The sequence below is a fragment of the Oncorhynchus clarkii genome, chromosome 28, assembly GCF_045791955.1.
Source record: "Oncorhynchus clarkii lewisi isolate Uvic-CL-2024 chromosome 28, UVic_Ocla_1.0, whole genome shotgun sequence".
Lineage (NCBI taxonomy): Eukaryota > Metazoa > Chordata > Actinopteri > Salmoniformes > Salmonidae > Oncorhynchus > Oncorhynchus clarkii.
In genome coordinates, this window is record NC_092174.1 from 37,899,964 (window position 1) to 37,972,052 (window position 72,089).

The following is a 72,089-nucleotide window of genomic DNA, read 5'->3' on the forward strand; positions in this document are numbered from 1 at the left end:
CCTCTATTGGTCACTATGTCCCCAGGCATCACTCAGACAGCGCCTCTATTGGTCACTATGTCCACAGGCATCACTCAGACAGTGCCTCTATTGGTCACTATGTCCACAGGCATCACTCAGACAGTGCCTCTATTGGTCACTATGTCCCCAGGCATCACTCAGACAGCGCCTCTATTGGTCACTATGTCCCCAGGCATCACTCAGACAGCACCTCTATTGGTCACTATGTCCCCAGGCATCACTCAGACAGTGCCTCTATTGGTCACTATGTCCCCAGGCATCACTCAGACAGCGCCTCTATTGGTCACTATGTCCCCAGGCATCACTCAGACAGCACCTCTATTGGTCACTATGTCCCCAGGCATCACTCAGACAGTGCCTCTATTGGTCACTATGTCCCCAGGCATCACTCAGACAGTGCCTCTATTGGTCACTATGTCCCCAGGCATCACTCAGACAGTGCCTCTATTGGTCACTATGTCCCCAGGCATCACTCAGACAGCACCTCTATTGGTCACTATGTGTCCAGGCATCACTCAGACAGCGCCTCTATTGGTCACTATGTCCCCAGGCATCACTCAGACAGCGCCTCTATTGGTCACTATGTCCCCAGGCATCACTCAGACAGCACCTCTATTGGTCACTATGTCCCCAGGCATCACTCAGACAGCGCCTCTATTGGTCACTATGTCCCCAGGCATCACTCAGACAGCGCCTCTATTGGTCACTATGTCCCCAGGCATCACTCAGACAGTGCCTCTATTGGTCACTATGTCCCCAGGCATCACTCAGACAGTGCCTCTATTGGTCACTATGTCCCCAGGCATCACTCAGACAGTGCCTCTATTGGTCACTATGTCCCCAGGCATCACTCAGACAGCGCCTCTATTGGTCACTATGTCCCCAGGCATCACTCAGACAGCACCTCTATTGGTCACTATGTCCCCAGGCATCACTCAGACAGTGCCTCTATTGGTCACTATGTCCCCAGGCATCACTCAGACAGCACCTCTATTGGTCACTATGTCCCCAGGCATCACTCAGACAGCACCTCTATTGGTCACTATGTGTCCAGGCATCACTCAGACAGCGCCTCTATTGGTCACTATGTCCCCAGGCATCACTCAGACAGCACCTCTATTGGTCACTATGTCCCCAGGCATCACTCAGACAGCACCTCTATTGGTCACTATGTCCCCAGGCATCACTCAGACAGTGCCTCTATTGGTCACTATGTCCCCAGGCATCACTCAGACAGCACCTCTATTGGTCACTATGTCCCCAGGCATCACTCAGACAGCACCTCTATTGGTCACTATGTGTCCAGGCATCACTCAGACAGCGCCTCTATTGGTCACTATGTCCCCAGGCATCACTCAGACAGCACCTCTATTGGTCACTATGTCCCCAGGCATCACTCAGACAGCACCTCTATTGGTCACTATGTCCCCAGGCATCACTCAGACAGTGCCTCTATTGATCAATATGTGTAACCAGGCATCACTCAGACAGCGCCTCTATTGGTCACTATGTCCCCAGGCATCACTCAGACAACACCCCACATTGGTCACATTCAGCCCTTTATTACCCCATTAAAATATTGTCAGTTCACATCCCCTCGTCTTTCTCAGATGAACTCCCCAATCATTACATACAGATACATTTTAAGCGTGGCGGTCATCATAAGTTGGTTACTCAGGTCATATGGTCAGGAAAAAGTCCTAGCCCAATCTATAAGGTTTTAGAACTTCTGACCTATACACTGCATTCATAAAGTATTTATACCCCTTTACTTTGTTACCTTACAGCCTTATTCTAAAATGGATTCAATCGTTTTTTTCCCCACCTCATCAATCTACACACAATACCCCATAGTGACAAATAAAAAACAGCTTTTTTGGGGGGTGGTCAGAGTTACCATCGGGTTCTTGGTCACCTCCCTGACCAAGGCCTTTCACTCCTGATTGCTCCGCTTGGCCGGGCGGCCAGCTCTATGAAGAGTCTCGGTGGGTCCAAATTTCTTTCATTTCAGAATGATGGAGGCCACTGTGTTCTTGGGGACCTTCAATGCTTCAGAAATATCTTGGTACAATTCCCCAGATCTGTGCCTCGACACAATCCTGTCTTGGAGCTCTACGGGCAATTCCTTTGACCTCATGGCTTGGTTTTTGCTCTGACGTGCACTGTCAACTGTGGGACCTTACATAGACAGGTGTATGCCTTACCAAATCATGTCTAACCAATTGAATTTACCACAGGTGGACTCCAATCAACTTGTAGAAACATCTCAAGGATGATCAATGGAAATAGGATGCACCTGAGCTCAATTTCGAGTCTCATAGCAAAGAGTCTGAATACTTATGTAAATAAGGTATTTAGATTTTTAACTTTTAACAAATTTGCTAACATTTCTAAAAACCAGTTTTCGCTTTGTCATTATGGGGTATTGTGTGTAGATTGATGAGGGGGGAACATTATTTAATTAATTTTAGAATAAGGCTGTAAGGTAACAAAATGTGGAAAAAGGGAAGGGGTCTGAATAGTTTCTAAATATAAGGTATTATACCTCCAAGCCCTATATATAAGGTATTATAATTCCTAGGCCTGTCTATAAGTTATTATACCTCCTAGCCCTATATATAAGGTATTATAACTCCAAGCCCTATATATATATAAGGTATTATAATTCCTAGGCCTGTCTATAAGTTATTATACCTCCTAGCCCTATATATAAGGTATTATAACTCCAAGCCCTATCTATAAGGTATTATAACTCATAGCTCTGTCTATACGGCATTATAACTCCTGGCCCTATCTATAGTCTATTATAACTCCTAGCCCATCCAATCTGTGAGGTATTACAAATATGTCAAATGAAGGGTAGGGCACAGATATTCATTGTTATTAAAGTGACTTCTAAATTGAAACTTTGTGTTTAGTTGTATTTTTCCTTTGAAAATCATAAGTTAAACTTCGCGCTGGATGTTCAGACACCCATCACACAGGTTCTTGAGACGTCTGTACCAAAACCTACAGTACCAGCCAAAAGTTGTTTGTTTTTTGGCGAACAGTTCTTGTGCTGACGTTGCTTCCAGAGGCAGTTTGGAACTCAGTAGCGAGTGTTGCAACCGAGGACAGACAATTCTTACGTGGTATGCGTTTCAGCACTTTGCGGTCCCGTTCTGAGAGCTTGTGTGGCCTACCACTTTGCGGCTGAGCCGTTGTTGCTCCTAGATATTTCCGCTTCACAATAACAGCATTAGGTCCATGCTAAGCAAACATCTGACAACCCAAAGGAGGCAAATTAGAGTCATCCTCAAGCCAAGTGAGCGGCTGAACAATGAAATGCGGCATGGCTCGTAACGGGACAGCATCAAAGGTGCCTGCCCAGACCCTCACCACAGGCCAACGCTAACAGCAGGGTTCACACTGCCAACAACATACGTGTGAGAGTGTGTGTGACCATGTGTGTGTGTGAATGTGTGTTTGTGTATGCTTGTCTCTTTGTTGTTCATAAGTTTGCAGTGCTGTGTGCTTGTACTGTTGTGTGTGTGTATGTGTTCGTGTGTGTGTCGTGGCCCAGCCCCCTCCATACACCCGTACAGCACAATGGTCCTGAGATCTGTAAGCCAGCAGAGGCAGAGCGGAGTGGAGAGGGATGCCATGGGACAAATGGGCGGCGCTCTTTCATCCCATCCCTCCATCTGCCTTTGATGTCCTTCTATTAATCTGGCCTCCGCTCACTCGCTCCTCCCATCCCCCCTATCCTCCCATCATCCCCTTCCATCCCTCCCCCCTCTTTTTCTCTTCTCCCTCTCCTCTTTGCCAGTCTATCTCTCCTCTTTTGCCAGTCTATTTCTCAGTATCGCTCCTCTGTTGCCAGTCTATCACTCAGTACTACTCCTCTGTTGCCAGTCTATCACTCAGTACTACTCCTCTGTTGCCAGTCTATCACTCAGTACTACTCCTCTGTTGCCAGTCTATCACTCAGTACTACTCCTCTGTTGCCAGTCTATCACTCAGTACTACTCCTCTGTTGCCAGTCTATCACTCAGTACTACTCCTCTGTTGCCAGTCTATCACTCAGTACTACTCCTCTGTTGCCAGTCTATCACTCAGTACTACTCCTCTGTTGCCAGTCTATCACTCAGTACTACTCCTCTGTTGCCAGTCTATCACTCAGTACTACTCCTCTGTTGCCAGTCTATCACTCAGTATCGCTCCTCTTTGCCAGTCTATCATTCAGTATCGCTTCTTTGTTGCCAGTGCCAGTGGTGTTGACTACAGTGCTGGACCAACAAACAAGGGAGAGGAATGCAGTCAGAGGATGAAGAGTGAGAAATACTGAGAGAGGACAGACAAACAAACAACAGGTGGTTTTCAGGCATCTCACCCCTGGCTCTCCTCTTGTTGCTGTGACAACAATCTGCTGCTGTAGACCTGAAAGATATCAGAGAATATTTAATCAAGCCTAAGTCTAGCCACCCACATAGTCACACGCTTAAAATTCAAACCGCAAATCTCTAGGAACCCTGAAAGTGGATTACTGTACTGTTAAAGCATGGTATGGAGAGGTTTTGGAGGAAAGCCACAGCCATGCAAACAGGGCCATCCCCTCTACTTGGCCAGTCCAGCAGTACGTACATCTCATTGCCACAGGAAATACATTGCAGAAAACATCAACAGGATTTGCTTTAGCCAGTCCATATCTCCATTGAGACAAGGACCCCAAGATTTGGAGAATTGTGTTTGGAGTCCGTGTTTGTATGTGTGTGGAAGGCAGGGACGTTGGGTAGTATAACTCCTGGACTGGGGGCTGCGTGAGTTGGTGACATAAACAAAGTAGACAACACTCCATAAACACAATACTCTATCACGTCACAATGAGAACCTTGACAACAATCCTGTTGAATAACACCGAAGTATTGTGTGTGGTTATGAAACCATTTTCTCCCATTGTCTCTCATTGTGCAGGACTGGAGCCGGTCATTGTTAAACATCTTGTCTGTGCAGGACTGGAGCCGGTCATTGTTAAACATCTTGTCTGTGCAGGACTGGAGCGGGTCATTGTTAAACATCTTGTCTGTGCAGGACTGGAGCCGGTCATTGTTAAACATCTTGTCTGTGCAGGACTGGAGCCGGTCATTGTTAAACATCTTGTCTGTGCAGGACTGGAGCGGGTCATTGTTAAACATCTTGTCTGTGCAGGACAGGAGCGGGTCATTGTTAAACATCTTGTCTGTGCAGGACTGGAGCGGGTCATTGTTAAACATCTTGTCTGTGCAGGACTGGAGCGGGTCATTGTTAAACATCTTGTCTGTGCAGGACTGGAGCCGGTCATTGTTAAACATCTTGTCTGTGCAGGACTGGAGCCGGTCATTGTTAAACATCTTGTCTGTGCAGGACTGGAGCCGGTCATTGTTAAACATCTTGTCTGTGCAGGACTGGAGCGGGTCATTGTTAAACATCTTGTCTGTGCAGGACAGGAGCGGGTCATTGTTAAACATCTTGTCTGTGCAGGACAGGAGCGGGTCATTGTTAAACATCTCATTAATTATATCAACATACAATTACAAAATCACCACATTTAACATGAAATAATGTCTCTTCTCTTTATCCAAAACTATCTTTAAGACGAATTAGAAACATCTAATATTTTACTTAATGGATCCTTTTTATAAACTGGGGGAAGGATAGTGCAATAACAAAATATTCCAAGTACAGGCCAAAAACCGATGGGATGCATCTGAAACGGTTCTTCCTCTCCTTGTCTCCTCTCCTTCAGTGGTTAAAAGGCAGTGCAGACTGAGAAAAGAAGGTGATAACGCCCCTTTAGACTATTGAGATGCAGACACGTTACAGACACGTTACATGTGCACGTTACATCATAGGGTTTGTTCCTGCATGTCTCTGGCACACGCTCCTGTCTTAATAACTTATAGAACATATTCTGGCCGTTCTGACAGATGGTCCTGAGGAAGGGGTCATGTTGCCTCCCCTCATATCTTTACCAAGCTCAGGCAGGAACCAAGGATTATTTATGACACGAAAGACAAGATGAACTTTTTCAATGCTGTCTCTTCACATGTTAAAATTGATGTGTCCACTTTGTGATTTGGTTTTGGGCAGGTGCAGGTGCTATGGGCTTTAGGTTTGTATTCCTGGTTGAACAGGGCTGGATTACATTCTAACGTCATTAATATAGGATTATGTCTGTTTAATTTATTCTACGGGGGAATATATATAATGTGTCCTTCAATATTATCCAATAGGCAGTAACCCTTCTGTCCCTCCCCTCTCTCCATGTGACCCTGACCCAGGCCTGTGAATACATTCAGGGTGCTGAAGCTGGTCCGCAGGAACACCTGTGCTGCCAGGTAGGGTACTGTCTGATGGCATCTGGTAGAATGACATCAGTAGAATTGTGAACATTTAGCATTTACACCCTACTATTGATGAAAACTGATACTGTAGATTCAACCATCATTATTGTGGTAATAATGTGTGTGGGTGGGTGAACCGGGGACAAAGTCTGTCTGTCCCTGCCAGACAGAGGTAGCTGCATTCTGAGAAGACAACGCACTGTCAATTGGCTTTTTCAATTAGTCTTGCCTGTGGCCCTGGCAACCATTCAATTAGTTAAATGGCTTTTGATTGCTGTGTGTAGTTACTAACTCAGGTTAACTCCTCAGGTTAACTCCTCAGGTTAACTCCAGCTTAGATACGGAAGGACACAGTTGGGTTAAATGCGGAAGACACATTTCAGAATGAATGCATACAGTTGTAGAACTGACTAGGTATCCTCTCTTTCCTTTAAAGACTGTCTCTCTCAACTGAATAAGAGGTTATTTTGTTATTATACCAGGTACTTTGGTCTTGGCCTGGGCCCCCAAGCCTGCAGGAGGCTCCTACAGGGCGTTGCCAAGGTGACAGGTGGAACCAGAGTTCTTGGGTGAGGAGGAGAGACTGTAGCCCAAGATGAGAGAAGTGGCATCACTGCCCCCTAGTGGGGAATGTAAATCATTAACTTGGGTGAACAAATGGGGAAATACACAGTAGTGTGCGTGAGAATCACAGCAATGCTGATGCAGAAGCAGTGGCCAGAAAAAGATCCCTTGAAGGCAGGAGGAACCTAGGAAGAAACATGGGGCTCTACTCAATCTGTACCGCTGAAGAGTTAAATATTGGGTTATAGTTTCCGATTGAAAGGACATATGTAGCGTTTACCATGAAGACAGACTCCGCTAACATGGGAACATTGCCTTTAAATTTCAGTCACTCTGTAACAATGAACTTCCGCGATGTGGGTTGAACAGACCCCTAAGACCTGTCAGGCAAAGGCTGGATCTACTGTAATGACTGTACATACATACACAATATGGATTACATGGAGTCCTTAGAGAGGAACAAGGCTCAGAGGGGTATGGTTTTGGATAGCAGCCAGGTGTAGTGGTGCGTTTGGGGAACCGGCGGAGCTCCCAGTAAGGCAGTCTGAGACGGAGAGCCCACTCTGTGGCACTGGGCCGACGCCCCTCCAGCAGACAGTGAGGACACCTTCAACTCCACAGGTAAACCTACAACACAGTAGAACTACAGTCTGTCATAAACCTACAACACAGTATAATTAGTCTGTCATAAACCTACAACACAGTAGAATTACAGTCTGTCATAAATCTACAACACAGTAGAACTACAGTCTGTCATAAACCTACAACACAGTAGAACTACAGTCTGTCATAAACCTACAACACAGTAGAATTACAGTCTGTCATAAACCTACAACACAGTAGAATTACAGTCTGTCATAAACCTACAATACAGTAGAACTACAGTCTATCATAAACCTACAACACAGTAGAATTACAGTCTGTCATAAACCTACAACACAGTAGAATTACAGTCTGTCATAAACCTACAATACAGTAGAACTACAGTCTGTCATAAACCTACAACACAGTAGAACTACAGTCTGTCATAAACCTACAACACAGTAGAACTACAGTCTGTCACAAACCTACAATACAAACATTTATCAAGACTTTTAACAAGTAGACATTACAGACATTTAAAATACCTGACAGGGAACACATTTACTTACAATAATTAACTCCAGTTCTTGTAATAGCCATTTTGTTTTGTTGTATCGTCCCTGTCTGGGAAACTCCTGCCTCCCCCTGCAGCCGGAATTCTTGTGACAGCAGTAAGTGCCATTACATTGGCTAAATGTTAAATCGAACCCTTCAACCACTTGGACCACTCCATCACTCCATTTGTACATTCATAATGTTGTTGTTCATCTATACCCTTTAAAAGGGTTCTTTGGCTGTCCCTATAGGACAACCCTGTTTGGTTCCAGGTAGACCCCTTTTGTAGCACCTGTTGTGGAGAGGGATCTACATGGAACCAAAAAGGGTCCTTCAAAGGGTTCACCTACAGGTACAGCCAAATAACTTTTTTAGGTCCTAGATAGCACCTTATTTTGTCAGAGTATATGCCTCCCTCTCAGGTGGGGGGGGGGGGGGGGGGCGGGGGGTTGGACATGCCAGGCAGCTGTTCCTGCTGCTCTGCTACTGGGATGAGAACAGCCAGCTCAACATGCTCTGCTACAATCCCAACATGTCACCACATACAACTTTCACCACATGTGAAGTGATGGTTGTGACGATTAATCCATAGAACCATGTCACCAGTGTTTCTCCTACCATAACTTTGGTGGGATTCCCACCTTAAATTTTAGTTAGGTTCGGTTGAAAAATGATATTTACAGCTCTGGTGTCTGTTACTAATGCCTTTGTGCCCTGTCTACGAATCTAATGCCATATTTACCAGGTAAAATATAATTTTAAAGCCATTGAATTAGATAAATAATCTCTGAAGTTTTACCTTTAATTTAGTTTATTTGAGTTACTGCTCAAATAAGTCTGAGCTGAATTACCTATTAACTAGGCAGTATGTCTAACTTGCATTAAAGTGTAGAATCAAATGACTGACTGAAATACATTCCATTCTCATTTCTTTACACATTTTATTTTCTCTTTATCAACAGAATAAATCTCCAATCTCTGTAACACAAACACTCATGCAAATCAAAACATACAGTTGAAGTCAGAAGTTTACATACACCTTGGCCAAATACATTTCAACTCAGTTTTTACCAATTCCTGACATTTAATCCTAGTAAAAATTCCTGTCTTAGGTCAGTTAGGATCACCACTTTATTTTAAGAATGTGAAATGTCAGAATAATAGTAGAGAATGATTTATTTCAGCTTTTATTTCTTTCATCACATTCCCAGTGGGTCAGAAGTTTACATACACACAATTAGTATTTGGTAGCATTGCCTTTAAAATATTTAACTTGGGTCAAACATTTTGGGTAGCCTTCCACAAGCTTCCCACAATAAGTTGGGTGAATTTTGGCCCATTCCTCCTGACACAGCATTGTGATGGCCACTCCGATATCTTCACTTTGTTGACCTTAAGCGATTTTGCCACAACTTCGGAAGATTTGCCATTTGGAAGACCCATTTTCAACCAAGCGTTAACTTCCTGGCTGATGTCTTGAGATGTTGCTTCAATATATCCACAAAATTTCCCGCCTCATGATGCCATCTATTTTGTGAAGTGCACCAGTCCCTCCTGCAGAAAAGCACCCCCACAACATCATGCTGCCACCACCGTGCTTCAAGGTTGGGATGGTGTTCTTCAGGTTGCAAGCCTCCCCCTTTTTCCTCCAAACATAACGATGGTCATTATGGCCAAACAGTTCTATTTTGTTTCATCAGACCAGAGGACATTTCTCAAAAGAGTACAATCTTTGTCCCCATGTACAGTTGCAAACCGTAGTCTGGCTTTTTTATGGCGGTTTTGGAGCAGTGGCTTCTTCCTTGCTGAGCGGCCTTTCAGGTTATGTCGATATAGGACTAGCTTTACTGGATATAGATACTTTTGTACCTGTTTCCTCCAGCAACTTCACAGGGGCCTTTGCTGTTGTTCTGGGATTGATTTGCACTTTTCGCACCAAAGTATTTTCATCTCTAGGAGATAGAATTCGTCTCCTTCCTGAGCGGTATGACGGCTGCGTGGTCCCATGGTGTTTATACTTGCGTACTATTGTTTGTACAGATCTGTCTGTAAAAAATTGTTGGAAAAATGACTTGTGTCATGCACAAAGTAGATGTCTTGAGTTTGTTAACAAGATATTTGTGGAGTGGTTGAAAAACGAGTTAATGACTCCAACCTAAGTGTATGTAAACTGACTCCAACTGTATATCAGCAAACAAATATGAACATTAAACTACGCTACACATAATCTATGGCAGCACATTAAAAGAGTTCATACTTAAAAAGGTACAGTTCGGTATTCATATTAAAAGGGACAGTTCACCAAAATATCAACATTAGCTCGCTGAACTACCTCTATTCTTAGACTAAAATAACTTCAGTGCGTGTTGACAAGAAGGCGTAATCTAGGTGCGGGAAACTGGCCTTCTATTTAGTCTACTGCACACCACACTGAAAATCAAACTATTAGAATTTTGTTTTAACAAATCGACAGAACCTTGATTGTCAACAGCTTAGTTTTGCATGGTCATATTGTTGTATTAAATGCATTTATTATGTATTAGCCTATAGTAAGCCTTGTGGTAGCTAGGCTACATCATTCCTATTGTGCCCAATGGGTGGTACCAAAAGCTTATTGCAGTTCAATTTAAAGCTTCATTAAAAAAACATAGAAACCATATTTAATATAATATGCCATTTAGCAGATGCTTTCATCCAAATGAACTGAGTCATGCATACATTTAAAAAAATATTTTTTACACATGGGTGGTCCCTGGAATCGAACCCACTATCTTGGCATTGCTGAGCTACAGCAAACCAGGATGTTTACATCAACAAATAGTCCAGTAACAGAAGTTCAGACCAGCTGATTGCCAGGATGAGGAACTACTGTACTAACAGTTTGACTCTCCTTAACAGGACAAATCATGGGCTAAAGGCAGTTTCTCCATAAAAAATACATGCTGGAAGTAAGAGACCCTTACTTAAGATGTCTTATCGACAACACAGCAAAGCATTCAGCATTTCTCCTCACAACGAGACTCCCACACTAGACTTCCACCTAAATTAGATGTAATTCTTTAACCTGAGAATCCTAATTGTTTTCGGGCCTCCTCCCACCCCACGAACCTTCCACATGCAGTCTCACGCTGTACCTTCTCCCACCTGTACGTTACGCTATACATTAGCACAGAGCTACAGCGAGATGGGCAAGACGTGGTGAGAACCAGCCTGGGGTGAGAGCAGGGTGGAGATGGTCGACCAGACCCCTACGACAGGAGGGTCTCCTAGGGGAAAAGCTCACTTGCTCTTGGTCTTCTCCTCTACCCCGGGGGCAAACCACAGGGAGAGCAGCATGATGAGATGACAGACATGGAGGGCTGCTGAACTGTGTGTAGTAGAAGGGTAGGTGTTCCACGACAGCTCCACCAGGCCGAGGAATCAAAACCCTGTCCACAGAAACACCACGTTAGACATAACAGAAGAACACAGTGACAATAACAGGTATTTTGACCCATTTGACCCATCTAGGCTCATATTTTATGGTTCCTAATTCTGCTCCCAACATTGTAGCCAAAGGTATGTCCCGTCCCCTCTTACCTGAGTAGGTGAGCCAGCTTCTTGACTCCTCCGCTCCAGAGAAGGAAAGGTAGGGTGTGGAAGTACCAGACGTAGAACTGGTAGTGCAGCGAGCGGCTGAAGCACATGCCGATGAAGTTAGACGTGAAGAGGATCAGCACCATCTGTGATCGGCTGTTAAGGTCTAATATAATTGGCTTTTGGAACACTTTAACCCACTAATAACCCTCTTTAGTGATATATTTGATTTGATTTGATTATTAGACCCTGGTACATTATGGCCATAGAAAGATAAGAGTTATAGATATAGAAAACACCACAATGGTACAGTGTTTCTACTCATGGCTCCAGAGACACAGACTGAGGAAAGGATATGATCTGAGGTGAGTTTCTGGGCAGGGATGACTCGCTTGGCTGGCTCCTTCAGCAGATCCATGATGCTCTCTCCAGGCCTGAGGGGAAAATGAGTTGGTTTAATAAAAATCAGAAAGCATGTCCAGTAACAACAAAAAGCAGAGATAGCCAGACTCAAGCATTGGTGTGCTTGTCAGTTAGGCTGTGTGGTTCATTTTAGGCTACACTAGTGGCCAATAATTTCATCCTGACCATGAAAATATCTAATCCTAGTGATAACCCCAGTAGCCACATCTCTTCCAGCGGCGCAGGGCAAACAGTAGCAGGGCTAGCAGGTGGGCAGCCAGGAGCACCAGATGGAAGTAGCGACTTAGGAAAAGCCACTCAGGCAGGAAGCGCCAGTTCACTGTCCACTTGAACATAAACTGACGACCCAAGTCAAAGGCCCGGGTCATATAGCCAATGGGATTCTCCATCAGGAAGGGTAGGCCCAACAATATCTGTGATAGGGAGAGAAGTGCGGGGAGGTGGAGTAAAGATGGACAATGAACAGAATGGAAATAGAGTAGGAAAAACCTGATTGTCCTCACAATGTGGAGATGGGATGGTACTCTGGAGACAAGAAACATGTCACGACATGGCCCTTTTGGGTGTATACCGTGAGCCCAGACATTACATCATGGAACGCCCCCTGTTCTACTCTAGTATAAAAGCCACTTCCAACCAAATTTACATTAGATCAGAAAACATGAAGCGGTAGCTACATGTTGAAATGGTTGGCAACTCTACCAAAGAGACCTATGGTAAGCCGGCCGCCTCGAATGGTTAAGAAATCTACAAACTCTAGTCAAGAGAACACAGGGACAAGGTCCCCACGTTAGAATGGCTATCGCTCTAGAAACCAAACGCTGGTGTGTGAAGTGATTTAAACCACAACTCTACCAGAGGACAAGATCAGAAAACAAGGAGCTGTCGTTACATGTTGAAAGGGTGAAGAAATCTACAAATTAAAAGACCAATTATTCAGGCTGCAGCTGTTTAAATACTTTAGTCTGGTAAACGCATCCGATCTACGAACATTTCCAAATGGTACTCTGAAGTACCCATTATAACAACCTACAACTCCGACAGACTTTGATCTCTGGTGGACAAACCAGAGGCTTCCTGTCGACTATCCATCAGACGGACCGGCGATCGCAGAGAGGGACAGCAAAGGCATATACTCGTAAATATGTCAATTGCAATTTATTTTCAAATAAGCGTCTGTTCATGTTAGAAGTATTAGCATTTCATGAGCGTAGTTCTCCACTGTATTACAGTGAATCCTCTGAGTTTCCCACTCTCGAACTGACCCCACCCCTTTCCTTTGTCTACCAAGCCGGCATATCAGCTTAGCCCACTAGGGACATTTCTATCATGTCAGTAACCAATGTATGACCTATGTGTGTGTGTTTATGTAATTCTGTGAGTAAGTTACTTAGTAAATAAATAATTAAGCCAATTTCTATATCGCTGATTCATGATCTGTGTTAGGGTTCGTGCAGATATCCAAGGGTTTGCGACATTCAGGAATGAGACTGATGAGGTAATAATACATTAATAAGTGACTAATAAATAAGGTATTAAAATATCTGAAGAGTTTTATATTTGGGAAATTGGCACTCTATAAACAACATTTTCCCATGGTGCCTCAACTTCCTAGTTAATTCCTATTCCGTGATCCGTTGAATTACGGAATAAAAAATTGATTTGATAATATAGGGTCTTCACATTTAAAGATAGTCAATTCTACGACATGCATCTGTGTCTAAAATCGAAATGTAACAGTTAAATCAGATGAAGGAGGTCCTAACCTGGATGGCAGCACAGAGAGAGAGCTTGGGTATGGCCCTCATCAGGCCAAACTCAGCCAGCAGGAGGAAGAGGAGGCCCGGGGCAAACAGGAGCACGTTCATCTTCACAGACACTGCTAAACTGTCCACAACAAAGGGAGAGGAAGTTGTCATTCACCATGTGACGGGACAACGTAGCCATAGATGTTGAGTTGGGCAACTCAGTTCTGCCAATCTAAATTAAGAGTGCTATTGTGTCCCATAGCCTGCATTTAGACAGGCAGCCAAATTCTGATCTTTTGCCCTATTGTTGGCAAAAGAGCTGATCTGACTGTTCAAAAGACCAATTAGTGAAAGAAAGATCAGAATTGGGTTGCCTCTATAAAAAGCAGCCATATTTGCCCACACTGAACTGAACCAAGCTAAACTTGAACTGATCTGATCCAGGTGGAACTAAGCTGAGATAAGCTCCAGTTGTCCAGGGTTCATACTTGCCTGTAGAGGCCACAGCCCAGAGCCCAGCGGCCGTCCAGGAACAGATTGACAGCCCCGAACAACATCATCATGGCTACAGGGTCGTTGAAAAGACGCAGGACAAAGATGGAGTGGATCCGGTAGGAGGCACAGCACACAAAGAAGAATACGTAGGGAGGAACCTGGGCCCAGATTCACAAAACACTTCTTACGCAAAAACTTAAGCTTCTTAAGAAAATAAAAATAAGTTCATAAGATAGTTTGTAAGTGCAATTTTTCAACAATATCTTAAGATTTAATGATTTTCTAAGAAAATAACTTCAGAATGTTTTGTGAATGAGGATTCTGGAGAGGGCAGACAAACAGACAGGCAGGCATCTAAAGAAAAGTGAATAGCCTTTTACAGTGCAGGATTTTCTCATGCAGAGATTGTCATAGGAAACTGAATATTCCAGTTCAAACTGGTTTAAGTAACATAATTAAGTTGGGACTTGATACTCTAATATTGAGAGAGCAAATTGTAGATAAAGACTGTTCTCTGGGTAACTATTTAGACCTAGCTGACCTTCTGGGTGCGGTGGTAGATCCTGAAGACGAGCAGCAGGGTGAGCAGGTAGAAAACAGCAAACAGGTACTGGGCCAGGCGAATATTCACCCCGTGGTTGGTGATGTAATACAGCGCTGTGAAGGTGTACACAAATCCTGCTGGGTATCTGGAATGGTAGTTTCCGGAAGTCAGTTTCAAGACTTGTTCAAGTTAAGAAATGTCACACCGCAGGTACACAAACACACACACAGTTGTAATGATTTGTCATGGGGTTCAGTGATGAAGGCCAATCCTGGTCCTGGATCCTGGTTCCTTAACTTATAAAGTGCCAGCACAAATAGGTTAGTGGCACTTACACCAGCGGGCCTGTGCCTCCTTTGAGCTGGGTGTAGTCGTAGGTGCCGTTGATGACTCCCTCTACCTCATCCATATACGCCTGCCAGTCGATCTCTGTGTCTGCATGAGAAGACATTCACCAATGAGTGACAGGTGGCATTTGCAATAACTTGGAAATATGCATTCAACAAACTGGATTGTGGAAGGTACCTAAATAATCAGGTGACAGAACAATCAGCAGCAACTAACGTTACTGCTAAGAAAAAAATAATAAACAAGAGGGAAATTGCAGGAACTGTGTCAAAAGTTTAGTAGACTAGATTAACAAACTACCATTGTTGCTTTCAAATTCCTGGTTGTCTATCTTACACATTCTTGTGCTGGCAACAGAAATTGGCACAACTTTTGAAAACATATTTCATTCATACTAGGCAACATCATCACTAGGAAGGGAACGTAATCACGCTGTGGCTGTAAATTCACTTTAACAAGTGGCACTACAGAAGCTAGCTGGCAAACACTAGCTGTTAGCTAGCGAGCTACGTTCATTGCAATGCAGGGGCAAGCTAACTGGCTAAACTGCTAGCATGCTACTAGTACTTACATGCAACTTTTTGGATGACCCATATGTTTATTCCGATCTCCAGGAACCACAGAACAGAGGCGACCAGTATTGTGTACTCTGCCTTGAATACGATCAAATGTTTATCCTGCCATAGTGTACGAAGTGGCGCCCACACTCTAGACCGTGGACCAGGGGACGACTTTTTCCTCACACCTCCTGCCATTTCGACGCAGCTAGCTACGTGTCACCACAACTCGACCAAAGACAGTACCAAATATGCTTTTTTTTATGTTAAAAAAAATAAAATAACTGACAATATGTGACAGGACTTATAAGTACCCCGTCACATGATTCAGGAAAGCTTCACCCGAAGATGCATGGTGGCTTCAAGGAAGTGGTACATGTCATATGACCAAAACAAAAATAGCCATTCTTCCGGGGATGGTAACTTGAGCGGTTTCAAAGGTAAAAAATGACAATACTGATTGATTAAGTTCAATTTGACGTATTGACCGTTGCAGAAGAGTGCACAAATACTATTGTCATGTTATGGTCTGACTTTTGCGGACATAGACCACATTTATGACTAATCAAATAAGATGTTTTAAAGGTCAATGGCAGGTTTTCCAGCTAACTAAACATTTGCTAACCAACTGTGTAATGTTTATTTCTAGCCTCTCAGTGAGCCAGCCATCAACTTTAATTTGTACTTTTATTATTTATAAGTAGCTAGCTATATTAGATAGCATAATGTCAATGTTCAACGAGATATTTCGTTACATGTAGATCTGTGTCGGCTAACGTTACATCAGAGAAATGGCTTTACTGGTTCATATGTATTTAAACTATCGGTTGTTCTAATTAGTTAGCTTGGCCCAAAATAACATGGTCAACCCTATAATTGTATTAGCTAATCACCTAAGTCAGTATTTGTTATTTGAATTCAAACACTGTCATCATATTACATAAAACATCTAGAAAGAGATAGGTAACGTTACCCCTTTTATATAAAAAAAGCTATAAAAAAATGCCACCTACCGATTTTTGTAAATCATCAATGAAATAAAACTATTTTCAACTTTGTTGTGCTTGTGGGTGAAGGCAGTGAATATGTAAATAGTCATAATTTATCTGCCTGAATCAGTGTAATACTAGAATTGTTTGAGATCAAGTTTCTTAGACTGTAAAGTTTGGGTTATATAACCTATCATATGTGAAAAACCCAACATTTTGTGACTCTTTGTATTCTGAGTAGCCTAATTCAGTTTACTGTCAAAGTGCTGAACAGAAATAGCAACCAGCCTTGTGCCACTTTGATGTCCTACAGAAAATTATAGACATTTTCAAGCATTTCACTGAAAATCTCAAAGAGAATCCGGCAGCTGCGGATTTAATTGCAGCTTGTCAGAGTGATGCGTGGGCATCTTGCATTCATGCTAAAGAACCTCCTTCATATTACATCACATGTTTGGCAGTCTGTTTCTGTACTGTAGCCCTATTACAAGGGAGGTGAGAAGAGACCGTGTGGAGAGTGTGTTGGGGGGATGGAGGAGTTTCCAGTGAGGACGGTGGAGGGGCTGTGTCTAGGCACCAGCTTGGCCATGTCAGGCCTCTTCTTCTACATCTACAGGAAAAAGAGGAAATCGGTGGACAAGCTCAATGTTAGTAGCCTGCCCTGTTTCTATTCCTTCAGACTACGGCCTAGATTCAATCCGTATCGCTGAAGATCCACGCAAAAGCACAATCAAAATTTTAAAGGCAATGTTTCAGCGTTCGCAGAGACTGCATTCACGGTAGGCTACACGCTGCATATGTCAGCTCAAAAAGAAATTACCTTTACATTTCAATTGCGCTATAACAAGGATCTTCCGCAATCCGGATTGAATAACATTGTGAACAGAGTGCAAAACCATGATTTATTTAGGAGACATGAGAATTTTCATAGGAATGACAGGCTTTTCTTTTTGCTTGTTGTTTCAGGAGGCACCCCACATTAATTTGGATGGGAAACTGGCAGACCTTTTGAATGTGACACCAGGAAAGTGTCTGCAGTATGTTGTCATCGAAGGTGAAGTTATTTGTGTGAATGGGTAACATTTCTGAATGTATCACTATGATCATATTATTATGATATTGAGTGAAACCTATTCTCTCTCACCTACGTAATTAGTGTAATTAATGGCTCTATCCATTGTGTGTCTGTGTGTGTCTGTGTGTGTGTCTGTATAGGAGCAGTGCAGCCTGTGGGGGAGCCTCTAAGGAGTCAGTACCAGGAAGGCAGCGTAGGGGTAGTGCAGAAACTCATGCTGAGGGAACACAAGCTGGTGTGGAACAGCCTGGCCCACACCTGGTAGAAACACTCTTGACTGACACTCCACATATCATGTGAAAGACTAGTTTAATCTGTATCCTCATTTTGTTATCAACTGTAATATGACAAGGAGCATCTGACATTTAGTCTCAGCAGATATACATCACTAATTATAACCTGTCATATCATATCACCACACAAAACACCTTACTCACTGTGCCCCCCATTTCCTGTGTAGGATGGACAGTGAGTGCGTGCTGCACCAGAGAGTGAATACTGTGCCCTTCAGCCTGGTGGGGTCGGACCAGGCCAACGTGAGGGTGCTGTGTCCCCTGGAGGCCTCAGAGCTGAAGATGGAGATCCTCCATGAGAAGTTCCACCAGGCCACCTACGGTTTCACCGACATCGTCGGACAGTACCTCAGTGGAGAGAAGCCCAAAGGCCAGCTGGAGACTGAGGAAATGCTCAAGGTGAGATTTAGTTTGGTTTGATCATTTTACCACCGATAAATTACCTGTTACATCTTCAATCCTAAAATTCCACAATAACATCCCAAAACGTTCCATTGTGTTTAGGATGAGGTCACCACTATTGCCCCTGAATAGTGCTCCAAAGAGCATGAATAATCCTGACTAATTTGTGTCTGTCTGTATTTCCAGGTTGGCGCTACTCTTACAGGTGTAGGCGAGCTCATCCTGGACACGGACCGGGTGCTGAAGCTTCGCCCGCCCACCGACGGCTCAGAGTACTTCCTAAGCACAGCAGACTTTGAGACCCTGCGGCTGGAGCAGGAAGACCAGGCGGTGGTCTGGCGGGTCCTGGCCTCTGTGTTCGCCCTGGCCGGGGCCGCCGTCCTCCTCTGGGTGGGCTGCCGCTACTACCGCAGCCTGAGGGTCTGCTGGGAACAGGAACGTCTGAAGAGGGAGTTTGAGACACTGGGCGCCGGGGGGTCTGGGGCTACACAACAGGGGTCTAGGGAGCAGGAGATGCCCCTGGAGAATGACTGTGTGATCTGCCTGACCCAGCTCCGTAGCTGTGTGCTACTGGACTGTGGGCACGTGTGTTGCTGCTACAGCTGCTACCAGGCCCTGCCTCAGCCCATCTGCCCCATATGCCGGCAGGCCATCAACAGAGTGGTGCCCCTCTACCAGGCATGAAGCCCAGCCAGGGAGAACAAATCAAAATCAAATGTTATTTGTCTCATACACATGTTTAGCAGATGTTATTGCGGGTATAGCGAAATGCTTGTGTTCGTAGCTCCAACAGTGCAGCAATATCTAACAATTCACAACAATACACACAAATCTAAAAGTAAAGAATGGAATTAAGGAATATATAAATATTAGGATGAGCAACGTCGGAGTTGCATTGACTAAATACAGTAGAATAGAATACAGTTGAAGTCGGACGTTTATATACACATTAGCCAAATACATTTAAACTCAGTTTGACACAATTCCTGACATTTAATCCTAGTAGAAATTCCCTGTCTTAGGTCTGTTAGGCTCACCACTTTATTTTAAGAATGTGAAGAATTGTTTATTTCAGCCTTTATTTCTTTCATCACATTCCCAGTGGGTCAGAAGTTTACATACACTCAATTAGTATTTGTTACCATTGCCTTTAAATTGTTTAACTTGGGTCAAACGTTTCGGGTAACCTTTCACAAGCTTCCCACAATAAGTTGGGTGAATTGTGGCCCATTCCTCCTGACAGAGCTGGTGTAACTGAGTCAGGTTTGTAGGCCTCCTTGCATGCACACGCTTTTTCAGTTCTGCCCACAAATTTGCTAAGGGATTGAGGTCAGGGCTTTGTGATGGACACTCCAATACCTTGACTTTGTTGTCCTTATCCATTTTGCCACAACTTTGGAAGAATTCTTGGCGTCATTGTCCATTTGGAAGACCCATTTGCGACCAAGCTTTACCTTCCTGACTGATGTCTTGAGATGTTGCTTCAATAAATGCACATCATTTTCCTCCCTCATGATGCCATCTATTTTGTGAAGTGCACCAGTCCCTCCTGCAGCAAAGCACCCCCACAACATGATGCTGCCACCCCCGTGCTTCATGGTTGGGATGGTGTTCTTCGGCTTGCAAGCCTCCCCCTTTTTCCTCCAAACATAACGATGGTCATTATGGCCAAACAGTTCTATTTTTGTTTCATCAGACCAGAGGACATTTCTCCAAAAACTACGATCGTTGTCCCCATGTGCAGTTACAAACCGTAGTCTGGCTTTTTTTATGGCGGTTTTGGAGCAGAGGCTTCTTCCTTGCTGAGCGGCCTTTCAGGTTGTGTTGATATAGGACTCGTTTTACTGTGGATATAGATACTTTTGTACCTGTTTCCTCCAGAATCTTCCCAAGGGGCTTTGCTGTTGTTCTGGGATTGATTTTCACTTTTCGTACCAAAGTACGTTCATCTCTAGGAGACAGAACGCGTCTCCTTCCTGAGCGGTATGACGGCTGCGTGGTCCCATGGTGTTTATACTTGCGTACTATTGTTTGTACAGATTAATGTGGAAGTTTGGAAGTTGCATTTGGAAGTTGCTCCCAAGGATGAACCAGACTTGTGGATGTCTACAAAATATTTTCTGAGGCCTTGTCTGATTTCTTTAGATTTTCCCATGATGTCAAGCAAAGAGGCACTAAGTTTGAAGGTAGACATTGAAATACATCCACAGGTACACCTCCAATTGACTCAAATCAGATGCTTTTAAAGCCATGACTTAATTTTCGGGAATTTTCCAAGCTGTTTAAATGCACAACCAAATTAGTGTATGTAAACTTCTGACCCACTGGAATTGTGATACAGTGAATTATAAGTGAAATAATCTGTCTGTAAACAATTGTTGGAAAAATGACTTGTCATGCACACAGTAGATGTCCTAACCGACTTGCCAAAACTATAGTTTGTTAACAAGAAATTTGTGGAGTGGTTGAAAAACCAATTTTTAATGACTTTAAACTTCTGACTTCAATTGTAGATATGAGATGAGTAAAGCAGTATGTAAACATTATTAAAGTGACTAGTGTTTCATTATTAAAGTGGCCAGTGATTTCAAGTCTATGTATATAGGGCAGCAGCCTCTAAGGTGCAGGGTTACGTAACCGGGTGGAAGCCGCCTAGTGGTGGCTATTGAGATGGAAGCTGTTTTTCAGTCTCTTTAATGCACCTGTACTGACCTCGCCTTCTGGATGATAGCGGGATGAACAGGCAGTGGCTCGGGTGGTTATTGTCCTTGATGATCTTTTTGGCCTTCCTGTGACATCGGATGCTGTAGGTGTCATGGAGGGCAGGTAGTTTGCCCACGATGATACGTTGGGCAGACCGCACCACCCTCTGGAGAGCCCTGCGGTTGCCATACCAGGCAGTGATACAGCCTGTAAAAGTTGTTTGTTCCATCAGAACAAAAAACACGAGCCGGTGCACACCCAGAATTGATTTTTTCTGTGGAGGTGCTGACTAACGGCGAATCAAAAATAAAGAGAGTCACACACTCACATATAAACTCCCAGTCATTTATTGGGTAAGTCAATGTTTCGTCCTCACTTCTTCTTCAGGAAGAAGGCACAGTGATGCCGAATAGTTTGTCCATCAGAACAGACATATATATATGTGTTCTGATGGATGGAAAAGTTGGGGGGTGTTGTTACCTGTTCTATAGAAAGACAAGGTGATAGAATGGAGATTGGCTGTAACTAAGGCCTAATGATGATTTGTCTCTAGAGAGGTGGAGGGAAAGAGAAGATGGAAGGATAACTGTGCTGTGATGTCAACACAGTGGGCACCATAATTATACACTTCTGGAGAACTGAGGAGAGGCCTAACACACCCGAATAGTTAAACGCAGACACACCCTGAAGAGTTAGACCCTAACACACCCTGAAGAGTTAGACCTTAACACACCCTGACTAGTTGGACCCTAACACACCCTGACTAGCTAGACCCTAACACGCCCTGACTAGCTAGACCCTAACACACCCTGACTAGCTAGACCCTAACACACCCTGACTAGCTAGACCCTAACACACCATGACTAGCTAGACCCTAACACACCCTGACTAGCTAGACCCTAACACACCCTGACTAGCTAGACCCTAACACACCATGACTAGCTAGACCCTAACACACCATGACTAGCTAGACATTAACTAGCTAGACCCTAACACACCATGACTAGCTAGACATTAACTAGCTAGACCCTAACACACCCTGCCTAGCTAGACCCTAACACACCCTGACTAGTTAGACCCTAACACTCCCCAACTGGCTAGACCCTGACACACCCCGACTAGTTAGACCCTAACACTCCCCGACTAGCTAGACGCTAACTAGTTAGATCCTAACACCTCGACTAGTTAGAACCTAACACACCCTGACTAGCTACACCCTAACTAGTTAGACCCTGTCACACCTCGACTATCCAGACCCTAATACACCCCGACTAGCTAGACCCTAACACACCCTCAGTTTGCTGGACCCTAACACACCCTCAGCTGGCTAGACCCTAACACACCCTCAGCTAGCTAGACCCTAACACACCCTCAGCTAGCTAGACCCTAACACACCCTCAGCTAGCTAGACCCTAACACACCCTCAGCTAGCTAGACCCTAACACACCCTCAGCTAGCTAGACCCGAACACACCCTCAGCTAGCTAGACCCTAACACACCCTCAGCTAGCTAGACCCTAACACACACTCAGCTAGCTAGACCCTAACACACCCTCAGCTAGCTAGACCCTAACACACCCTCAGCTAGCTAGACCCTAACACATCCTCAGCTAGCTAGACCCTAACACACCCTCAGCTAGCTAGACCCTAACACACCCTCAGCTAGCTAGACCCTAACACACCCTCAGCTAGCTAGACCCTCAACCTCAGGAGGCTGAAGAAATTCGGCTTGTCACCAAAAGCACTCACAAACTTCTACAGATGCACAATCGAGAGCATCCTGGCGGGCTGTATCACCGCCTGGTATGGCAACTGCACCGCCCTCAACCGTAAGGCTCTCCAGAGGGTAGTGAGGTCTGCACAACGCATCACCGGGGGCAAACTACCTGCCCTCCAGGACACCTACACCACCCGATGTCACAGGAAGGCCATAAAGATCATCAAGGACATCAACCACCCGAGCCACTGCCTGTTCACCCCGCTATCATCCAGAAGGCGAGGTCAGTACAGGTGCATCAAAGCTGGGACCGAGAGACTGAAAAACAGCTTCTATCTCAAGGCCATCAGACTGTTAAACAGCCACCACTAACACTGAGTGGCTGCTGCCAACACACTGACACTGACTCAACTCCAGCCACTTTAATAATGGGAATTGATGGGAAATGATGTAAATATATCACTAGCCACTTTAAACAATGCTACCTTATATAAATGTTACTTACCCTACATTATTCATCTCATATGCATACGTATATACTGTACTCTATATCATCGACGGTATCCTTATGTAATACATGTATCACTAGCCACTTTATACTATACTATGCCACTTTGTTTACATACTCATCTCATTTGTACATACTGTACCCGATACCATCTACTGTATCTTGCCTATGCTGCTCTGTACCATCACTCATTCATATATCCTTATGTACATATTCTTTATCCCCTTACACTGTGTACAAGACAGTAGTTTTGGAATTGTTAGTTAGATTACTTGTTATTACTGCATTGTCGGAACTAGAAGCACAAGCATTTCGCTACACTCGCATTAACATCTGCTAACCATGTGTATGTGACAAATAAAATTTGATTTGATTTGATTTTAACACATCCTCAGCTAGCTAGACCCTAACACACCCTCAGCTAGCTAGACCCTAACACACCCTCAGCTAGCTAGACCCTAACACACCCTCAGCTAGCTAGACCCTAACACACCCTCAGCTAGCTAGACCCTAACACACCCTCAGCTAGCTAGACCCTAACACATCCTCAGCTAGCTACACAGAGCAGGACTTGTGCACATAAACTCTCACAAAGGACACTGCAAAATCAGCTCTATTGAGTCTGTCAGAGAGGGAGACCAACACTTGACCTACTAGACATACTGTATTTATTATACTGGACTAAAAGGGTTCTTGGCATTCTTTAAACAGAGCCTATCTGTAGCTGATGGTATGTACAAAATTAGAATCGGAGGTTTGTGAAATATATACAGTATGTATTTCTGAAGCTAACAGCTGTTCTGTAGAGTTTTGTTTGGAATAGTACATGGGTGTTTATAGATACTGGGGAATGCAGTCCCCTCGTCAGTGTGCATATGTACAGAGATGGATGTTTATTTTCTTACTAATATTGCTTGCTTTGTGTCTTCATTGGTTAATATGAATCATTGATTCTGTAAGGAGTGACTGTATAAGTTATCTGATTACATGGAATTTGATAACCAAATTTGGAATATATATATATACATATATATATATATATACAGTGCCTTGCGAAAGTATTCGGCCCTGTAACGGTTTTCCGTATGAGAAGGAGAGTCGGACCAAAATGCAGCATGATTATTGCAATCCATGTTTAATGAAGAAACAAACTAAACACAAACCCTACCAAAAACAATAAACTTAACGAAAACCGAAACAGCCTATACTTGTGTAACCTAACAAAGAACAATGACATCAGGACACTAAGGACAATCACCCACAAACACACAGTGAAACCCAGGCTACCTAAATATGGTTCCCAATCAGAGACAATGACTAACACCTGCCTCTGATTGAGAACCATATCAGGCCAGACATAGAAATAGACAAACAAGACATCCAACATAGAATGCCCACCCAGTTCACGTCCTGACCAACACTAAAACAAGGAAAACACACACGAACGATGGTCAGAACGTGACAGTACCCCCCCTCCAAGGTGCGGACTCCGGACGCACAACTTAAACCTATAGGGGAGGGTGTGGGTGGGCATCTGTCCGCGGTGGCGGCTCTGGCGCTGGACGTGGACCCCACTCCATAAAAGTCTTTGTCCACCTCCTTAGCGTCCCTAGATAGGTGACCCTCCTAAGAGACAGCTTGGGACAGAGAGGAAGCTCGGAACAGAAGGACAGCTCGGGACAGAGGTAGCTCGGGACTGATGGGTAGCTCAGCACTGAGAGGAAGCTCAGCACTGAGAGGAAGCTCAGGCAGGTGGTTGGATCCGGCAGATCCTGGCTGGCTGGCGGTTCTGGAAGATCCTGGCTGACTGGCGGATCCGGAAGATCCTGGCTGACTGGCGGATCCGGAAGAGTCTGGTCGACTGGCGGATCCGGAAGAGTCTGGTCGACTGGCGGATCCGGAAGAGTCTGGTCGACTGGCGGATCCGGAAGAGTCTGGTCGACTGGCGGATCCGGAAGAGTCTGGTCGACTGGCGGATCCGGAAGAGTCTGGTCGACTGGCGGATCCGGAAGAGTCTGGTCGACTGGCGGATCCGGAAGAGTCTGGTCGACTGGCGGATCCGGAAGAGTCTGGTCGACTGGCGGATCCGGAAGAGTCTGGTCGACTGGCGGATCCGGAAGAGTCTGGTCGACTGGCGGATCCGGAAGAGTCTGGTCGACTGGCGGATCCGGAAGAGTCTGGTCGACTGGCGGATCCGGAAGAGTCTGGTCGACTGGCGGATCCGGAAGAGTCTGGTCGACTGGCGGATCCGGAAGAGTCTGGTCGACTGGCGGATCCGGAAGAGTCTGGTCGACTGGCGGATCTGGAAGAGTCTGGTCGACTGGCAGATCTGGAAGAGTCTGGTCGACTGGCAGATCTGGAAGAGTCTGGTCGACTGGCAGATCTGGAAGAGTCTGGTCGACTGGCAGATCTGGAAGATTCTGGTCGACTGGCAGATCTGGAAGATTCTGGTCGACTGGCAGATCTGGAAGAGTCCGGTCGACTGGCAGCTCTGGCTGCTCCATGCTGACTGGCTGCTCCATGCTGACTGGCAGCTCTGGCTGCTCCATGCTGACTGGCTGCTCTGGCTGCTCCATGCTGACTGGCTGCTCCATGCTGGCTGGCTGCTCTGGCTGCTCCATGCTGACTGGCGGCCCTGGCTGCTCCATGCTGACTGGCGGCCCTGGCTGCTCCATGCTGACTGGCGGCCCTGGCTGCTCCATGCTGACTGGCGGCCCTGGCTGCTCCATGCTGACTGGCGGCCCTGGCTGCTCCATGCTGACTGGCGGCCCTGGCTGCTCCATACTGACTGGCGGCCCTGGCTGCTCCATGCTAACTGGCAGCTCTGGCGGCTCCTTGCAGACTGGCAGCTCTGGCGGCTCCTTGCAGACAGGCAGCTCTGGCGGCATCCTGCAGACAGGCAGCTCTGGCGGCTCCTTGCAGACTGGCAGCTCCTTGCAGACTGGCAGCTCTATGCAGACTGGCAGCTCCTTGCAGACTGGCAGCTCCTTGCAGACTGGCAGCTCCTTGCAGACTGGCAGCTCTATGCAGACTGACAGCTCCTTGCAAACTGGCAGCTCTATGCAGACTGGCAGTTCTGAACAGGCGGGAAACTCCGGCAGCGCTGTAGAGAAGGAGGGCTCCGACAGCGCTGGACAGGCGAGGCGCACTGTAGGCCTGATGCGTGGTGCTGGCACTGGTGGTACTGGGCCGAGGACACGCACAGGAAGCCTGGTGCGGGGAGCTGCTACCGGAGGGCTGGGGTGTGGAGGTGGTACTGGAAAGACCGGACCGTGCAGGCGTACTGGAGCTCTTGAGCACCGAGCCTGCCCAACCTTACCTGGTTGAATGCTCAAGGTCGCCCTGCCAGTGCGGCGAGGTGGAATAGCCTGCACTGGGCTATGCAGGCAAACCGGAGACACCGAGAGCAAGGCTGGTGCCATGTAAGCCGGCCCAAGGAGACGCACTGGGGACCAGCTGCGTAGAGCCGGCTTCATGGCATTAGGCTCGACGCTCAATCTAGCCCGGCCGACACGTGGAGCTGGAATATACCGCACCGGGCTATGAACCTGCACTGGAGACACCGTGCGCACCACTGCATAACACGGTGCCTGTCCGGTCTCTCTAGCCCCCCGGTAAGCACAGGGAGTTTGCGCAGGTCTCCTACCTGGCGTAGCCATACTCCCTGTTAGCCCCCCCCCCAAGAAATTTTTGGGGCTGGCTCTCAGGCTTCCATCCGCGTCGCCATGCTGCCTCCTCATACCAGCGCCTCTCCGCTTTCGCCGCCTCCAGTTCTTCTTTGGGGCGGCGATATTCTCCTGGCTGAGCCCAGGGTCCTCTTCCTTCTAATTCGTCCTCCCATGTCCATACCTCCTCTTTGGGCTGCTCCTGTTGCCTCTTCTCCTGCTGCACCTTTGGGCGGCTACACTCCCCTGGTTTAGCCCAGGGTCCTCTCCCGTCGAGGATTTCCTCCCATGTCCAGAAATCCTTATTGCGCATCTCCTCGCGCTGCTCCTGCCTGTTGACACGCTGCTTGGTCCTTTTGTGGTGGGTGATTCTGTAACGGTTTTCCGTATGAGAAGGAGAGTCGGACCAAAATGCAGCGTGATTATTGCAATCCATGTTTAATGAAGAAACAAACTAAACACAAACCCTACCAAAAACAATAAACTTAACGAAAACCGAAACAGCCTATACTTGTGTAACCTAACAAAGAACAATGACATCAGGACACTAAGGACAATCACCCACAAACACACAGTGAAACCCAGGCTACCTAAATATGGTTCCCAATCAGAGACAATGACTAACACCTGCCTCTGATTGAGAACCATATCAGGCCAGACATAGAAATAGACAAACAAGACATCCAACATAGAATGCCCACCCAGTTCACGTCCTGACCAACACTAAAACAAGGAAAACACACACGAACGATGGTCAGAACGTGACAGGCCCCCTTGAACTTTGCGACCTTTTGACACATTTCAGGCTTCAAACATAAAGATATAAAACTGTATTTTTTTGTGAAGAATCAACAACAAGTGGGACACAATCATGAAGTGGAACGACATTTATTGGATATTTCAAACTTTTTTAACAAATCAAAAACTGAAAAATTGGGCGTGCAAAATTATTCAGACCCTTTACTTTCAGTGCAGCAAACTCTCTCCAGAAGTTCAGTGAGGATCTCTGAATGATCCAATGTTGACCTAAATGACTAATGATGATAAATACAATCCACCTGTGTGTAATCAAGTCTCCGTATAAATGCACCTGCACTGTGATAGTCTCAGAGGTCCGTTAAAAGCGCAGAGAGCATCATGAAGAACAAGGAACACACCAGGCAGGTCCGAGATACTGTTGTGAAGAAGTTTAAAGCAGGATTTGGATACAAAAAGATTTCCCAAGCTTTAAACATCCCAAGGAGCACTGTGCAAGCGATAATATTGAAATGGAAGGAGTATCAGACCACTGCAAATCTACCAAGACCTGCCCGTCCCTCTAAACTTTCAGCTCATACAAGGAGAAGACTGATCAGAGATGCAGCCAAGAGGCCCATGATCACTCTGGATGAACTGCAGAGATCTACAGCTGAGGTGGGAGACTCTGTCCATAGGATAACAATCAGTTGTATATTGCACAAATCTGGCCTTTATGGAAGAGTGGCAAAAAGAAAACCATTTCTTAAAGATATCCATAAAAAGTGTTGTTTAAAGTTTGCCACAAGCCACCTGGGAGACACACCAAACATGTGGAAGAAGGTGCTCTGGTCAGATGAAACCAAAATTGAACTTTTTGGCAACAATGCAAAACGTTATGTTTGGCGTAAAAGCAACACAGCTCATCACCCTGAACACACCATGCCCACTGTCAAACATGGTGGTGGCAGCATCATGGTTTGGGCCTGCTTTTCTTCAGCAGGGACAGGGAAGATGGTTAAAATTGATGGGAAGATGGATGGAGCCAAATACAGGACCATTCTGGAAGAAAACCTGATGGAGTCTGCAAAAGACCTGAGACTGGGACGGAGATTTGTCTTCCAACAAGACAATGATCCAAAACATAAAGCAAAATCTACAATGGAATGGTTCAATAATAAACATATCCAGGTGTTAGAATGGCCAAGTCAAAGTCCAGACCTGAATCCAATCGAGAATCTGTGGAAAGAACTGAAAACTGCTGTTCACAAATGCTCTCCATCCAACCTCACTGAGCTCGAGCTGTTTTGCAAGGAGGAATGGGAAAAAAAATTCAGTCTCTCGATGTGCAAAACTGATAGAGACATACCCCAAGCGACTTATAGCTGTAATCGCAGCAAAAGGTGGCGCTACAAAGTATTAACTTAAGGGGGCTGAATAATTTTGCACGCCCAATTTTTCAGTTTTTGATTTGTTAAAAAAGTTTGAAATATCCAATAAATGTCGTTCCACTTCATGATTGTGTCCCACTTGTTGTTGATTCTTCACAAAAAAATACAGTTTTATATCTTTATGTTTGAAGCCTGAAATGTGGCAAAAGGTCGCAAAGTTCAAGGGGGCCGAATACTTTCGCAAGGCACTGTATATATATATATATATATATATATATACAGTACTAGTCAAACGTTTGGATGCCTACTGTACTCATTCCAGGGTTTCTCTGTATTTTTTGGTATTTTCTACATTTTATAAAAGTAGTGAAGACATCACAACTATGAAAAAGCACACATGGAATCATGTAGTAACCCAAAAAGTGTTAAACAAATCAAAATATATTTCATATGAGATTCTTCAAAGTAGCCACCCTTTGCCTTGATGACAGCTTTGCACACTCTCGTCATTATCTCAACCAGCTTCATGAGGTAGTCACCTGGAATGCATTTCAATTAACCGGTGTGCCTTCTTAAAAGGTAATTTGTGGAATTTCTTTCCTTCTTAATGCGTTTGAGCCAATCAGTTGTGTTGTGACAAGGTAGGGGTGGTATACAGAATATGGCCCTATTTGGTAAAAGACCAAGTCCATATTATGGCAAGAACAGCTCAAATAAGAGAAACAACAGTCCATCATTACTTTAAGACATGAAGGTCAGTCAATGCGGAACATTTCAAGAACTTTCAAGCGCTATGATGAAACTGGCTCTCATGAGGACCGCCACAGGAAAGGAAGACCCAGAGTTACCTCTCCTAAAGAAGATAAGTTCATTAGAGTTACCAGCCTCAAAAATTGCAGCCCAAAAAAATGCTTCACAGAGTTCAAGTAACAGACACATCTCAACATCAACTGTTCAATGGAGACTGCGTGAAACAGGCCTTCATGGTCGAATTCCTGCAAAGAAACCACTACTAAAGGACACCAATAAGAAGAAGATACTTGCTTGGGCCAAGAAACACGAGCAATGGACATTAGACCGGTGGAAATCTGTCCTTTGGTCCAAAATTGAGTCCAAAATTGCGATTTTTGCTTCCAACCGCTGTGTCTTTGTGAGAAGCAGAGTAGGTGACCAGATGATCTCCGCATGTGTGGTTCCCACCGTGAAGCATGGAGGAGGCGGTGTGATGGTGCTTTGCTGGTGACCCTGTCGGTGATTTATTTAGAATTCAAGGCACACAACCAGCATGGCTACCACAGCATTCTGCAGCGATACGCCATCCCATCTGATTTGCGCTTAGTGAGACTATCATTTGTTTTACAAACGGGACAATGACCCGACACACCTTCAGGCTGTGTAAGGGCTATTTGACCAAGAAGGAGAGTGATGGAGTGCTGCATCAGATGACCTTGCCTCCACAATCACCCAACCTCAACCCAATTGAGATGGTTTGGGATGAGTTAGACCACGGAGTGAATGAAAAGCCGCCAGAAAGTGCTCAGCATATGTGGGAACTCTTTCAAGACTGTTGGAAACATTCCAAGTGAAGCTGGTTGAGAGAATGCCAAGAGTGTGCAAAGCTATCATCAAGGCAAAGAGTCGCTACTTTGAATAATCTAAAATATATTTTGATTTGTTTAACACTTTTGGTTACTACATTATTCCATATGTGTTATTGCATAGTTTAGATGTCTTCACTATTATTTTACAATGTAGAAAATAGTAAAAAAAAAAAAAAAAACTTGAATGAGTAGGCGTGTCAACTTTGTGTGGTACTGTATATTGATAATGTTTGGTTTTCAGTCAATTGTTTATTAACCTGTATATACATGTGTACTGTGTATATATAAACAGTTTATACACATACCTTGAAATTAAACGTTACCAGAATATACATACTATTGACTGCACTGTGCACAGAATCCTGTCAATGACAACGAAAGGACATCTCTCGGAAAGTGTTTCATCATTAAAGCGTTTCTCCCTAAACCCTCACCAGCTACAGGGGTTCATGTCTTTCATTAATCTATGTTGTTACTTGTTGTATTTGGCCTAAATGTTACAGAATGTGGGAAGACACAGCCAATAGGCTCTCTCTCTCTCTCTCACGGTTGGAAGATGTGTTCGTTAATCACTTCACACCTTAATGATGGTATTATAGCTGAAATGTAGGTGAAATCATATTTTAATGAAGAGTCGAGTGTAGGAGTTAATTTGTTCTCTCTCCTGGCTGTTCCAATTCACTCTGCTCTCCTGTCATATTGTTTGATGAATCTTTGACGAACACAATAGGAATATGATCATTAGAGGCTGTGGAATGCAAATGGCTCTAGGTTGACATCAAACAGACCTTTTCATGTAGAATGTAGGTCATGTCTGTCTGCTATTCACAGTTTGGTATCAACACACAGTCACTGAACAACAACATGAATGTGATGCAGCTGTCAAGTTGGAGAAAGTATTTCACATTTCAATATCTTGATGAGCCACACAGAGTTTCCCCAACTCCCCTCAAGTTGCTACTCTTTTTCCAGGAACACAAATGTGTTGACAGCATCTGCATTGACAACGTCTGTACTCAGAAAAGTCTGCTGTTGTGAGTCAACCATCCTACTATTTCTATTATCTATAACAAGCAGAGTGGAGGAGTGGGGAGGGGAGGGGTGGAATAGACAGAAAGCCACCTACAGTGTTGTTTGGCACTGATGAAACAGAATAGCTTGGAAAAGAAAAGACTAACTGGCATGAGTGGGTTGGGTGAGTGGGCGGGATTGAGCTGAGGTTTGAGGAAAAGGGGGAGGGGTTGAGATGAGGGGTGAGGGGTTGAGCTGAGGGTTGAGGTAGAGGGGGCGAGGGGTTGAGATGAGGGTTGAGGTAGAGGGTGCGATAGGTTGAGATGAGGAGTGAGGTAGAGGGGGCGAGGGGTTGAGATGAGGGTTGAGGTAGAGGGTGCGATAGGTTGAGATGAGGAGTGAGGTAGAGGGGGCGAGGGGTTGAGATGAGGGGTGAGGTAGAAGGTGTGAGGGGTTGAGGGGTTGAGATGAGGAGTGAGGAAAAGGGGGCGGGGTTGAGATGAGGGGTGAGGTAGAGGGGAAGGTATTGAGCTGAGGAGTGAGGTAGAGGGGGCGAGAGGTTGAGCTGAGGGGTGAGGTAGAGGGAGTGTGGGTTGGGTTGGGTTGGGTTAGAAGGTGTCGTAAATCTTCCTGGGGCAGTCGGGGGGGGGGGGGGGGGGGGCTGTCTGAGAGAATCCTGGCAGAATGACAGCTGTGTCTCTCGGGGGCAATTTTGTAATTTATCCTCTGAGATTTACAGAGAGACTGATAGACCCTGCTGGAAAACCCCAACACGTCGTGATCTGAAGACTTTTTGAATATTTTAGAGTGAGAGGAACATGTAATATTGATCGATACTGATAGTATCAAACCAGTTTGAAATCAATGCACATTGTAGCATTATTTGTGAGTTTCTTGGCCAGTCCGATACTGTTTGAGTAATAATCTGATTATTTGGTAATTGGCCACCAGGGGGCCTACTTGTATTTGTTTCATTACAGCACTCAATCCTAATTTGCGTGCAGTGAGTTAATATTTTGTTTATCGCATTTGTTTGCGGCTATAGCATTCCACTAAAATAATCCACATATAAATAGGTGAATAATGCCACTATCTCCTGTAATAATTGACCTGTGAAAAGAGACCATGTGTGACATTTGAAACTTGGAGGGCACATGAGGTCTGAGCTCCTGGTATGAATGACAGGGGACATTTGGAGGCCCTATGACACAGTTAGGTGAAAGGTCATCATCCAAGGAAATCTTCAAATAATGTTTTTGTGGCCTACAGTTAGGGTTGAAGATGAGGTTAAAGTGCAGGTGAACATGAGAGGGTGAGGTCAAGGAATGGGAATAGTACGGAATAGATAACTGCTAAAGTAAACAAGGCCTGTTTATCAATGCCTGTTAAATTACCCCACGTGCAGGCACACACACACACACACACACATACACATACATACTCTCTAAACACACACTCCTAAAATCACCTCCAAACACACACTCCTAAAATGGACACATTTGGGTCACTCCTGTTCTTTAATCACACTTCATCACATTTAATAATTTAACTTCATATTTTATAGTGACACAAATATAACTCCTGCACGTTTCTGATTGGACAGCTATCCTCTCCTGGTCAGTGACTGCGGTACACGGGCCTGGCACATTTTGTGATAATGACTGGAGCAGAGCTAATTCAATATATCTGGCAGGGACTGTTTCACCTGCGCTACTGCAATAAGGCGCATTAACATAGCTTACCGCTAGAATCCTGGGAGGAGGTTGTTAACAGGAGAGAGAGCTAGGGCATAATGGCAGCTGTTCCATTGTGTATGTGTGTGTGTGTGTGTACTTGCTTGCGTGCGTGTGTGTGTATGTCGCCTGTACCTCAGACTCCCCACGGCTAAATGTGCATTTATATTCTGCCTCAGTCTCCGGTGGGAATGAAATCCTCAAACACAACCTTTAAACCTGCTCATTTTCTGGTGAGGGAGGAAGGAGAGTCTTTGGGGGGGTCTGCCAGGTATAAAAATACAGGTTGCTACCAGCCAGGCAGAGGGACAGACTGCTCTTCTCTTTAGTCTGAGGTGTTCCTTTTCCACTCCTTCTCCTGCACTGATCTGAAAACACATGTCAGACAGGTAATGTAATGGTTTCCTTAAGGCCTATATCTTCACTTGCACAATTTCTCCCACATCAATAGGCTACAGATGAAGGAAAGGAGACAAGGAAAATAATCTAATTGGACTATTGCGATGCACCCAGGCATGAGGGAGCATCTTGGGAGTGTGCAACCCCTAGCACCCTCCAGTTAGCTCTGACCGCTGTTACCCATCTTGGCCATTTCAACCAGTCATCGCACATTTACCGTATAATGTGGGTAAATCATCGAGCAACACATCAACTAACTTTTTCTCTCGTCAGTGGATTTTCGCAACAAATTGGACAAAATCATCGCATTGCTGCAGCAAAATCAAGCATTTTTGTTGGCAAATATCACAAAACATTCCTGTGAAATCCTGAAGGGACTGACTTTAGACTACTGAGATTGAGAGGCACCCATGGTTCATAAGGACAGTAACCATGGTTTGTAAGGACAGTAATCATGGTTTGTAAGGACAGTAACCATGGTTTGTAAGGACAGTAACCATGGTTTGTAAGGACAGTAACCATGGTTTGCAAGGACAGTAACCATGGTTTGTAAGGACAGTAACCATGGTTCATAAGGACAGTAACCATGGTTTGTAAGGACAGTAACCACGGTTTGTAAGGACAGTAACCATGGTTTGTAAGGACAGTAACCGTGGTTTGTAAGGACAGTAACCATGGTTTGTAAGGATAGTAACCATGGTTTGTAAGGACAGTAACCATGGTTCGTAAGGACAGTAACCATGGTTTGTAAGGACAGTAACCATGGTTCGTAAGGACAGTAACCATGGTTTGCAAGGACAGTAACCATATTTTGTAAGGACAGTAACCATGGTTTGTAAGGACAATAACCATGGTTTGTAAGGACAATAACCATGGTTTGCAAGGACAGTAACCATGGTTCGTAAGGACAGTAACCATGGTTCATAAGGACAGTAACCATGGTTTGTAAGGACAGTAACCATGGTTTGTATGGACAGTAACCATGGTTTGCAAGGACAGTAACCATGGATCACAAGGACAGTAACCATGGTTCGCAAGGACAGTAACCATGGTTCGCAAGGACAGTAAGCATGGTTCGCAAGGACAGTAACCAAGGTTCGTAAGGACAGTAACCATGGTTTGTAAGGACAGTAACCACGGTTTGTAAGGACAGTAACCATGGTTGATAAGGACAGTAACCATGGTTCATAAGGACAGTAACCATGGTTTGTAAGGACAGTAACCACGGTTTGTAAGGACAGTAACCACGGTTTGTAAGGACAGTAACCATGGTTTGTAAGGACAGTAACCATGGTTTGTAAGGACAGTAACCATGGTTTGTAAGGACAGTAACCATGGTTTGTAAGGACAGTAACCATGGTTTGTAAGGACAGTAACCATGGTTTGTAAGGACAGTAACCATGGTTCGTAAGGACAGTAACCATGGTTCGTAAGGACAGTAACCATGGTTCGTAAGGACAGTAACCATGGTTTGCAAGGACAGTAACCATGGTTTGTAAGGACAGTAACCATGGTTACTGAGCTGTCCTCCCCTCACCAGCCTCCACTAGATCAGTGTCTATACCCTGGAGTGGTGTTTTCCAAACTCGGTCCTGGAGACCTCAAGAGGTGCATATTTTGTTTTTTGCCATAGCACTAAAATAATCAACTCATCATTAAGCTTTGATTATTTGAATCAGCTGTGTAGTGCTAGTATAAAAAACTAAAATGTGCGGTCCCCTTGAGGTCCCCAGGACCGAGTTTGGGAAACACTGCTTTGGGGCATCTTCATCCTACCTACTCAGCAGGGAGTTGACACAGCAGGTAAGGCATAAAGAGATATCGGCCAGCTGACTGCCTTAACTTGCGTGGAGCTGCAGAGAGAGAGAAAGTGAGTGCGTAGCTGTACTATACTGCAGCTTACAGCTGGGGCCATTTCTGTTTAAGCTGGGTAATCAGTGTTCCAAAGGCAGAACACTGCCAATGTTCCCACAGCCAAATTGATCCAATGTTTATGCAGTGAAACAAACAGTATTTATCTTCATGAGGATGGAAGGCAGACCAACACACATACAATACCTTACAGAGACTACCAACACTGTGTTTCCCTCCTCTGACTAGACTACGTTACAGAGACTACAGGCTGTGTGTTTCTCCTCTGACTAGACTACGTTACAGAGACTACAGACTGACTAGACTACGTTACAGAGACTACAGACTGACTAGACTACGTTACAGAGACTACAGACTGACTAGACTACGTTACAGAGATTACAGACGGTGTGTTTCTCTCCTTTGACTAGAGTCAGATTATTGTAGAGCACCTGGTTCAGTCTCTCTCACACACACACACACACAGCTCTGGGTAATGGTGCTTGTTCCATCACCGCCGCTGGAGCAGGAACATCACTACTAAGAACAAGTCGCGTGGCCCAGAGCCAAAATCGAGTGTGTGTTTGTGTCTATGAGAGAGAGAGAGTTAGCTCAGCAGTGGCTAAACCCACTGCGGGCAGGGAGGCTGGGGAGGAGGGACAGGGTAGGGGAATAGGGGGGCAGAGAGACATGTGACTCAGCATTGTGATGTAGTTGAAGAACCGCTACTGGCAGCATGCGCGCACACACACACACACACACACACACACACACACACACACACACACACACACACACACACACACACACACACACACACACAGAGAGAGCCAGGCCAGAGGACGGGCGTCCTCGTCAGGAAGGAAGGGGCTAATTGAGTGAGCCTGGTTATTAAGAAACGGTCTGAACAACAGCTGCATGCTAGAGGCTAAAAAGGAAGAGAGGTAAAAAGGGAGATAAGGAGAAATAAATTTAGAGGGCAGAGAAGGAGAGGGCAGAGAGGGAGAGGGCAGAGAGGAAGAGGGCGGAGAGGAAGAGGGCAGAGAAGAAGAGGGCAGAGAGGGAGAGGGCAGAGAGGGAGAGGGCAGAGAGGGAGAGGGCAGAGAGGAAGAGGGCAGAGAAGAAGAGGGCAGAGAAGAAGAGGGCAGAGAAGAAGAGGGCAGAGAAGAAGAGGGCAGAGAGGAAGAGGGCAGAGAGGAAGAGGGCAGAGAGGGATAGGGCAGAGAGGGAGAGGGCAGAGAGGGAGAGGGCAGAGAGGGAGAGGGCAGAGAGGAAGAGGGCAGAGGGCAGAGAGGGAGAGCGTAGAGGGGGAGAGGGCAGAGAGGGAGAGGGCAGAGAGGAAGAGGGTAGAGAGGGAGAGGGAGAGGGCAGAGAGGGAGAGCGTAGAGCGGGAGAGGGCAGAGAGGAAGAGGGTAGAGAGGGAGAGGGTAGAGAGGGAGAGGGCAGAGAGGGAGAGCGTAGAGAGGGAGAGGGCAGAGAGGGAGAGGGCAGAGAGGAAGAGGGCAGAGAGGAAGAGGGCAGAGAGGAAGAGGGCAGAGAGGGAGAGCGTAGAGAGGGAGAGGGCAGAGAGGGAGAGGGCAGAGAGGGAGAGGGTAGAGAGGGAGAGCGTAGAGAGGGAGAGGGCAGAGAGGGAGAGGGCAGAGAGGGAGAGCGTAGAGAGGGAGAGGGCAGAGAGGGAGAGGGCAGAGAGGGAGAGCGTAGAGAGGGCAGAGAGGGAGAGGGTAGAGAGGGAGAGCGTAGAGAGGGAGAGGGCAGAGAGGGAGAGCATAGAGAGGGAGAGCATAGAGAGGGAGAGGGTAGAGAGGGAGAGCGTAGAGAGGGAGAGGGCAGAGAGGGAGAGGGCAGAGAGGGAGAGGGCAGAGAGGGAGAGCATAGAGAGGGGGAAGTGAGGTTATAAAAGAGAGGAGGAAGTGGGATGGTGAAGGAGAGTGGCAGGGTGCCACATATCCCTGCCTCTTACTCATGTATATATTTCTGTAGGGTGTACGTAACGTTGTAGTAATGTAACCGTTCTGTTCCTGGACAGTGACAGACTTGTCACCAAGGCAGCATGGTCTCAAATGGAACCTCTGTCGCAGACATCATGTGAAAACCCCCTGGGCCCCTGTCTGAACTCCACTGAAAACATACATCTCTCTCCGCATCTTGTTGTCAGGCAGAGACCATAGTCTACTGGAGAGCAGCCTGTCAAACATCCCAGTGATATTACTAACAGACAAGTCTGTCTAAACATTACCTCTGAAATAGCGTCTGGGTTGTCACTTCGTTGCTTTCTAATAATGTCATTTGTATGGTGTATACTAACCTTCACACTACCCTAACCCTATCCCACTGGGCACAACTGGTTGAATCAACGTTGTTTCAACGTCATTTGTAAACGTATGGTGATGTGGAATCTATGTGGAAAAAGTGATCAACATAAACTGTTTTGAGGGTGAAATTTCAACCACAGGATTGTCATCATTGTAACCAAAGTTCAACATAGATGAAGTTTGTATAAAATATGTAGAATGTGGACCTTTAAAACAATGTCAGATCTTCAACGTTATATCCACCATCAGAAGACAACAAACTATAGGCTGCAGCACCTCCTACAGGAGAATTGATCTATGTACATCTACTCTTTGGTCTCCCATCTGGGGTTTTAACCAGCCCTGCTTAGCTTTGATATTTGTCACTGACTACTATCAATGTGTGACCATTATAATGTTCGTTCAGAGAACTCCACTTAAGAACTAAATAGATTCACTGTTGCTATGGAAGTTATTCCAAAGGGTAGGTTTAACAGAGCAAATGAAATGTCACCATACTTTATCACTCATTTGTCATCAATGATGCTATTTCAGACTATATAGCATTTTAATTATCAAGAGGCACACTACATGACCAAACGTATGTGGACACCTTTGATATAGAAGCTGAGATAGAAGCTGTTTTTCAGTCTCTCGGTCCCATCTTTGATGCACCTGTACTGACCTGTCTTTCTGGATGATAGCGGGGTGAACAGGCAGTGGCTTGGGTGGTTGTGGTTCTTATCTAGGGACATTCCGGTGACATCGGGTGCTGTAGGTGACCTGGAGGGCATGTAGTTTGGCCCCGGTGATGCGTTGCGCAGACCGCATCACCCTCTGGAGAGCCTTGCGGTTGAGGGTGGTGCAGTTGAGTACAAGGCGGTGATACAGGCCGACAGGATGCAGGTTTTTAGGTGACAAGTCAAATGTATTCAGCCTCCTGAGGTTGAAGAGGTGGTGTTGTGCCTTCTTCACCACACTATCTGTGTGGGTGGACCATTTCAGTTTGTCCGTGATGTGTACGCTGAGGAACTTAAAACTTTCCATCTTTTCCACTACTGTCCCGTCGATGTGGATGGGGGGGTGCTCCCTCTGCTGTTTCCTGAAGTCCACGATCATCTCCTTTGTTTTGTTGACGTTGAGTGAGAGGTTGTTTTCCTGACACCACACTCCGAGGGCCCTCACCTCCTCCCTGTAGGCTGTCTCGTCGTTGTTGGTAATCAAGCCTACCACTGTTGTGTCGTCTGCAAACTTGATGATTGAGTTGAAGGTGTGCATGGAGACGCAGTCATGGGTGAACAGGGAGTACAGGAGAGGGCTGAGAACGCACCCTTGTGGGGCCCCGGTGTTGAGGATCAGCGAAGTGGAGATGTTGTTTCCCACCTTCACCACCTGGGAGCGGCCCGTCAGGAAGTCCAGTACCCAGTTGAACAGGGCGAGGTTGAACCCCAGGGCCTCAAGCTTAATGATGAGCTTGGAGGGTACTATGGTGTTGAATGCTGAGCTGTAGTCAATGAACAGCATTCTTACATAGTATGTATTCCTCCTGTTCCAATTCATCCCAAAGGTGTTCGAATGGGTTGAGGTCAGGGTTCTGCGCAGGCCAGTCAAGTTCTTCCACACAGATCTTGACAAACCATTTGTGTATGGATCTCACTTTGTGAACTGGGCATTGTCATGATGAAACAGGAAAGGGCCTTCCCCAAACTGCTGCCACAAAGTTGGAAGAACAGAATCGTCTAGAATGTCATTGTATGCTGTAGCGTTAATATTTCCCTTCACTGGAACTAAGGGGTCTAGCCCAAACCATGAAAAACAGCCCCCAGACCATTATTCCTCCTACACCAATCTTTACAGTTGGCACTATGCATTGGGGCAGGTAGTGTTCTCCGGGCATCCTCCAAATCCAGATTCGTCTATCAGACTGTCAGATGGTGAAGCGTGATTCATCACTCCAGAGAATGCGTTTCCACTGATCTAGAGTACAATGTCGGTGAGCATCACACCAGCTGACGCCTGGCATTCTGCAGGGTGATCTTAGGCTTGTGTGCGGCTGCTCCGACATGGAAAAACATTTCATTTAGCCGAATCCACTCATTTGAAGGGGTGTCCACATACTTTTTATGTCTATAGTGTATTACTTCAATTCAATCCAGAATTCAACTACCAATAGACAATATAATAGGCATAGGTGTCCAATCTTTGGTTGATTTAAAATGTAATGATATTTAGTGATTTTAAATTGTGTTTGGGTTGTCAAAGCAACAACATATCAACATTTGAAGGATATGTATCTTATGCTTGAATAGTTCCATCTGTGGCACTGACTTAGTCTGGCTTTAATTCCAGTTTGTCTAGAAATTAATAATTTATATGTTGGATTCGTGTCTCCATCTCAACAAAAAATCTAAGTTAAGAATAGGACTAAATCAAATCAAACTTTATTTAACAGTGCATTTAAGATTTGATTTGACTGAGTCATATTCTTTATCTTTTAGATTTTTGGTTGAGATGGAGATGTGAATTCAACATATAAAATATTAATTTGTACTTAACAGATCATGCACTTGCTCACCAAAGTGCCTAAAATGTCTTTTTAAAAATGTAACTGGGTTAAGCTTTGGGCAGTTTTGTACTTCTTACACAAGCGATTGGACAATGATCTCTGACATCCTTACAGATTATCCCAGTAGATGTGTATTTGAGAGTTGTATTCGTCAGAATGATGTCCAATAGCGTGGATTTGTTAGGTGCTCTGGGATTTGGTCTTGTTCAGAGTCACACAGCGTTCTTGCTTGACCGGTTCCATAATATTGACAGAGGAAGTCTGATTCCCGATGTTGACTCTGCCTGGGACAATTTTTACGTGACATTTGTGTATATTTGTGATAGCCCAAGCAAGTGAATAAATGCTGATTTAGTGGAACGGACAATCCCTGGTTTTCAGGTAACTTGGCAGTGTCACGCCCTGATCTGTTCCACCCCCCTCCAGGTGTCGCCCATCTTCCCCATTATCCCCTGTGTACGTTATACCTGTGTTTTCTGTCTGTCTGTTACCAGTTCGTCGTGTTTGTCAAGCTTACCAACGTTTGTCCTGTCAGTTCCTGGCTTTTCCCAGCCTCTCTTTTTTTTCCACCCTCCTGGTTTTTGACCCTTGCCAGTCCGGACCCTGAACCAGCCCGCCTGACTACTCTGCCTCTGACCCTGAACCAGCCCGCCTGACTACTCTGCCTCTGACCCTGAACCAGCCCGCCTGACTACTCTGCCTCTGACCCTGAACCAGCCCGCCTGACTACTCTGCCTCTGACCCTGAGCCAGCCCGCCTGACTACTCTGCCTGGCCCTGAGCCAGCCCGCCTGACTACTCTGCCTGACCCTGAACCAGCCCGCCTGACTACTCTGCCTGGCCCTGAACCAGCCCGCCTGACTACTCTGCCTGGCCCTGAGCCAGCCCGCCTGACTACTCTGCCTGACCCTGAACCAGCCCGCCTGACTACTCTGCCTGGCCCTGAGCCAGCCCGCCTGACTACTTTGCTTGGCCCTGAGCCAGCCCGTCTGACTACTCTGCCTGACCCTGAACCAGCCCGCCTGACTACTCTGCCTGGCCCTGAACCAGCCCGTCTGACTACTCTGCCTGGCCCTGAGCCTGTCTACTGTCCTGTTCCTCTGTTGCTGTAATAAACAGTGTTACTTCGACACGGTCTGCAGCTGGGTCTTCCCTTAATCCTGATAGGCAGAATGAATTGGACAGAGAAATGTTTCTTGGACTAATGCTAGAGGTACAAATGCACTTGCTTATTGGTGTACAGGGTTGATCAGGAAGTCTAAGTCAGAGTTCTATCTGAAAGCAGTCACCCTAACAACCCTACCAAGTTCTGGAAACTAATCAAATCAGTGTCAGGTTCTCTGGCCACACTGTCCCTATAGTGGTGGATTCTAATGAAGTGAAGGATAAAGCTGATATTGTGGGGGTCTTTAACAAACACTTCATATCTGCTGGTTCAGTCTTTTTATGATGGTGGAGCACATTCCTCTAGTGTAAGTTGTTACAGTGCGCTCTAATATAGGCCCTGGTGTGAACTCTGAGCCTGTTTCTTATGCAGAGGCCTATAGACCGTAAAAAGTATTGCATCCCTACCTCTTAAAGACAGCAGCTGGTATTATTGCTGGGCCTCACATTTTCAACTTAGGTCCCTTGACCAATTCTATACCCAAAATGTGGCTATCAGCTTATGTCCTCCGGCTTCTAAAGGGTAGAGGGCTTCAGATGAGAATAACTAGAAGTCTGAGTCCCTAGTGAACTCACAGCTAAAGAAATTCCTACTTGAAAAGAACATCCTGAGCATGGTCAATTCCAATTTAATTTGAAATTCCAATGAAATGATTGAATTCACTCAGATAGCTAGGCTGTCTGAACAGTGACAGAATCAGACTAAAAGCCTGAGGGGAATTCAAATGTTAATCGTAATTTGTGGAAGTGTTGGGGATCATTTTAAAACTGGGAAAAGGTCAATTCCAAGAATTCTAGCATTGGAACTGAGAGGAATTGATTCAGTTGACCATGAGCTGTGGCTAGCCAGACTGGTTAGCCAGTCTGACTGGTTAGCCAGACTGGTTAGCCAGTCTGACTGGTTAGCCAATTGGTTCAAGAACTATCTTGTAGGCATAACACAATGTGTCTATGCTGAGAATCACAAGTCCAGCTTCCTTGAGGTTACTACCCTGTAACCCAGGGTTCCATTTTAGCTCCTGTTCTGTTCTTTATTATTATCAATGACCTGCGAAAGGGGATGAAACCAGCCAAGATTCATCTGTAAGAAGATGATAGGGTCATATATTCAAATGCTCTTTCTCTGTTTCAGGATGTTGTCTTTCCATCACCAGACATCCCTACAGTGAGGGGGAAAAAGCGTTTGATCCCCTGCTGATTTTGTACGTTTGCCCACTGACAAAGAAATTATCAGTCTATAATTTTAATGGTAGGTTTATTTGAACAGTGAGAGACAGAATAACAAAAAAATCCAGAAAAACTCATGTCAAAAATGTTATAAATTGATTTGCATTTTAATGAGGGAAATAAGTATTTGACCCCCTCTCAATCAGAAAGATTTCTGGCTCCCAGGTGTCTTTTATACAGGTAACAAGCTGAGATTAGGAGCACACTCTTAAAGGTACTGCTCCTAATCTCAGTTTGTTACCTGTATAAAAGACACCTGTCCACAGAAGCAATCTATCAATCAGGTTCCAAACTCTCCACCATGGCCAAGACCAAAGAGCTCCCCAAGGATGTCAGGGACAAGATTGTAGACCTACACAAGGCTGGAATGGGCTACAAGACCATCGCCAAGCAGCTTGTTGAGGTGACAACAGTTGGTGCGATTATTCGCACAAAAGAACTGTCAATCTCCCTCGGCCTGGGGCTCCATGCAAGATCTCACCTCGTGGAGTTGTAATGATCATGAGAACGGTGAGGAATCAGCCCAGAACTACACGGGAGGATCTTGTCAATAATCTCAAGGCAGCTGGGACCATAGTCACCAAGAAAACAATTGGTAACACACTACGCCATGAAGGACTGAAATCCTGCAGCGCCCGCAAGGTCCCCCCTGCTCAAGAAAGCACATATACATGCCTGTCTGAAGTTTGCCAATGAACATCTGAATAATTCAGAGGACAACTGGGTGGAAGTGTTGTGGTCAGATGAGACAAAAATGGAGCTCTTTGGCATCAACTCAACTCACCATGTTAGGAGGAGGAGGAATGCTGCCTATGACCCCAAGAACATCATCCCCACCGTCAAACATGGAGGTGGAAACATTATGCTTTGAGGTGTTTTTCTGCTAAGGGGACAGGACAACTTCACCGCATCAAAGGGACGATGGACGGGGCCATGTACCGTCAAATCTTGGGTGAGAACCTCCTTTCCTCAGCCAGGGCATTGAAAACGGGTCGTGGATGCGTATTCCAGCATGAAAATAACCCAAAACACACGGCCAAGGCAACAAAGGAGTGGCTCAAGAAGAAGCACATTAAGGCCCTGGAGTGGCCTAGCCAGTCTTCAGACCTTAATCCCATAGAAAATCTGTGGAGGGAGCTGAAGGTTCGAGTTGCCAAACATCAGCATCGAAACCTTAGCGAATTGGAGAAGATCTGCAAAGAGGAGTGGGACAAAATCCCTCCTGAGATGTGTGCAAACCTGGTGGCCAACCGCAAGAAACGTCTGACCTCTGTGATTGCCAACAAGGGTTTTGCCACCAAGTACTAAGTCATGTTTTGCAGAGGGGTCAAATACTTATTTCCCTCATTAAAATACAAATCAAATTATAACATTTTTGACATGCTTTTTTCTAGATTTGTTTTAGGTTATTCTGTCTCACTGTTCAAATAAACCTACCATTAAAATTATAGGCTGATCAATTCTTTGTCAGTGGGCAAACGTTCAAAATCAGCAGGGGATCAAATACTTTTTTCCCTCACTGTATATGGTCTCAGACTAGTCTTGAACGCACAAAAAAACTAAATTCATGACCTTAACCAGAGTTTGCTCTCTGCCATAGAAGGTTAGCATTTTCACATCTGGGGATACATCCATTGAAAATGTGTCACCCTACAAATGCCTAGGTACAGTGGGGCAAAAAAGTATTTAGTCAGCCACCAATTGTGCAAGTTCTCCCACTTAAAGATGAGAGAGGCCTGTAATTTTCATCATAGGTACACTTCAACTATGACAGACAAAATTAGAAAAAAATTCCAGAAAATCACATTGTAGGATTTTTAATGAATTTATTTGCAAATTATGGTGGAAAATAAGTATTTGTGCGAACACCAAGGCCTCACTGTGGTGGCGGTCGGCGCGCGCCTTCTGCCGCCTCACGGCCCGTTGCAGGTGCACATAGGCTGTGTCCCAGGTCTCCTCCGAGCGCTTAAACCACTTGTCCACTGCAGGAGCTTCGATCTGGCTCTGATGCCAAGGTGCCAGAACTGGCTGATACCCCAGTATGCACTGGAAGGGAGAGAGGTTAGTGGAGGAGTGGCGGAGTGAGTTTTAGGCCATCTCTGCGCAGGGGATGAACGCCGCCCACTACCCCGGCCAGTCCTGGTAATATGACCGCAGAAACCTACCCACATCCTGGTTTACTCTCTCCACCTGCCCGTTACTCTCGGGGTGAAAACTTGAGGTGAGGTGAGGCTGACCAAGACCCCCAGACGCTCCATGAACGCTCTCCAGACCCTGGACGTGAACTGGGGACCCAGATCAGAGACTATGTCCTCAGGCACCCCATAATGCCGGAAGACGTGGTTGAACAGGGCCTCTGCAGTCTGTAGGGCCGTAGGGAGACCGGGCAAAGGGAGGAGACGGCAGGACTTAGAAAACCGATCAACAACGACCAGGATCATGGTGTTACCCTGTGAGGGAGGAAGATCCGTCAGGAAGTCCACCGACAGGTGTGACCATGGCCGTTGTGGAACGGGTAGGGGTTGTAACTTCCCTCTGGGCAGGTGCCTGGGAGCCTTGCACTGGGCGCACACCGAGCAGGAGGAAACATAAACCCTCACGTCCTTGGCCAAGGTGGACCACTAGTACTTCCTACTAAGGCAACGCACCGTCCGTCCGATGCCAGGGTGACCAGAAGAAGGTGACGTGTGGGCCCAATAGAGCAAACGACCGCGGACAGCAGACGGAATGTACAGGTGCCCAGCTGGACACTGGGGGGAGTGGGCTCTGTGCGTAATGCCCGCTTGATGTCCGCGTCCAGCTCCCACACCACCAGTGCCACCAGGCAAGAGGCTGGAAGTATGGGAGTGTGATCCATGGGCCGCTCCTCTGTGTCATACATCCAGTACAGTGCGTCTGCCTTAGCGTTCTGGGAACCTGGTCTGTAGGACAGAGTGAAAACAAAACGGGTAAAGAACATGGCCCACCTTGCCTGGCGAGGGTTCAGTCTCCTCGCCGCCCGGATGTACTCCAGATTGCGGTGTTCAGTCCGGATGAGAAAAGGGTGTTTAGCCCCCTCAAGCCAATGTCTCCACGCCTTGACAACAGCCAACAGCTCCAGGTCCCCCACATCATAGTTTCGCTCCGCCGGGCTGAGCTTCTTTGAAAAGAAAGCACAGGGGAGGAGCTTTGGTGGCATGCCCGAACGCTGAGAGAGCACGACTCCTATCCCTGCCTCGGACGCGTCCACCTCCACTATAAATGCCAAAGAGGGATCCGGATGAGCCAGCACGGGAGCCGAGGTAAACAGAGCCTTCAGGTGACCAGAAGCCCTGTCCGCCTCAGCCGAATACTGCAGCCGCACTGGTCCCCCCTTCAGCAGTGAGGTTATGGGAGCTGCTACCTGACCAAAACCCCAGATACAGTGCCTTGCGAAAGTATTCGGCCCCCTTGAACTTTGCGACCTTTTGCCACATTTCAGGCTTCAAACATAAAGATATAAAACTGTATTTTTTTGTGAAGAATCAACAACAAGTGGGACACAATCATGAAGTGGAACGACATTTATTGGATATTTCAAACTTTTTTAACAAATCAAAAACTGAAAAATTGGGCGTGCAAAATTATTCAGACCCTTTACTTTCAGTGCAGCAAACTCTCTCCAGAAGTTCAGTGAGGATCTCTGAATGATCCAATGTTGACCTAAATGACTAATGATGATAAATACAATCCACCTGTGTGTAATCAAGTCTCCGTATAAATGCACCTGCACTGTGATAGTCTCAGAGGTCCGTTAAAAGCGCAGAGAGCATCATGAAGAACAAGGAACACACCAGGCAGGTCCGAGATACTGTTGTGAAGAAGTTTAAAGCCGGATTTGGATACAAAAAGATTTCCCAAGCTTTAAACATCCCAAAGAGCACTGTGCAAGCAATAATATTGAAATGGAAGGAGTATCAGACCACTGCAAATCTACCAAGACCTGCCCGTCCCTCTAAACTTTCAGCTCATACAAGGAGAAGACTGATCAGAGATGCAGCCAAGAGGCCCATGATCACTCTGGATGAACTGCAGAGATCTACAGCTGAGGTGGGAGACTCTGTCCATAGGACAACAATCAGTCGTATATTGCACAAATCTGGCCTTTATGGAAGAGTGGCAAGAAGAAAGCCATTTCTTAAAGATATCCATAAAAAGTGTTGTTTAAAGTTTGCCACAAGCCACCTGGGAGACACACCAAACATGTGGAAGAAGGTGCTCTGGTCAGATGAAACCAAAATTGAACTTTTTGGCAACAATGCAAAACGTTATGTTTGGCGTAAAAGCAACACAGCTGAACACACCATCCCCACTGTCAAACATGGTAGTGGCAGCATCATGGTTTGGGCCTGCTTTTCTTCAGCAGGGACAGGGAAGATGGTTAAAATTGATGGGAAGATGGATGGAGCCAAATACAGGACCATTCTGGAAGAAAACCTGATTGAGTCTGCAAAAGACCTGAGACTGGGACGGAGATTTGTCTTCCAACAAGACAATGATCCAAAACATAAAGCAAAATCTACAATGGAATGTTTCAAAAATAAACATATCCAGGTGTTAGAATGGCCAAGTCAAAGTCCAGACCTGAATCCAATCGAGAATCTGTGGAAAGAACTGAAAACTGCTGTTCACAAATGCTCTCCATCCAACCTCACTGAGCTCGAGCTGTTTTGCAAGGAGGAATGTGAAAAAATGTCAGTCTCTCGATGTGCAAAACTGATAGAGACATACCCCAAGCGGCTTACAGCTGTAATCGCAGCAAAAGGTGGCGCTACAAAGTATTAACTTAAGGGGGCTGAATAATTTTGCACGCCCAATTTTTCAGTTTTTGATTTGTTAAAAAAGTTTTAAATATCCAATAAATGTCGTTCCACTTCATGATTGTGTCCCACTTGTTGTTCATTCTTCACAAAAAAATACAGTTTTATATCTTTATGTTTGAAGCCTGAAATGTGGCAAAAGGTTGCAAAGTTCAAGGGGACCGAATACTTTCGCAAGGCACTGTAAACCTCCGGAAGACTGATAGAGCATTCCTCAACCCGTACGGCATGACGAGGTACTCATAGTGCCCTGAGGTGGTACTAAATGCCGTCTTCCACTCGTCCCCCTCCCGTGAAGAAGCGCACCCCGTGCATTGACTCGATCGCACTGGCGATGAGAGGCAGCGGGTAGCTGTACCTCACAGTGATCTGATTTATACCTCGATAATCAATACATGGGCGCAGACCCCCATCCTTCTTCTTCACAAAAAAGAAACTTGAGGAGGCAGGTGAAGTGGAGGGCCGAATGTATCCCTGCCCCAGGGATTCAGAGACATACGTTACCATTGCCGCCATCTCCTCCTGTGACATGGGATACATGTGACTCCTGTGAAGTGCTGCGTCTACCATGAGATTTATTGCACAATCCCCCCGTCAATGGGGTGGTAATTTAGTTGCCCTCTTCTAATAGAAGGCGAGAGCCAAATCGGCATATTCGGAGGGGATGCGCACGGTGAAGAACTGGTCTGGACTTTCCACCGTAGTCTCCCCGATGGAAACCCCTACACACCTCCCTGAGCACTCTCGTCACCACCCCTTGAGACCTCTGTTGTCACGAAATAGTGGGGTCATGACAGGCCAACCAGGGTAGGCCCAGCACCACGGGAAACGCAGGAGAATCAATAAGGAAGAGACTGATTCTCTCCTTGTGACCCTCCTGCGTAACCCTGTCTAGTGGAGCGGTGGCCTCCCTAATCAGCCCTGACCCTAATGGTCAACTATCTAGGGCGTGCACAGGAAGGGCATATCCACAATGGGGATCCCTAAACTATGGGCAAATGAACGGTCAATAAAATTCCCAGCTGCGCCTGAATCTACTAGCGCCTTATGCTGGGAATGCGGGGAAAACTCAGGAAATGTAATAATCACATACATGTGAGCAACAGGGGGCTCTGGGTGAGCCTGGTGCCGACTCACCTGGGGTGACACGATAGTGCCCTGCCTGCTGCCTTCGACTCCCTGAGGAACCCCCCCAGCACCGGCCAGCAGTGTGCCCTCTGCGTCCACAGATGGTGGAGGGAATGACCCCTCCTCCGGTCGCCCTAAGCGCAGCACCTCCCAGCTCCATGGGTGTCGGATCGGAGGTGCTGGGGGATGGAACTGACGGGCCCCGATCCGGAAGTCCACGGGTGGCCAGCAGGTTGTCCAGTCGGTGGACAGGTCCACCAGCTGGTCCAACGTGAGGGTGGTGTCTCGGCAGGCCAACTCCCGACGGTCGTCCTCACGCAGACTGCACCGGTAGTGATCGATCAGGGCCCTGTCGTTCCATCCCGCGCTGGCGGCCAGGTTCCGGAAGCCCTAAGCGAAATCCTGCGCGCTCCTCATCCCCTGCCTCAGGTGGAACAGACGTTCAACTCTGCATAATGGTCCAGCGCCGCGTCTCCCTCACTCCATACGGCATTGGCCCACTCCAGGGCTTTTCCTGAGAGGCAAGAGACGAGGGCGGACACGCTCTCACGTCCCGAAGGAGCCGGGTGGACGGTCTCCAGGTAGAGTTCCAGCTGGAGTAGGAACCCCTGGCATCCGGCAGCCGTCCCATCATACTCCCTCAGGAGCATGAGCCGAATCCCGCTGGGACCGGGTGAAGGAGGGGTGGACCATGGAGCCTGCTGTAGTGGGGCTTATGGAGGCGTTGGAAGACCTCCTTCTATCTCCCATCTATCCATCGTCTGCAGCACACGATCCATGGCGGTGCCCAGACATTGTAACAAGGTCAGATGCTGCTGGACGCGCTCTTCGACCGAGAAAGGGGGGCCGTCTGCTCCTGCTGACTCCATTTCAGATGAGTAATTCTGTAATGCGTCTGTGTGTAGCTGCTGAGATGAATCAGGCGCAGGACAGCAGATATGAGTAATGAAAGCAATTTTACTCAATAATATAACAATACACGTCCTATAATTACAAGGCCACGGACCGCAATACAATAAACAATTACTCACAAACAAACATGGGGGAACAAGTAACTGGGGAATTGAAACAAGGTGTGTAAGACAAAGACAAAACAAATGGAAAATGAAAAGTGGATCGGCGATGGCTAGAAGGCCGGTGACGTCGACCGCCGAACGCCGCCCGAACAAGGAGAGGGGCCGGCTTCGGCGGAAGTCGTGACACAGCTACTGGAGCAACGGGGAAATAAACATTTTATTTGGTGCATAAAATGTTCAATAGTGAACACATTTGTAGACTTATAAACGTATTCAAATGTGATGATATTTACTCATATGCCATAGGTTCATTATATTTAATCTGAGAATTATGATAGCGTACTCGCGCAATTGCGCATAATGGCTAGGCTACAGTTATTGACTTAGCCTCTTTTTTTAAACTATAATGCTTATCTCCTCTTGTGCAGTATATTTCCTTCCTGTAACCAGGCTCTTTGATTGCTCTTTCTTGGCATTAGCTCTGGGAACACGAGGATCTCACAGGAAATCCTTATCTGCTCCTTTGTGCAGTTTATACATTTCATTAATGCACGTTTGCGCACATTCTCCATTGATAGTTTGTTTACAGGTTAGTCACACTGTAGGCTTCAGAGATCATTAACAAATGTAATTCTGACATGTTATTTTAGAATACAGGGAGTACCTCTATTAATTGAAAGCAGCGCTCGGGTTAGGCGAGGGAGGGAGACTTCCTCTCAACTCACAACAACAGAGGTCCAACTTCAGAACCATGGGCAGCGCCCGCGCACATTCGCTGACCTGTTCGTTTTGATATTTTCATGGTCATTTGGAATGTTTCGATCAACTGACGCTGGATTGCCATGGTAATGTAGAATGTTCATTCAAATGATGCTAACTGATTTGGCTCATGCATGGAATGGAATGTATTTTTTGAATATTGTTTGATGGCCATGGCTGCCAGTCAACCACAATGAGTCTGAAAAAGCTCCTAAATGTTGCCGAAAAGGTGTCTTGGAGCGCATGGTTAACTGGGCAAACACAGCAGAGACTAGCTACACCTGACAACCATCGAGAGATGATCTAGACTACGATAATGTTGATGTGCCTCAGACCCATACTGGTGTGGTTCAGATGTCCAGGACAGCCGCTATGGTAATGCTCTCTGTGTCTGTACTTGGCATCCTCCTCATCCTTGAGATACTTGCCTTCAACCCACATGCGTTTCCCAAAACACCACATAGGGAGAACTTTCACTGAGCGAGCCATAGGCAATGTTATTACCTTTATGGCTGCAAATATTGAGACAGCTTCTTCTAATGCTTATAATTTAAAAATGCACTAAATTGTGGATTTGGCACATCATTGCGCACATGTTGTTACACATCATGAAATATATTGAGGCAAAAAAAATTGTACAGTAGCCTACAATTAGCAAATGGAACTCAATTGTATGAACATAAAATTAATTTCAATATGATTGAAAGATATACTTAGTTTCCAGTTTATTAGGGTCGTGGCTAGAATGGACTCAGCTTTTGTAAAATTAATGTAAAAGGTATATTTTTATTTTTGATATCCCTAACCCTAACCCTTTTCCTAACCTTAACCTAATTATCCTAACCTGTTGAGATAATCATCCTAACCTGCTACATAAAGTAAAATCTGACATTAATTTGACAAAAGTTGGATCCCTTTTAGCCATGACCCGTTATTAGGTACAGCACCCCATTCACGACAATGGTTCTCTCCTACAGACAGTGAGTCATGTGGCTGTGGCTTGCTATATATAACAGGTGGACAGGCATCAAGGCATTCAGTTACTGTTTGATTGAACATTATAATGGGCAAAATGAGTAACCTAAGTGACTTGGAGTGTGGTATAATCGTCGGTGCCAGGCGCGCTGGTTCCAGTATCTCAGAAAGGGCCGGCATCCTGAGCTTTTCACGCACGACAGTGTCTAGGGTTTACCGAGAATGGTGTGACAAACAAAAAACATCCAGTCAGCAGCAGCCCTGTGGGCGAAAACAGCTGGTTGATATGAGGTTAAAAGAAAATGGTAAGAATCATCCAAGCTAACAGACGGGACACAAACTGGCAAATAACTTTGCAGTACAACCTGTGCAGAACGGCAACTCGGATTGCACAACTCAGCAGTCTTTGTCATAGATGGGCTAGTGCAGCAGATGACCACACCGTGTTCCACTCCTCTCAGCTAAAAACAAGAAGAAGCTGCTCCATTGGGCACGCGATCACCAACAATGGACAATTGAGGAGTGGAAAAGCATCGCCCTAGTCTGACAAAACCCGGTTCCTGTTGCGGTTTGGCATAAGCAGCATGAGCCCATGACCACATCCTGCCTGGTGCCAACGGTACAGGCTGGGGGCGGTGGTGTAATGGTATGGGGAATGTTTTCCTGAAACACGTTAGGTCCCGTGATACCAATTGAGCAATGTTTCCATGCCAAAATAATTCAGGCTGTTCTAGAAGCAAAGGGGGGACCGACCCAGTACTAGATGTGTGTGTACCTAATAAACTGGCCACTGAGTGTATAGGCCAGATGTAGCCTAGACTGTATTGATCTTTTTAAGCATATTTTTTTCCTTCGTCATTTTGTATTTGTTAGCTATACTATAGTCTTCGTTCTGAAGTTATCGGCAGTCACAGAGACAGATAAACATACTGAATCTATTTATAGCGGAAGGACAAAAAATGATCTAACTACACACTTAGCTGTTCTACAAGTGGTCGGAGCCAGTTTGTAAATAACGAGGGTTTTCAAGTGCAACCTTAGTAACAATGGTTTTGGGAAACAATTCAGAGATTTAACGATGCTGTCACGGATCCCCCCCCCCCCTCCTATTTCCCCTGATTAGTATGTTATATATGTGTCCTCTGTTCCCCCTGTCGGTTATTGTTCCCATGTCTGGTGGTGGTGTGAGTACCTATGCATTGGTGCAACTGTTATGCAGGATGCTTTATATATATTGTGTATTATGGGTATCGTGGCGTTCAACGAGGTTTACCCTCGCTCTTTTGTTTGGGTACAGCTCAGTGTTTTTGTGTTCGTGTTTGTTTTGGGTGTATTAAAAACCCCTGTTTTGTATTCCTGCGCCTGTCTCAAAAATCCTTAATACCAGCGTGACAGATGCTCCTACGTAGGTTCTCATAATGAATTTAGCCTAAGATGCTTTTTGGAAACCGGTCCCTGGCCAAGAAGGCAGTAGTAGGCAATACAGTGCAGCATTTTAAACAATACAATCAGCACAACAACACAGACTACAGGACTACTTTCCCACTCCTCCTGAACAGAGTTTTGCATAGAGTTTGAAACTCCCTGAGGGGCACTAGTACATCTGGATGAGCAATACTTTTTAGACTATTCCATGACTCTGGTGCACAATAGGGGAAGGCAGTCTTGCCTAACTCTGTAGCATCCCTGGGGACTTTAAGTGTCAACCACCTAGTAGACTGTGTCTGGTAACTGCTAGTGGTGAAGGAGAACAGGCTACAGAGGTAGTGGGGAAGTTTACCCAGAAGACCTTTGTACATGAACGCATAACAAATTTAGCGGTCTGCGCAGGTAAAGCGTGGTCCAGCCCACCAGTTGATACAAGGTGCAATGGTGGGTGAGCGACATGACATTAATAACAAAGCACAAAGACATGATAAACTGAGTCCATTCTCTCTAACACAGAAGATGCTGCATGCATGTACAATAAGTCACCATAATCAACTACAGAAAGAAAAGTGACTTAAACCAACTTCTTTCTAGCCTCAAATGGAAAGCCAGCCTTGTTACAAAAATCAAAACCCAATTTCAGTTTAAACTTCACAAGATTATCCATATGTACTTTGTAGGACAGCTTATTGACCGACCATATACAGTGGGGCAAAAAAGTGTTTAGTCAGCCACCAATTGTGCAAGTTCTCCCACTTAAAAAGATGAGAGAGGCCTGTAATTTTCATCATAGTTACACAGACAAAATGAGAAAAACAATTATGGAGGAAAATAAGTATTTGGTCACCTACAAACAAGCAACATTTCTGGCTCTCACAGACTTCTTCTTTAAGAGGCTACTCTGTCCTCCACTCGTTACCTGTATTAATGGCACCTGTATGAACTTGTTATCAGTATAAAAGACACCTGTCCACAACCTCAAACAGTCACACTCCAAACTCCACTATGACCAAGACCAAAGAGCTGTCAAAGGACACCAGAAACAAAATTGTAGACCTGCACCAGGCTGGGAAGACTGAATCTGCAATAGGTAAGCAGCTTGGTTTGAAGAAATCAACTGTGGGAGCAATTATTAGGAAATGGAAGACATACAAGACCACTGATAATCTCCCTCGATCTGGGGCTCCACGCAAGATCTCACCCCGTGGGGTCAAAATGATCACAAGAACGGTGAGTAAAAATCCCAGAACCACACGGGGGGACCTAGTGAATGACCTGCAGAGAGCTGGGACCAAAGTAACAAAGCCTACCATCAGTAACACACTACGCCGCCAGGGACTCAAATCCTGCAGTGCCAGACTTACCCAGTTACGGCCCACTTCTTGGAGGCAGGCCACTGGATTTCATCTCTACGTTATATTGGCATCGAACATGTCACCCTCCCTAGGAGAGGGGGTGACCTCGACAATTTATTGTTAAAACGTGAGGCTGCCTGGATCTTTAACTTAAAGACCCTTGTTCCCTACGTTCTCAACGTAGACTTTGATCTGAAGCCATTCTTGTGATTATTGTGACTTTGCCATTGTAATTGTTTGTAAGCTTGTGTAGTCTAAAATGAATCTATGATCGTATGCTATCCATTTGTTGTCTGTATGCTGTTCTTTGTATGCCATTTTTATATTTGAGAATTAACCAATGATATTAGGCCACACTTGGCCATGATTACAGACACCTGTGTGTCTTTTAACACTAAATGAGTCACCCCACAGTGTTTGTGATTATACCCTGATGAAGACAGCTTGTCTGTCGAAATGTTGGATATTACATTTTTGCATCTGAGCTCCTTGAGTGTGGAGCTCTCCTTTATTTTCAAGTCATACACACCTGGTTTCAATTCCCCAATTACTTGTTCATTATTTAACCCTCTGTTCCCCCATGTTTGTTTGTGAGTAACTGTTAATTGTATTGCGGTCCGTATTTGTGGCCTTGTATTTATATGACGTGTATTGTTATATTATTGAGTAAAATTGCTATCATTACTCATATCTGCTGTCCTGCGCCTGACTCATCTCACCAGCTACACAGACGCATTACAAGCTGTGTCTCTGTGAACATGACTTTCTGCTCCCTTCACTGCACATTGCTATATATCTCGCCTGTTGATGTCACCCTTACTCCTCTAGCAGTCGGAGTCCCCCAGCACACACACACACACACACACACACACACAGGCACACAGAGAGATACACACACATTTTGTGACTCACTGACAAAAAACACATGTAAACTTAGTGTGAGCTAGGTTAATGAGTGATGAGGATGATAGGATTCATAGGTTACAGGGTGAAAAGTTCAACGTCTAATTCAATTGTAAAATGACTAGGCTAAAATACGATATTTAACGGCAAATAACATACATTTAATTAAAGAGGTAAGGGGAAAGGTAGTGTTTTATGTCACACGATTTCTGCAAATTTGTGAAAACTCCAAGCAAGAGAAAGGGTTTAAACATAGGTTTTTATTCAACTCAGGAATTATACAGATGTCATGTTCCCCCTTTATATTTTAATGACTTTGTCACAGCTCTAAACAGGCCATTAGCATTACAATACATGTTAACTGGCACCTAAAAATGACTCATTATGCAATCAACTGTTTCATCAACAAGAAGCAGAAAATAAAGAGCGCCGCCATTTTTTATCACCTTTTTTATCAACCTTTCCTAAAGATACTGTCCCGTAAAACCTTTTCTAAAGATACTGTCCCGTAAAACCTTTTCTAAAGATACTGTCCCGTAAAACCTTTCCTAAAGATACTGTCCCGTAAAACCTTTTCTAAAGATACTGTCCCGTAAAACAAACGTTTTGTCTCAATTATGCACTTCCACACATTTTGGGGCAATACTCTGGGCATTCATGTAGCTTCATGGCGGCACCGTGGCTCTACACTTGGCATGGAGACTCCCATGGTGGTGGTTCAGTCTGGGTGGGTTTGGGAGGCGTGGTGGATACTGGGTTCAGTCTGGGTGGGCTTGGTAGGCGTGGTGGATACTGGGTTCAGTCTGGGTGGGCTTGGTAGGCGTGGTGGATACTGGTGGTTCAGTCTGGGTGGGTTTGGTAGGCGTGGTGGATACTGGTGGTTCAGTCTGGGTGGGTTTGGTAGGCGTGGTGGATACTGGTGGTTCAGTCTGGGTGGGTTTGGTAGGCGTGGTGGATACTGGTGGTTCAGTCTGGGTGGGTTTGGGAGGCGTGGTGGATACTGGTGGTTCAGTCTGGGTGGACTTGGGAAGCGCCTGTCCATAGTTGTCCAATTCTACAGAAACATTATGGATGAGATCTTCAGACATCTTCAGTTGACTCTGCAGTCCCATGTTCTGTAAACAGTTGAAACCAAGTATCTCAAGGATGAGGAGGATGCCAAGTACAAACACAGAGAGCATTACAGCGGCTGTGCTGGACATCTGGACCACACCAGTATGGGTCTGAGGCACATCAACATTATCATGGTCCAGATCATCTCGATGGTTGACAGGCGTAACTTGTAAACCATCAATGGAGAATGTGCGCAAAAGTGCATTGGTGAAATTTGTAAACCTCGTTTACCCGCTGCCGCTGAAGCTACGATGTATAGGGGAAAAGACTCATTTTATAGGCACTTCCGACTTCTGTGCGCAGACAGACGCACAAAGGAGCAGGTAATGATTTCCTGTGAGAATCTCGTGTCCCCAGAGCCAATATAAAGCAACGAAGGAAATATACTACATACGAGAGAAACATAACAATGTCAAGCATATAGATACAAAACACACGGATATTCCAATAACTGTAGCCTAGCCATTGTGTGCAATTGCGCGAGTAAACTATTATAATTCTCTGAATAAATGTAACTAACCTATGGCATATGCATAAATATCAACACATTTGAATACGTTTTTAAGTCTACAAATGTGTTCACTATTGAAAATATTATGCACCAAATAAAATGTTTATTTCCCCGTTGCTCCAGTAGCTGTGTCTCTGTGAACATGACTTTCTGCTCCCTTCACTGCACATTGCTATATATCTCGCCTGTTGATGTCACCCTTACTCCTCTAGCATTCGGAGTCCCCCAGCACACACACACACACACACACACGCACACACAGACAGACACACACACACACACACACACACACAGAGAGAGAGAGAGAGAGACACACACAGAGAGAGAGAGAGAGAGAGAGACACACACACACCCGGATGGATGACTTCACCGTTCCGCCTGGGTTTCCTTTATGATCCCGGGATCTCCCACTTTCTTCATCAGACTTCATCGAGCAACACAGGCGTACAGACCGCTCTTCCTCTGCTCTCCTCTCGAACAGCGACACAACAGCCTGCAAACACCCCGCCTCAACCCGGACTCGGAACCTTCAACCTTCACAGGCTGGCTAAGCACAAAGAAGTCAATTAGTGATTTTCCAAACGGATTTTCACTGGAAAGCTCGACAAGTCTAATTACCAAGCCAAGGATTTCTGGGCTACGTCAATTATAGCCGCCAACTTTAAACCGTTTTTTTTGTTGCGCTGTTGATCCGTCAGTCTCAGCCGTGCAATAATGTCCGAGGTACTGCCGTACAGCGAGGGGAAAATGAGCGGCTATGGAGACAGCGAGGCCAGTCAGGTGTCCTTTAGCTGCGGACTACAGGACACCAATTCGTTCTTCGGTGCGTCGCAAGCGAAAAGACCCCCAAAGCTGGGACAGATCGGCAGAGCCAAGAGAGGTAAGATCTGGTTATTGGAATGGATTGTTGAATAGAGGTTTTGTTTTGGTGATCAAAAACAAAGGCTTGGCCACCCAGGCATGTTTGGGTGATCTTTAACTCTAACCTAGCCTACTTGTTATACAACACAGACATGCAACAGATATGCATTTGACCTCTAAATTATGAGGCAAACGTTTATTTGTTGATATAACAAAGGACAGTAGCTGACCACAATGCGCCCCGTTGATAGTGACGAATGAGAATAATGGACTACCAATGTGATATCAAAATGTACTAGGCTAAATGTCTACATTAGTTACGCTCTCTGTCATTTTAAAGGGCACTTTTCCCTATTGCATGTAGTGGAAATTGCAAGTGCTGACAGCGTCTAGTGCGCGCGCTTGGATTTGCGCCATTATGGACAAAGCATTGTTTCAAGCACCAAAGTCAGGGGTTTGGCACGACGACATTTCCCTTTGTGTTGCACCAGTCCCCAAAACCTTTGCAATTAGCCTACTCGATTTGTTGGCTGTAAAACATATTTATGAAACAGTTATGCCATTAGCCTATAACATGACACGTGATGAGTCCCTGATAAAATAAAGGTTAAACATATGTAATACATACATCAAATCAAATAAAACATAAAAAACTAAAATATTAACATGATTGCATCTCCCCTTCGCAGTGGTCATCGAAGACGACAGAATAGACGACGTTCTAAAGGGGATGGCAGACAAGTCGTCACCAGGCGTTTAAAGATGAACAATGCCTTGCAGACTTTTTATTTTGATCACCGATTTGAAGCACTTGTCGGCTGTGCATGTTCGAGGATTGTAGGAGAAACGATGGCACGAAGCGAAGACAAGGGGAAGGAAAGGGGTGGAAAGATGTGAAGATTGGACGAGGAAGCAGAGGAAGAGTTTGAGGAAGAGTCCGGAAAAGACCGAGATTTATCTTGTGGTTGCTGACAATTTGAAACCCGATTTTAACTTCTGCTGCGCAGCGTGATGTTGAGATGGCGGATCCTGGCTCCGTGTCTCAACCTCAGCTGACTTCTCTGATGGATGAACTTGCCATAACTTCACGACCATCTTCCAAAAGCGCCGTAAGCAACAACAAACTAGAACTGGTGGCAGAATTTAATTTAAAGCTCTGTTTCTATAGTTGTACCCAGTAGACTGCCTATGCTCGAAGACCATTATTACCCTTGCAGGCTTTGCATTGTTGATAACAATCGGCGACATTGCATTCAAGGGAGCTGTACATTTCAGCATTGGTCGAACGTAGAATGCATTCCTATCCGATTGCTGCTAAAGCTTTTTAATACAGACCAACCAAACACTGATATCCAGAAACTAGAATACATCCATTGTGTAACAGAAATATATATACAGAGGATGGTGCAATGTTAATATTTTATTTCGTAGGCCTATATTCACTTTGGCTTCACCTGTAAAGAATAAGCTAGTAGGCCTAATGCATAGTCCCCAGGTTCAATTGAATGAAATTGATACATGGGCTTACATTACCCCCCACGGTTAAAGATGCAGGTCGGCGCCTTCATGTAACTTTAGCCTACCGACACCTCTCTGTTTCACTTTTACAGACTAGAAATATCGAAGGAGGCCAGAAGAGATGGGCAAATTATAAATGTTTGAAACAATAATCATGAAATTAATGGGAAAATATATATTTTTTAATTTATTTATTTTGATGTTGCAATTATTCGTGTTTTTCGTGTTCTATAATTAAAAGTCAAATATTTTATCTATCTATTTGCATGATCTTTCCCTCCGGTGCCACCACAGGTGCCAACCACTCCTACCCTGGCACGCTTACATTCATATTTCAAAAGTCATATTTGTATTTTTATATCTAAATAATTGTTATTTAAAAATTATAAGCTAGTCTATCGTCTTACAGTTCATCAACACAAATGTTTGTATTAAAGAGAGGATATGCAGATTGAGAATAGCCTATATAATGGAGAATCTAAGAGATTTGGGTGTTGACTTTTCTCATTCTATATCAAAGGGACTGACGTTTTTTTAAAGACTAACTGAATGTGTTTGGGGTTTTGTACACATCAATGTTAAACTATTATTGAGAAATCGTATACTGTGACTTAAGCTTCGTTGATGCATTTGTTAGAAAATTGCGATTTTAGAGTATATTGCACTGTTTACGAGTATCCTCAAATAACACGTTATTTGACCAATTTTGGACATTACAGTTATGTTTTTTATTTCGTTTATCTTGTACCATTCTTTGGAGGAAACTGAATATGGTTTGTTGTGCATGAAACCTTAATACTTTCAATAATGAAACATCGTTTTATGAAGCAAAAAAGCAACAAAAGTGTCATGACATTCTAAGAATGAGTCATTGTATATTAAGATGCCATTTTCACTGTATTTGGTGAACTAATAAATGGTGAAAGAACATGTCAAACGTGGTCCTATGGAACTCATTTCCCAAGATCCATCCATTATCACAGAGTACAAGCACTTAACACATGACAGTTAACACATGACAGTTAACACATGACAGTTAACAGGACTTCGTGACAGTTGGTCTGGCTGTGGATTACATCCACAGCATTGTTGGACGTCACAAAGATGTTGAACCACATTCTCATAGTCACATTAAACACACTGAGCCCCTACAACTGTGGCTTACTCCCACTGGTTGAAGAGGGTACAGAGGGGAGAAAAGAAGGCCGATGGTTTACGGTGGTTCTCCAAGCTGTGACCCACATGATAAACAAATCAGTTTTTCTAACCAGGGCCTACGGGCTTCAACAGAGACCAGCAGCACGTCCTCCCAACCCACCATTTCAGAAACACTAATCAAGCACATAGAGAATAGGCTAATTATTGCCTACAAGTTCTGATGTAGGCCGTCATCTTCACTCATAGCTCATAGTCTTTGATGACTATGCGAGGTAGGCCTATCGGTAGGCCATCCATCTAACACAACTATAGGCTGCGTATACCTGATGACCGGATGCTTCTGGTCAAATGTGGTGGGGAACACAGTGCAATTAGAGATGTTCCTACAATAGTATGCCAGGGAATCCATTGGAACAAGGACCCTCAAGAATACAACACCTATCTATTCTCTATGGAAGTCCCTATCCTAACCTGAGATACGTGTGTGAATGTAAACACGGGTCTAGGCCAAACACAGGTCTAGGCCCCATGCCATACACACTAACATAGTGCCCCTCATGGCTAGAAGGGATGGGCAGGTTAGGAGGGCAGGTTAGGAGAACTTACATTGCAGGTTAGGAGAATTAGGTTAAGGTTAAGAAAAGGGTCAGGGTTAAGGTTAGCTAAAATGCAACAAAAAAACAACAACATTTGAAATAGCTGGATCCTTACTAGCCATGACCCACAGGTGGCCCAGAGGAAATAGTTCCTTCTTCCCTTCCTTGAAGTCATCATCTCAGATAGGTGAAAGCAAGGATTCCACAACATAGCTGACCTAATCATGTCAGCTCTGCCTAACAGTAACCTAATGGAGGGGCCATGTAAGGTGTAATCCCAGACAGTTGTTAACCAGTAGTATCACTCTGTAAAGCAACAGAAAATAACAACACCGATGACAACCAAAGCCTCTCCGCTCCCAGTACCCACACTATAGTGGCTATTGACTTTCCAGATGCTGTCTCCACTGGACCGAATGGGAAAACATGACCATCTACTTTTGTTGTGTTGGGGGAAGTGTGTGTGTGTGTGTGTGTGTGTGTGTGTGTGTGTGTGTGTGTGTGTGTGTGTGTGTGTGTGTTCATAGGCTGACAAACTGTCATCTATGATATTGAGTATTAAGTTGGATGGGGCATGACCACCAATCACCACTGACCAATTTGTTGTACTTTGTGAGTGAAAGTGTGCGTGTTTGAACTCTGTCACATTGTTTCTACTGAACCTGTTGGGATGCATGGGAAAACCACAACATCAACCATTGTATGTGTGCGTATGTAAGAGAGAAAGTGCGTGTTTGTGTTTTGTAGGCTGTCACATTATCATCATTGATGTTGAGTACCAAGACAGACAGGCATGCATTACCACCCACTTGTTGCTCTTTATATTAACATACATACACACATACAAACATAAAGACATAATACATACATAAAAACATACATACATACATACACACATAAAAACATAAAGACATAATACATACATAAAAACATACATACATACATACATACATAAAAACATACATACATACATACACACATACAAACATAAAGACATAATACATACATAAAAACATACATACATACATACATACAAACATACATACATACATACACACATACAAACATAAAGACATAATACATACATAAAAACATACATACATACATACATACACACATACAAACATAAAGACATAATACATACATAAAAACATACATACAGACATACATACATACCATACAGTGGGGCAAAAAAGTATTTAGTCAGCCACCAATTGTGCAAGTTCTCCCACTTAAAAAGATGAGAGAGGCCTGTAATTTTCATCATAGGTACACTTCAACTATGACAGACAAAATGAGAAAAAAAATCAAGAAAATCACATTGTAGGATTTGTAATGAATTTATTTGCAAATGATGGTGGAAAATAAGTATTTGGTCACCTACAAACAAGCAGGAAATGGAAGACATACAAGACCACTGATAATCTCCCTTGGTCTGGGGCTCCACGATAGATCTCACCCTGTGGGGTCAAAATGATCACAAGAACGGTGAGCAAAAATCCTAGAACCACACGGGGGGACCTAGTGAATGACCTGCAGAGAGCTGGGACCAATGTAACAAAGCCTACCATCAGTAACACACTACGCCGCCAGGGACTCAAATCCTACAGTGCCAGATGTGTCCCCCTGCTTAAGCCAGTACATGTCCAGGCCCGTCTGAAGTTTGCTAGAGAGCATTTGGATGATCCAGAAGAAGATTGGGAGAATGTCATATGGTCAGATGTAAAAACTCAACTTTGGAGGACAAAGAATGCTGAGTTGCATCCAAAGAACACCATACCTACTGTGAAACATGGGGTGGAAACATTATGCTTTGGGGCTGTTTTTCTGCAAAGGGACCAGGACGACTGATCCGTGTAAAGGAAAGAATAAATGGGGCCATGTATCGTGAGATTTTGAGTGAAAACCTCCTTCCATCAGCAAGGGCATTGAAGATGAAACGTGGCTGGGTCTTTCAGCATGACAATGATCCCAAACACACCACCCGGGCAACGAAGGAGTGGCTTCGTAAGAAGCATTTCAAGATCCTGGAGTGGCCTAGCCAGTCTCCAGATCTCAACCCCATAGAAAATCTTTGGAGGGAGTTGAAAGTCAGTGTTGCCCAGCAACAGCCCCAAAACATCACTGCTCTAGAGGAGATCTGCATGTAGGAATGGGCCAAAATACCAGCAACAGTGTGTGAAAACCTTGTGAAGACTTACAGAAAACGTTTGACCTCTGTCATTGCCAACAAAGGGTATATAACAAAGTATTGAGATTAACTTTTGTTATTGACCAAATACTTATTTTCCACCATAATTTGCAAATAAATTAATTAAAAATTCTACAATGTGATTTTCTGGATTTTTTCTCTCATTTTGTCTGTCATAGTTGAAGTGTACCTATGATGAAAATTACAGGCCCCTCTAATTTTTTTAAGTGGGAGAACTTGCACAATTGGTGGCTGACTAAATACTTCTTTGCCCCACTGCATATAGTAACATCACTTATACACAACTCATATTTACAGTAACATCACTAAAACATAACTCATCTATAACTCATATATACACTAACATTACTAATACATAACTCATATATACAGTAACATCACTAATACATATCTCATCTATAACTCATATATACACTAACATTACTAATACATAACTCATCTATACAGTAACATCACTAATACCTAACTCATATATACAGTAACATTACTCATATATAAGTCATATATACAGTAACATTACTAATACATAACTCATATATACAGTAACATTACTAATACATAACTCACATATACAGTAACATTACTAATACATAACTCATCTATTCAGTAATACATCACTAATACATACAATACATATCTCATCTATAACTCACATATACAGTAACATTACTAATACATAACTCATCTATTCAGTAACATCACTAATACATAACTAATCTATACAGTAACATTACTAATACATAACTAATCTATACAGTAACATTACTAATACATAACTCATATATACAGTAACATCACAAATACATAACTCATATATAACTCATATATACAGTAACATCACTAATACATAACTCATATATACAGTAACATCACAAATACATAACTCATATATAACTCATATATACAGTAACATCACTAATACATAACTCATATATACAGTAACATCACTAATACATAACTCATATATACAGTAACATCACTAAAACTGAAATACTGTGCATACAGCCAGCCCTGCGCCGCCTGTGACGATAGCTCACGCTACGGCTAACGCTGATTAACACACACTGACAAGGATAACTGGTGGTGGGCTCAGATATGTCTCTGCCTATATAGCCATGTCAAAAAGGATTATCTCTATTGGGACTCCAGTTAGTGAAGTTGATGGATGTACAGGGTTGCCGGATCAATCCCAGCTAGAGACAAGTCCCTTTAGCATTGCTAATCTCTCCGATATAGGGGCCCCCTGTCAGACCAACCAGGCCCATACAGTAGCACTGTGTGTTGTGGTAGCCTACAGTACATGGAATATATAGAAATCTCACACACTGAAACCATTGTACACACTGAAACCATGGTATACACTGAGACCAAGGTACACACTGAGACCATGGTACACACTGAAACATTGTACACACTGAAACCATGGTATACACTGAGACCAAGGTACACACTAAAACCATGGTACACACTGAAACCATGGTACACACTGAGACCATGGTACACACTGAAATCATGGTACACACTGAGACCATGGTACACAATTAGACCATGGTACACACTGAAACCATGGTACACACTGAGACCATGGTACACACTGAAACCATGGTACACACTGAGACCATGGTACACACTGAAACCATGGTACACACTGAGACCGAAACAAAAATCCACATAAACAACATCCGAAGGGATTGGCTGAGGCTGAAAGAGGAAGGGATTGGCTGAGGCTGAAAGAGGAAGGGATTGGCTGAGGCTGAAAGAGGAAGGGATTGGCTGAGGCTGAAAGAGGAAGGGATTGGCTGAGACTGAAAGAGGAAGGGATTGGCTGAGGCTGAAAGAGGAAGGGATTGGCTGAGGCTTAAAGAGGAAGGGATTGGCTGAGGCTGAAAGAGGAAGGGATTGGCTGACGCTGAAAGAGGAAGGGATTGGCTGACGCTGAAAGAGGAAGGGATTGGCTGAGGCTGAAAGAGGAAGGGATTGGCTGAGGCTGAAAGAGGAAGGGATTGGCTGAGGCTGAAAGAGGAAGGGATTGGCTGAGGCTGAAAGAGGAAGGGATTGGCTGAGGCTTAAAGAGGAAGGGATTGGCTGAGGCTGAAAGAGGAAGGGATTGGCTGACGCTGAAAGAGGAAGGGATTGGCTGACGCTGAAAGAGGAAGGGATTGGCTGAGGCTGAAAGAGGAAGGGATTGGCTGACGCTGAAAGAGGAAGGGATTGGCTGAGGCTGAAAGAGGAAGGGATTGGCTGAGGCTGAAAGAGGAAGGGATTGGCTGAGGCTGAAAGAGAAAGGGATTGGCTGAGGCTGAAAGAGGAAGGGGAGAAAAAGAGATGAATACACGATTAGAACATTTTACAGAGAGAGAGAGATGGGAAAGGGTACACCGTGTGTGTGTGTTTGTGTGTGTGTATGTGTGCGTGTGTTTGTGAGAGAGAGCGAGAGAGAGTGAATGTGAGAGAGGGATGGCGAGAGGGAGAGAAACAGAGAGAGAGAGAACAAATTAGATATTGGTGAGAGAACAGAGAGAGAGAGATGAGAGACAGATAATATATATATATATATATATATATATATATATATATATATATATAGAGAGAGAGAGAGATGAGAGACAGATAATATATATATATATATATATATATATATATATATATATATATATATATAGAGAGAGATGATAGACAGATAATATATATATATAGAGAGAGATGAGAGACAGATAATATATATATAGAGAGAGAGATGAGAGACAGATAATATATATATATATATATATATATAGAGAGATGAGAGACAGATAATATATATATATATAGAGAGAGAGATGAGAAACAGATAATATATATATATATAGAGAGAGATGAGAGACAGATAATATATATATATAGAGAGAGAGATGAGAGACAGATAATATATATATATATATAGAGAGAGAGAGAGATGAGAGACAGATAATATATATATGTATATATAGAGAGAGATGAGAGACAGATAATATATATATAGAGAGAGAGATGAGGGACAGATAATATATATATATATATATATATATATATATAGAGAGAGAGAGAGAGATGAGAGACAGATAATATATATATATAGACAGAGATGAGAGACAGATAATATATATATATAGAGAGAGAGATGAGAGACAGATAATATATATATATATATAGAGAGAGAGAGAGAGATGAGAGACAGATAATATATATATATATAGACAGAGATGAGAGACAGATAATATATATATAGAGAGATGAGATACAGATAATATATATATATAGACAGAGATGAGAGACAGATAATATATATATATAGAGAGAGAGATGAGAGACAGATAATATATATATATATAGAGAGAGAGAGAGAGATGAGAGACAGATAATATATATATATATAGACAGAGATGAGAGACAGATAATATATATATATAGAGAGAGAGAGATGAGAGACAGATAATATATATATATATATATATATATATATAGAGAGAGAGAGACAGATAATATATATATATATATAGAGAGAGAGATGAGAGACAGATAATATATATATATATATATAGAGAGAGAGATGAGAGACAGATAATATATATATATATATATATATATATATATATATATAGAGAGAGAGAGAGAGATGAGAGAGATAATACATATATATATATAGAGAGAGATAATATATATATATATAGAGAGAGATGAGAGACAGATTATATATATATATATATATGTATATATAGAGAGAGAGAGATGAGAGAGATAATATATATATATATATATATATAGAGAGAGAGATGAGAGACAGATAATATAGATATATATATATATAGAGAGAGAGATGAGAGAGATAATATATATATATAGAGAGAAGGAGATGAGAGACAGATAATATATATATATATATATATATATATATATATATATATATATTGAGAGAGAGATGAGAGACAGATAATATATATATATATATAGAGAGAGAGAGATGAGAGAGATAATATATATATATATATAGAGAGAGAGAGAGATGAGAGACAGATAATATATATATAGAGAGAGAGATGAGGGACAGATAATATATATATATATATATATATATATAGAGAGAGAGAGAGAGATGAGAGACAGATAATATATATATATATATATATATATATATACAGAGATGAGAGACAGATAATATATATATATAGAGAGAGATGAGAGACAGATAATATATATATATATATATAGAGAGAGAGATGAGAGACAGATAATATATATATATATATATATATATAGAGAGAGAGAGATGAGGGACAGATAATATATATATATATATATATATAGAGAGAGAGAGAGAGAGATGAGAGACAGATAATATATATATATAGAGAGAGAGATGAGAGACAGATAATATATATATATATATAGAGAGAGAGAGAGATGAGAGACAGATAATATATATATATATATATATATATATATATATATAGAGAGAGAGAGAGAGATGAGAGACAGATAATATATATATATATATATATATATATATATAGAGAGAGAGAGATGAGAGACAGATAATATATATATATATAGAGAGAGAGATGAGAGACAGATAATATATATATATATATATATAGAGAGAGAGATGAGAGACAGATAATATATATATATATATATATATAGAGAGAGAGAGAGATGAGAGACAGATAATATATATATATATATAGAGAGAGAGAGATGAGAGAGATAATATATATATATATATATAGAGAGAGAGATGAGAGACAGATAATATATATATATATATAGAGAGAGATGAGAGACAGATAATATATATATAGAGAGAGAGATGAGGGACAGATAATATATATATATATAGAGAGAGAGAGATGAGAGACAGATAATATATATATATATATATATACAGAGATGAGAGACAGATAATATATATATATAGAGAGATGAGATACAGATAATATATATATATAGAGAGAGATGAGAGACAGATAATATATATATATATATATAGAGAGAGAGATGAGAGACAGATAATATATATATATATATATATAGAGAGAGAGAGATGAGGGACAGATAATATATATATATATATATATAGAGAGAGAGAGAGAGATGAGAGACAGATATATATATATATATATATATATATAGAGAGAGAGAGAGATGAGAGACAGATAATATATATATATATATATATAGAGAGAGAGAGATGAGAGACAGATAATATATATATATATATATATATATAGAGAGAGAGAGAGATGAGGGACAGATAATATATATATATATATATATAGAGAGAGAGAGAGAGATGAGAGACAGATATATATATATATATATATATAGAGAGAGAGAGATGAGAGACAGATAATATATATATATATATATATATATATATATATATATATATATAGAGAGAGAGAGAGATGAGAGACAGATATATATATATATATATATATATAGAGAGAGTGTAACGGTTTTCTATATGAGAAGGAGAGTCGGACCAAAATGCAGCGTGTCGATTGCGATCCATGTTTTAATTATCAAACGTAAAACACGAATCAATACAAACACTACAAAATAAAGAACGTAATGAACGTAACGAAAACCTAAACAGCCTATCTGGTGAAAACACATAGACAGGAACAATCACCCACAAACACACAGTGAAACCCAGGCTACCTAAATATGGTTCCCAATCAGAGACAATGACGAACACCTGCCTCTGATTGAGAACCATATCAGGCCGAACATAGAACTAGACAAACTAGACATGTAACATAGAATGCCCACTCAGATCACACCCTGACCAACCACAACATAGAAATATACAAAGTAAACTATGGTCAGGGTGTGACAGTACCCCCCCCCCCCCCCAAGGTGCGGACTCCGGCTGCAAAACCTGAACCTATAGGGGAGGGTCTGGTTGGGCATCTGTCCGCGGTGGCGGCTCTGGCGCTGGACGTGGACCCCACTCCATAATCGTTTTAGTCCACCTCCTTAGCGTCCCTAGATAGGTTACCCTCCTTAATGACCGCTCGGGACAGAGGGACAGCTCGGGACAGAGGTAGCTCGGGACTGATGGGTAGCTCAGCACTGAGAGGAAGCTCAGCACTGAGAGGAAGCTCAGCACTGAGAGGAAGCTCAGCACTGAGAGGAAGCCCAGGCAGATAGTTGGATCTAGCAGATCCTGGCTGACTGGAGAATCTGGAAGAGTCTGGTCGACTGGCAGATCTGGAAGAGTCTGGTCGACTGGCAGATCTAGAAGAGTCTGGTCGACTGGCAGATCTGGAAGAGTCTGGTCGACTGGCAGATCTGGAAGAGTCTGGTCGACTGGCAGATCTGGAAGAGTCTGGTCGACTGGCAGATCTGGAAGAGTCTGGTCGACTGGCAGATCTGGAAGAGTCTGGTTGACTGGCAGCTCTTGCTGCTCCATGCTGACTGGCTGCCCCATGCTGACTGGCAGCTCTGGCTGCTCCATGCTGACTGGCTGCTCCATGCTGACTGACAGCTCTGGCTGCTCCATGCTGACTGGCAGCTCTGGCTGCTCCATGCTGACTGGCTGCTCTGGCTGCTCCAATGCTGACTGGCTGCTCTGGCTGCTCCATGCTGACTGACTGGCGGCCCTGGCTGCTCCATGCTGACTGGCGGCCCTGGCTGCTCCATGCTGACTGGCGGCCCTGGCTGCTCCATGCTGACTGGCGGCCCTGGCTGCTCCATGCTAACTGGCGGCTCTGGCTGCTCCATGCTAACTGGCAGCTCTGGCGGCTCCTTGCAAACTGGCAGCTCTGGCGGCTCCTTGCAAACTGGCAGCTTTGGCGGCATCCTGCAGACTGGCAGCTCTGGCGGCTCCTTGCAGACTGGCAGCTCCCTGCAGACTGGCAGCTCTATGCAGACTGGCAGCTCTATGCAGACTGGCAGCTCCTTGCAGACTGGCAGCTCCTTGCAGACTGGCAGCTCCTTGCAGACTGGCAGCTCCTTGCAGACTGGCAGCTCCTTGCAGACTGGCAGCTCCTTGCAGACTGGCAGCTCCTTGCAGACTGGTAGCTCCTTGCAGACTGGCAGCTCCTTGCAGACTGACAGTTCCGAATAGGCGGGAGACTCCGGCAGCGCTGTAGAGGCTGACAGCGCTAAACAGGCGGGAGACTCCAACAGCGCTGAAAAGGAGGAAGGCTCTGGCAGCGCTGGACAGGCGAGACGCACTGTAGGCCTGATGCGTGGTGCTGGCACTGGTGGTACTGGGCCGAGGACACGCACAGGAAGCCTGGTGCGGGGAGCTGCTACCGGAGGGCTGGGGTGTGGAGGTGGTACTGGAAAAACCGGACCGTGCAGGCGCACTGGAGCTCTTGAGCACCGAGCCTGCCCAACCTTACCTGGTTGAATGCTCACGGTCGCCCTGCCAGTGCGGCGAGGTGGAATAGCCCGCACTGGGCTATGCAGGCGAACCGGAGACACCGAGCGCAAGGCTGGTGCCATGTAAGCCGGCCCAAGGAGACGCACTGGGGACCAGCTGCGTAGAGCCGGCTTCATGGCATTAGGCTCGACGCTCAATCTAGCCCGGCCGACACGCGGAGCTGGAATATACCGCACCGGGCTATGCACCCGCACTGGAGACACCGTGCGCACCACTGCATAACACGGTGCCTGTCCGGTCTCTCTAGCCCCCCGGTAAGCACAGGGAGTCTGCCCAGGTCTCCTACCTGGCGTAGCCATACTCCCTGTTAGCCCCCCCCCAAGACATTTTTGGGGCTGCCTCTCGGGCTTCCATCCGCGTCGCCGTGCTGCCTTCTCATACCAGCGCCTCTCTGCTTTCACCGCCTCCATTCTACGATAACCTTCCTCGCACTGCTCCAGCGAATCCCAGGCGGGCTCCGGCACTCTCCCTGGGTCGGCCGCCCACCTGTCGATCTCCTCCCAAGTAGTATAGTCCATACTCCTGCTGTCCATAACGTCCTCCCATGTCCATTCCTCTTTACGCTGCTGTTGCTGCCTGTTGACACGCTGCTTGGTCCGTTGGTGGTGGGTGATTCTGTAACGGTTTTCTATATGAGAAGGAGAGTCGGACCAAAATGCAGCGTGTCGATTGCGATCCATGTTTTAATAAACAAACGTAAAACACGAATCAATACAAACACTACAAAATAAAGAACGTAATGAACGTAACGAAAACCTAAACAGCCTATCTGGTGAAAACACATAGACAGGAACAATCACCCACAAACACACAGTGAAACCCAGGCTACCTAAATATGGTTCCCAATCAGAGACAATGACGAACACCTGCCTCTGATTGAGAACCATATCAGGCCGAACATAGAACTAGACAAACTAGACATGTAACATAGAATGCCCACTCAGATCACACCCTGACCAACCACAACATAGAAATATACAAAGTAAACTATGGTCAGGGTGTGACAGAGAGAGAGAGATGAGAGAGATAATACATATATATATATAGAGAGAGATAATATATATATATATAGAGAGATAATATATTTTTATATAGAGAGAGAGATAATATATATATATAGAGAGAGAGATGAGAGACAGATTATATATATATATATATATATATATATATATATATATATATATAGAGAGAGAGAGAGAGAGATGAGAGAGAT

At 44.5% G+C, this 72,089-nt stretch overlaps 3 protein-coding genes across 4 annotated transcripts; 2 read left to right on the forward strand and 1 right to left on the reverse strand.

Moving 5' to 3' along the window:
* Window positions 1–9,014: 9,014 nt before the first annotated feature.
* On the reverse strand, window positions 9,015–16,108 carry LOC139386897 (dol-P-Man:Man(5)GlcNAc(2)-PP-Dol alpha-1,3-mannosyltransferase-like). Its single transcript, XM_071132769.1, is given in 10 exon segments — window positions 9,015–11,501; window positions 11,503–11,512; window positions 11,664–11,808; window positions 12,018–12,096; window positions 12,293–12,496; window positions 13,850–13,970; window positions 14,324–14,484; window positions 14,868–15,015; window positions 15,206–15,305; window positions 15,790–16,108. Coding segments are annotated over 10 exon segments (1,290 nt in total). The 5' UTR covers window positions 15,974–16,108; the 3' UTR covers window positions 9,015–11,363.
* LOC139386896 (mitochondrial ubiquitin ligase activator of nfkb 1-A-like) lies at window positions 16,101–21,566 on the forward strand. Of its 2 annotated transcripts, none has more exons than XM_071132766.1 (6): window positions 16,101–16,215; window positions 17,226–17,411; window positions 17,731–17,818; window positions 17,980–18,100; window positions 18,300–18,531; window positions 18,721–21,566. In XM_071132766.1, exons 2-6 carry the CDS (start codon window positions 17,295–17,297, stop codon window positions 19,216–19,218), a joined length of 1,056 nt encoding a protein of 351 aa, XP_070988867.1. In that variant the 5' UTR covers window positions 16,101–16,215; window positions 17,226–17,294; the 3' UTR covers window positions 19,219–21,566. The 2 variants fall into 2 exon arrangements, with proteins under 2 accessions (XP_070988867.1, XP_070988868.1); XM_071132767.1 differs by having other exon boundaries at window positions 16,170–16,215; window positions 17,244–17,411.
* Window positions 21,567–57,358: 35,792 nt separating this feature from the next.
* On the forward strand, window positions 57,359–60,436 carry LOC139387450 (calcium/calmodulin-dependent protein kinase II inhibitor 2-like). The gene is made up of 2 exons (XM_071133632.1): window positions 57,359–58,000; window positions 58,671–60,436. The coding sequence occupies exons 1-2, from the start codon at window positions 57,835–57,837 to the stop codon at window positions 58,739–58,741; spliced, it is 237 nt and encodes a 78-aa protein (XP_070989733.1). The 5' UTR covers window positions 57,359–57,834; the 3' UTR covers window positions 58,742–60,436.
* The last annotated feature ends 11,653 nt before the right edge of the window (window positions 60,437–72,089 follow it).

What these genes read in the sequence shown, in the direction of transcription:
- LOC139387450 (XM_071133632.1), top strand. Translation starts at nt 57,835, where the DNA reads ATGTCCGAGGTACTGCCGTACAGCGAGGGGAAAATGAGCGGCTATGGA. An exon ending in GATCGGCAGAGCCAAGAGAG is followed by an intron (nt 58,001 to 58,670) that starts GTAAGATCTGGT and finishes TCCCCTTCGCAG; the next exon opens with TGGTCATCGAAGACGACAGA.
- LOC139386896 (XM_071132766.1), top strand. Translation starts at nt 17,295, where the DNA reads ATGGAGGAGTTTCCAGTGAGGACGGTGGAGGGGCTGTGTCTAGGCACC. An exon ending in GCAGTATGTTGTCATCGAAG is followed by an intron (nt 17,819 to 17,979) that starts GTGAAGTTATTT and finishes GTGTCTGTATAG; the next exon opens with GAGCAGTGCAGCCTGTGGGG. An exon ending in AACAGCCTGGCCCACACCTG is followed by an intron (nt 18,101 to 18,299) that starts GTAGAAACACTC and finishes TTTCCTGTGTAG; the next exon opens with GATGGACAGTGAGTGCGTGC.